The sequence below is a fragment of the Cyclopterus lumpus genome, chromosome 25, assembly GCF_009769545.1.
Source record: "Cyclopterus lumpus isolate fCycLum1 chromosome 25, fCycLum1.pri, whole genome shotgun sequence".
In the NCBI taxonomy this organism is placed as follows: domain Eukaryota; kingdom Metazoa; phylum Chordata; class Actinopteri; order Perciformes; family Cyclopteridae; genus Cyclopterus; species Cyclopterus lumpus.
The window spans coordinates 9,433,502-9,505,590 of NC_046990.1; the positions used below are offsets into that span (position 1 = coordinate 9,433,502).

The following is a 72,089-nucleotide window of genomic DNA, read 5'->3' on the forward strand; positions in this document are numbered from 1 at the left end:
TCCAGTCACTGAGTAGACAAAATGAATATGGACTCCCCTTTCTAATCGCTCACCTTAAGACCCGTAGTGACCGAGCTTTTGAGGCAGTATAGCACCAAAGTTGTGGAATGCTCTGCCTGCACCCCGACGGTTTGCCCAGTCTGTGACGTCGTTTAAAAATCAGCTAAAGACATATCTGTTTACAATGGCGTATGGGTAAATGCTCGCTCTATGGCCTGCTTTTAATCAGTTTTTATTGTGTATTTTAATGTGCCTGTTTTGTGGGGAAAAACATCTCGTAATGTATTGGCCCCTTGTATGGTCATATTGTGTTACTGTTGTTTTTCTACTCCTGTCAAGCACTTTGTGACTTTATAAATACATTTGACTTACTTCTTTACTATCCAACTCCTGGTAAGACAGGAAACAAGCTGACAGACACTTTGGTTCAAACGTACAGGGACCCTTTCTTAAAAAGCATGTTGATCCCTGTGAGTCCATGAGCTTCATCCCCCGTAAGGAAGTCCGCCGTCACTCCTTCTGCGGACACAAAAAGACTTTCTTTCTTTCTTTCATCACTGTGACTGGGATAAGACTGTAGATGATGTCATGCAGTCGCATTGGAGTCAACAATGCACTGGGGCCAATATGGATTAAAAGACTCAATTCTGTGGCTCGACATAGTACGTCACCCCTTGTGCGCTGCTCATTTCTTGCAGTGTAATTGAAGCGGCCACAGATGATGTCATCTAAACACAAGACTTCCATTCAGAAGTTGTCTTGTCGCTGCCGTACGCGACCGGGTGGACCGGCCCCGTCACCATAACTCTAATAAATGGACTGGATACTTGGCCTTTTGCTGAGGAAATTGGCAGGTGTTTGATATTCACTGAAGGCTAACACCACCCCGCCCCGTTCCCTGTCTCTCAGACCCCCCCAAAAAGCTGTGTCTGAGTCTAAATTATAGACTACGAGACTTGGATCCCGTTAGGGATGAGTCATCTTGGAGAGACAGTGACGGAGGTCACTACCTCTAACCCATCCGCTCATGAGATTGATGACCTATCAGTCTGTTTATTGACACAAACAAAACCACTCATGTTTACTTATGCCAGGGCTCCCTCTCTCTCACTCTCACTGTCTCTTATAACCTGTGTGATGTCTCTCGCTCTGTCACTTTGTCCCCCTCTCTCTCTCTCTCTCTCTCTCTCTGTTGTGGTGGCCAAGGTTAGAGAGGCGCAATGAAAGTCGGAAAAGAGAGAGAGAAAGAGAGAGGGGAGGGGGGTCTAAACAAATCCCTGTTCTGCCAGGACGTCCTCCTGCCAAGGTTTGTCTCGGGCTGGGAGGGATGGAGTGAGGCGACGGGCAGGGTGATGTGAAGGTGGGGGGTGGGGGTGGGTGGGGGAGGATGGGGAATGACGTGATCCCCTTCAACCCGGCCAATAAAACAGAGTGGCCGGTGAGATCCGGATCCGTACGTGCTGTCAAATTCAATAAGGTAGTGCTTTAATGTTTTCTTTTAATCAACCAAATTGCATTACACACTGACTCCTCCGCGAGGCTCCACGGAGAAAACGGAGATGGGGGGGGACAGACGAGTTGGTGCTGAAGGTGTGTGTGGGGGGGGGGGGGGGCATTCCCAATACCGAGAGGGATTTTTTTGGAGACAATTATGTTGCATGTATGTGGCAGGATTTCTACTGTACTCTAAATCGCTCCTCCTCTGGTTTCCCCTTGAATGAGAGGAAGTACGAGTTGAGGGTCAGGCTGGGGACACACAAGGTGTACAGACGGACTACGTCATGCTGGTAATGAATGCCAGCTCAACTTTTAGAGCATCGGCCCCACATTAACAGGCAGAGCACTCTCCCCCCGCTGGACGGTGGTGTCTCTTATTGTGAGCAATGCCCTCGCCAGTGCCTTCCCCCAGCAACTTCCTCCTCATCATTTTCTCTTCCTCACCCTCACGACTTCGTCCCCCCCCCCCCCCCCCCCCCCCCCCTTCGCCACACACACACACACACACACACCACCACCCAATATGACTCACCCTTTTAGTGAAGGTACATCAGGAATGCTCTTCTAAACACTTCATCAAAACCTCTTTTTCCGTCGAGGAGGGGGGGAGCGTCTATCTGCCGTAGTAATCACCAGCTGCCCCCGGTCCACTAGAGTTACTGGGGTTTTAATTCTGATTGGGGTTTTACCGTTGGATGTTTCGTCCCACCTTGCATCAGGCAGAGCTGTTGTGGCCCGAGGGATTACAGCCCGCTGTCGGCCGCTCATCCGCGGACCGATGAAACTTCACAGGGAGCAGTAATCCACCGAAGAAGGGTGGCTTTGCTGCTCAGCTGCCTCAGCCACAACTTTTAAGCCAGCTGACATTCAACATAATGATCAGTCAGACGCGCCGAGAGTGTACACAGGGGAAAGGTTTCCCGGACACAATTAGACTACAGTGGGCTAAAAATGAATCACCACACACAATAGCATTGTGTAGTCCGTCTATCAATCTAATGGTAAGCTGTGAGTGGAGTGACTGGAAGAAAAGCCTCAGTCTCTGCTGTGATATTACGGCGGTTTATCCACAAAGCCTGGAAAGATGACCACAGTTACAATCTGATGCACAGTGTATAGTCTGCAGTTTGGTGTTTTTCGCAATTCACCCTGGTACGAGTCACTTACGGTAGGTACGCTATTAGGGGTGACCCACGTTTTTTTCCAATGTTCAAACAACACAGTCATTGCAACTTCAGAGGGACAATTAGAAATGTAATGTCATGTTCAGCTTGTGTCTAAACTAAAATACAAATGTCGGTATCTTTGCCCAATATGCCCCAAACACTTCTAGTAAAATACTGGTGAATGAACCGCTTGCCTGCAGGTTATTCATTGGCCAGGAGGCCTGCTTTAGTGTTAGGGTGGCCAATGGGTGGGTCATGATGAGGCATAATTCCTGGCCAATGAGCAAGCAGGAATGAGAGTAATTTGATGAGGTAACAATATTTAATATTTAGTGTTCATGTCATACGGAAGGGATTTTAAAAATTTGGAAATTGTCCGTGATTAGTCTCAAGTTGGGTGCATGCACTATGGTTCATAGTTCAGTTTTTAATCCTGAAGTGCACGAGTTCACGTCCATTTCTTTAGATGCTTAATTATTTAGTCTCAAAGTTTTTATAGATAAATGGATAGATGGATAGAAAGATACTTTATTCACCCCCAGTACAGACATAATACATTTGGTCAAATGTATGTCTGTACATGCACAGTGAGTAAAATAGAAACATATATGAATTTAATAACAACAATATATTCAATCTATAATAAGCTCTAACAGTCATTAACCTAGAAGCTACGACCTTCACCATGACTACATGCCATCACTGCAGCGCTGCTTTTCAGGATTCAACCAGACACTGAAAACAGCAGAAGAATGCAAACTGAAACAACAACAACAACAACAACATTCTGCATGACTCATGTTGAACTCGCCCCTAGGTCCCCGATGGGTGGATGACTTCAGCTGCAAAGTGACTTTGACTCAGTGAATCAGGAATCAGGTAACGGGATCAGGCTTCATTAGGTGACTTTAGCCGAGCTGGCAGACGGCCAGGTGAGCTGGACGCACAATTGACATTGATTTTTCAATAAGGGGGCCTGAAGCTGTCAGCCAACCAGGCTATGGTGATATCTTCTCTCGCGGGGATGGCCTCCTCCCGATGATGGCCTGACTGGCTCCGACCACAGGCCACCACACCGGCATCTATCTTCAGCTCCACACAGCACCTTGTCCGGCCCCCTGGTCCCGCCCCAGACCCCCGCACTGCTATTAAATAGGTATTATCCTGAAGTGCTGCTTAAGATATAAAAACAACATGGGCATGTCGACATGGGGCTGGCTGGTATGTTGATAAAAATGTTGTTTTCCTTGAAGTGCGTTTGTGTTTCGGTATTTATACATGGATGTTCAGTTATCTTATATTTTTATTGTTTACAAATTGGTTCCAGGTCTCAGTGGGGTGAATAAGGTTACCATCATGTTTTCCTGTCAATGTCATCCTTATTTATCTTGTCTGGTTCTCTGTTGGCTTTCTTTGACCCAGGCCTTCAGGGGCCCCAAGACCCGTAATGGTTTCCATCCATCAGGCCTCCCTCTCGCCTGCCTCAGCAATCAGTGCCTCTAAGACTACGGCCATCACAGCTTGCCCTCATCCTGAACCCCACAGCCAGCAGGGCATTATGCAGTAAAGGAGGAGGCTCAACCCACTGCATGACTCTTCTAAATTCAAATGTTAGATGTTAAGATGGCCTTGATGCGAGGAGGACAGCAGGAATGAAAGGGAGAGAAAATTAAATTAGAAGTCCCAGTGCGCAATAAAGATAGAGAGAGGGAACTCATTGTGAAATGGTCCATAACTCTTGTGTTGGTGAATTGCCCTAAAAGTTAGAGATTATACACAACGACATGAGATGGTGGCTTTATCCAGGCGGGCCTGAGTCATCCAAACAAAAGGCTTCTCTTTGTGCAAAGTGTAACTCCACGGGACAAAAACAGGATTGGTCAGACTGACGACTGGTAGGAGTCTGACGCTGGTGACTGTGGCTCAGTGGTGAGCAGGGTCGTCCTTCAATCAGAGGATTGGGGGGTTCGATCCCCGGCTCCGCTATGCGTCCTTGGGCAAGACACTTAACCCCAAATTGCTCTCGTAGCTGTGCCTACGGTGTGTGAATGTTAGTTACTGCTGATGTGCAGGTGGAACCTTAGCTCCTCCCATCGGCGTGTGAATGATGATAAGTAGTGTCAAAGTGCTTTGAGTGGTTGGAAGACTTAAAAAGCGCTATACAAGCACAGGTCCAAGTACAGGTAGATCCTTAGATTCACCCTGCTGTCGTGTTGTTGAGCATCAGATCCAATCAACTAATCACTTCAGATGCATGAATCTAAAATAAGTAATCATTTCATTTCCTTCAAAAGCCGTTGGTTTGAATGAATGACTCAATCTCAAGTAACAAGATTGTCTCTGCTAAACGCATTATAATATTCGGCCAACAAAAAGGGGCTTATTGGGTTTGTTTTGCCCGCAAAAGAATGAGTTCTAATTAAATGTCCAGGTGTTTACACACTGAAATGTTAAACCAGAAGATTATAAATCTTTCCCTCTGACAAGCACGTCCAGGTGAGCAGCACTTCATTGCGGAAATCCCTGTATCAACAAACGCCTGCTAATAAAACCTCCAGATTTAATTGGATATCGGGGGTATTAAAAAAAAAAAATCACCTGCACGCTTTTGGAACTATGTAACCGTCACGCATGAATCAAGCCACAGTTTAGCGCTTAAACTGGCCAGATTGAAATTCTTCTTTGAGCTTTATTGGAATTTGATTTGCCAAGATAAAGTTAAAGCCATTAATCTTGTTCTCCCCACGCGTCCCTTCTAATAGACTCACTTACACAGGCATACATGTCTCTTTGCTCCCAGTGAATGAGTGAGTGGGTATTTGAGGACAGAATATCACCATTCAAATATTTGCTGTCAAAAAAAAAAATCAAACATTGAATGAAACTGCCGCAGACGTTTGAAATGCAGACAAAAACCGCACAGCGGTAATCACTTTCACAGTTCTCAGCCCAAAGCAACGGGGCTGACGCAGCTTTCTGCACGTTTTCCACCAAAATGACTGACCTTATGGCTACTGTATGAATACTTTATCCAGGATCAGTGGCTGGAGAAGAATTAATAATAAAAAGATAACTCATAACTCCTTAATAATCTACATCTAGACCTTCGTCAAGTGACTTTATATCCATCAAAAGAAAAGAAAAAAAAGAGAGAAATATCACTTTTATTTATCCCCGTGGGGAAATTCTTCTCTGCATTTGACCCATCCTTAGTTATTAAGGAGCAGTGGGCTGCAGGGGAAAATACTTTGGAGTGTTGTGAGCAGACTTTGGCGTTTGACTCTGCTCAGCCATCTCTCCAAAATTGCTTCTCATCGCATCTTGTACATGTAGACCCCTTTAACATCTGTCAACGTCTATTACCCATGGCTTTCCCCTGCATCTACATTAGTGCCACCACCACCGTGGCTGCGACAAACATACGCACCCCCTCCCCTACCCAGTTTCCCCAGTGTCTGCCACACAAGTCACATGTAAAAGTGCATCAAATTGGAGTCTGCCAGATCGCTCTGCCACTTTTCGCCTCGCCTCCGTCTTATTACATGCACATTTCTCATACTTGTGTTCCGAAACGGTCTACATTTTTTTGCAGCAATTAAAGCATTTCTCTCATTCCCTCTTCCTTTCTTCTCCGTCCTTTTGGCAAGAGGCACGGCCATGTTGGTCAGGTCGTCTCAGTGTTCGTGGGCCAAAGCTGACACAACCAATTGGAGGAGGCGACCGTGATCTGACAAATAAAAGGAACCCGGGGATTACAGCGAGGAGGACGTCTGGGCTTCGAGGAGCAGTGAGAATCACACAGGGCGTGCCATTGTTTCTCAACCACCGATCGTTTTTTTGGCAGCTGTCGGGTCTTTTCTTTTCCGAAAACCAAAGAACCGTCCTGCTCTGGCAAAAAAAAAACTCAAAAAAAAGAGACAGAGAGGTTGCAGTGAAAAATAAGAAGCATTCTTGAGGGCTGTTGGTGTGTTGCATTGAACTGGAATATAAACCCTCTCTTCTAGAGCGAAAGGGTGACGGTGAGGGGAGAAGAGGAGAGCTCTGACGTGTGCTGGGGATGCTCTCTGTGAAAATGATGAGTCACTCACACTCACCTGCACATGTACTTGATGTATAACACATATGAATATGATAGGTTGGTTGCAGCCTCATTTACAACACTGGGATCGCCGTGTCCGATTGTAGTCCAGTGTAGCCGATTGTAGTCCGGTGCAGGCCGTGTTTCCATTGGCCCTCGTATTAAATTAAAATGCCCACACAGAATTCTGAAAAACAAACAAATGAGAGCACATTTTCCACTGCCACCTTTGTTTCTTAGCGTCTGTGTTGTGCTAAAGTGGTTGGTGGAATTCTGCTACTTTATTTCACCTACATGTTTGTTGCTTCATCACCTCACCTCCCAGTAATCAGCCAGTAGCTCCTTTCAGACATGCATGATCATCTGTTGCTAAAAACGATGAAATCACTTCAAATGAATAGCTTGTAATTTTGGGAAATACGCTTATTTGCATTCTTGCCTTAAGTAAGATGAGAAGATATATATCACTCTTGTGTCTTATGTACGTTTGGAGCAGTTAGCAGCAAAGGGTTATGTGTCGGATTATTTCTTGGTTGGGCGCAGAGACTCGCTGGATTCTTTAATGGTTAGAGAAGAATGTTGCTATTCTGGACCAAGAAATAGCCCACACAGGGCAAGTATCCATATTCCCAGGGTCCTATGTTCCCCAGGGTCCTATATTCCAAAGGTCTTATGTTCCTAGGGTCCTATATTATCAGGGTCCTATGTTCCCCAGGGTCCTATATTCCAAAGGTCTTATGTTCCTAGGGTCCTATATTATCAGGGTCCTATGTTCCCCAGGGTCTCCTATATTCCAAAGGTCTTATGTTCCTAGGGTCCTATATTAATCAGGGTCCTATGTTCCCCAGGGTGCTATATTCCAAAGGTATTCTGTTCCTAGGGTCCTATATTATCAGGGTCCTATGTTCCCCAGGGTCCTATATTCCAAAGGTCTTATGTTCCTAGGGTCCTATATTATCAGGGTCCTATGTTCCCCAGGGTCCTATATTCCAAAGGTCTTATGTTCCTAGGGTCCTATATTATCAGGGTCCTATGTTCCCCAGGGTGCTATATTCCAAAGGTATTCTGTTCCTAGGGTCCTATATTATCAGGGTCCTATGTTCCCCAAGGGTCCTATGTTCCCTATGTCTTATTTTTCCTGGGGTCCTATAATACCAGGGTAATATGTTTCCTACGGTAATATTCTGTTTTCTGATTTTGAAGGTCTCCAAAAAACATCTGTGGGGTTTTGGTTCAAATCTCACCCGGCAAATAATATTTGTATGGATAGTTCTGTGGATAAAACTTGACTCAAACTCTTGTTTTGGGTTGGGTTTCGATCCACAAAACTACCCAGAATGTTGTATTGCCACATGCCATATTAAAAAACCAATGTTCTCTGTAGGTCAGATTGCAACCTATTATTTAAGTGTCTAGAAAAGCACTATATAAATTAGAAGTATTATTATTATTTATTGTTGATCTGAGGATTTGGTTTGATGAGATTTTCAACAGCAAAGGAAATGTGTCCTTTGGGCCAAAACAAGTCAGTGTAGATTTTTTGTAAATTATGTGCAAACGCGAAAGATGCATGCCCCTCTTATGAGGGTTAAGTAAACTTTCCAAAAGGTTTTATACAGTATCGAGATGGGGAAAACAGAACCCTGAGATCACAGGATCTTTCCACAGGAACAGCCCTCTGAGGCAAATTTGTGATTTTGGGCTATACAAAATAAACTGAATTGAACATCGTGACCCTCGTAAAACCACTAAATATTATTTACACACTTCTGTTGTTGTATGGATTCAGTTAACAAGATGCAAGTTTGTATTAAAGCTGCCTTTTAGTGAATTGTGTCACCTGAAAGAGCCATGCTAGCCGTTTACTCTGTTTTCAGTCTTTGTGCTAAGCTAAGCTAACCGACTGCTGGCGGTTCAAGGAGGCAAATAATTGCATTCCCCAAAAACTATTTTGTTAAATCACAAAACACCAAATAAAACAACTGCATGTAGCTCTTTCTGTGAATGCCCTGTCATGTCTGAATAAATACAATTCTTTATTCTCTGATAATCCCACGAAAGTACATACATGCATCACCTCCTGTGCAGCAGAGAATCTGAATACAGTTAAGAAAACCTGTTTAAAGCAAAGGGTTAGCCATTATATGTGCCCTCTCCGCTGATTGAGGTAAAAGATGGAACATGGATGGGAGGGACTGTTCTACCTTTCTGCAGTGAAATGGTGTAAAAGAGAAACAACAAACTTTATCATTTAAACTGAGGGACAGGACAGAGGGAGACAGAAGGTATAGAATGATGGAGACAGCCAATGTTGGACGTCTTTTAATATCATTAACTGCATGTCCATTTTCATTTCATCGCTGGCTGGGACAGCACAATGTGTGTGTGTGTGTAAGAGAAGGAGGTTGAGCGAGGAGACAGAGGGCATACACACATTTATCTGACCGAGCTGGCCAACTTCAGCTCCGTCTACACAAGCGCATGCTTTGGATAGGATCTGCTCATTATGCATTACTTTCACGAACAACGCATTAATCCAAATATCATTAACAAACCGACCACAAATCCTGTCTTATTTAAACAGCCAAATATAAAATATCCCGGGAATCAAGGCTTTGCGACGAGGTCCAGATCGGAAAGTTCTAAATATTCCCACCTCCGGTTCAGGTCAATAAAGTTAATCATGAAAAGCTATATAGTTTAGGGCTTTCAGTGTTTGGTTTCCATTTCCATTTCTCGTGGGAAACGTTGCGTTCAAAAAATGAAACGCATGCTGCTTTTGCTTGATCGTCAAATATAAATTGTCTAAATGATGTTGTTGAATGAGGCTTTTAAAAGACCTTTAGAGGATTGTTAGCTCTGAAAGGGGTATAAGGTGGCAGTGCGGGTCCTGAGAGGGATCTGTGTCCATCTAAGCCGAGAGTGAGAGCGTATTGTTTTTAATTGGGGAGCGATGAAATTGAATGCGTTTCTATGCGTTGCTCTGTTTAAGCAGCATATGCTGCTGTAACAGAGCACTCATCAACTCCACGCCGCAAAACCAATATGAAAAACATCTGGTTCAACATCTCCCACTTCCCATAGCAATGGGCTTGAGTGGATTGTGGCACTGTGAGCTTGATGGTGTTCCTATGTATTCAACTTCAGTGGCTGCGTTTCGTGCCATTGCCTCTGAGGCAGAATTAGGACTGTGGAGGTCTGCTATTGTTCTGTTGAGACTGTGAAAAGAGTCAGAAATGTGATTATTCCCATTATACTCTCCATCTACAGTGTTGTGGTGCTTTGTCAAATGAGGGAAATCAGGACCGCGCAATGCATAAGCAAGCATTAATTAGGCTGCGTTAAGAGAAAATGTGTCAAATTATTCTCGAGCTTTTCATTGGATGGAATGGATGAAAACTGCTGTCCGGGAACTGGGGGGTTAGTTTCCTGTCGTATTTAAAACAAAAGCTTTTTCCATTCCGTCTGAACCTTGCGATTGGTGAGTTTTAATGCCACTCCTGAATGTAACCTCATATAGTTGTATTTGCGAAGACCCCTGCTAAATTATCTTGATCCTGAGTGCAGGACACACTGATTATTCCCAGTGGCTTGTAATGCTGTGTCCACAGCGACAAGTCATTTTCAATGGAAGCCGTCGAAATGAAGCTTTAAACTGACAACAATAACAGCGTGTCTCAAATAAAAGGTTCCCTTAAGGTAAATAAAGTCTCTGCCCATTGTTTGACTGCGTTGCTTACAATGAATGCATGGTTAGCGAGTGCAAATTTTAAAGGAAAACGATTGCAGTAGCGTCAACAACTTGACATTTCCTTCAGGAGGACTCGTGCATCGGAAATGCTAAACGGGTTTTAGAGGCAATCGGACTGCTCTCAGCTTTCTGAAGTGACTATAATTGACTGAAGATGGACCCCGGGGTGTGCTCTGTGGTTTTCGTGGGAGATACTACGGTAAAGAGGCACACTCACTTCAGACGTGATGTCCCTCGCCCTCCTTAACCCGGTAAGTGTTAAGAAGCTGTAAGACGAGACGTGAATGCCCAAAGCTGTCCGATCACATCTGTAACAAACTTATGGAAAAGTGCCTCCTCCATTACTGCCTGTGCTTTAGAGGAAGTTTCCTCATAGCTCACCTTTAGTGCCTTGCTTACACTTTATTCTCCTCATAAACAATTCCTAAAGGTGGTAGGACAAGAGCCTTGAAGAACGCTCACACAATGGTAGCAATGCAGTCAGACATGTATTATTCCCAAGTAACCTGTTATTAAAGTCATTTATAATTTTCACGTCATCCTCACATGGTTTATGTCACAGAGAAAACACAATGAATTCTTTTCCGAATGTCATTTCTGTATAAATTACATACAAATCAAACTGTCAGGCTGCAAGAGAAAACTCGGTGGATGAAATGGAGGGTAACACAAGTTTGGCCTCGGGGTATTGTTACACATTCTCGCGGTTATGCGGCACTATCTTTGATATGTTCACATGCTTTTCCTGGATTCTGTGGCCAGGCCTGGACAGGAGGAGTCACCGGGAAACCCAAATATTATTTCACAGAAATCCAATGGGTGGGTACAAGTATGACAGCAAATAAGCGGGCCCCTTGTCCTCGCTGTGCGCCACCCACAGAGCGACGCCCACTAGTGTTGTAAAAATCCTACCCTCTGTTTGGATGACCTCACAGCTTGGACCTCTGCTCAGTCAGGGTCTCTAACCAGAGTCAATAAGCCACCCTATAACTCGCTAACACCCTTTTCATGTGTCTTGAGAATACGAACACCACAGAGTTACAGCTATTCGGACTAGGGTGCCGAGCGTCCGTTCAACACTGCACTAGGTGTGTCCAGATTAGCGTGGGTTTGCGGCCTGGCGCCTCCATTGTTCCTCGTTGTTATTTCAGAACCTAAAATTTAAAAAAAAAAAGGGAGAAGAAGGAAAAAAAACATGCCGGATGGTTTTCACTGGCCGAGCCATCAGCGAGGGTCGCGTGAGCTCTGGTGAAGAGGTCTTTCTTGCAGTCATGTGGCCCCAGACTTCTGGGAGTTTTACACAGGCTGCACGAAGGTAGCCGCACCGCTTTGTGCTGCGTCACAGCCCTTTGCCAGGCGTAATTACAATGTCAGTCTGTTTGAAAACCAGTCTTACCGGGAATGTGCGGGGCCCCATTACTGTATCAAGAACATGCGCTAGGGGCCGCGGGGCCATAAAACACTCATCTGTGACCAGCAGTAAAAGAAGCAGCAGAGCAAAAAAAAAAATAAAAAATGGCACTCTGACAACAAGCATTTAGTGCAATAATAATCACACACCCTTTTTGCTTTTATAGCATGTAAGCTGGAGGAGAGAACACATGGAAATGTACTTGTGACAGTGTGTGTGACCATGGCAGCACAGTTTCCAAGGACTGAACTCACTTATGCAGTGCCAAATGTGTCCGAAGTCGGGAACATGGATGGTAAGAGGTTATACTCTTACGATGCTCCTATTTTGTGATTCTGCTTACTTTTGTTTGAATGAAATTAAACTTATTTCAAATGCCCAATGACGGAAGCAAGTAGTGGATCCATGGTCTCTGACAGCATTCTGGCTGTTGAGCCGTTTATAGTCACATATGGACACCTGTGTGATACATTTTGTAGCTTTCCAATGACACCAAGATCACTTCTGACCAGACACCGTGCCACTTCATCATAATTTGTCACCATGCTCCCTGTTTAATAACGGACATTATTAATAGAAATAGCCCATGGGTACAATGACACAGCTTAAATGTTCTTTTCATCTTCACGAATTTCTGAAAAAAAAAGCCATAAAAAGACGTGTGTGCAGTAAGTGGACGCTTTACAATTTGCCATCAGCAGCAACTGGGGTTCTCAAGAACACTCTGACAGAGAAGCCGGGGGTCGAACCGCCAACCTGAGATGCGACATCTCAACGCTTCACTTCGCTCGGCTTCTGCTGATCGGCTCGTAGCTCCGTCACTACGAGCTAAACACTCAACAAAGTCACGACTGTTTGCTGCACAGCAGAAAGTCTCCACACCTTCCGTCGCAAACTAAAAACACATCTTATTTCGACTGTACCTTGAATAGGGAAGGTAGCGCCGTGGTAGCACTTTAGCAGCACTTAAATGTCTCTTACTGATAGCACTTTGTAGTTTAACGTTATTGAAGAAATTGTACTTTCTCGATTCTTGTTGTCCTGACTTTGTACTCACGGTTGAATGCACTACTGTAAGTTGCTTTGGATAAAAGCGTCAGCTAAATGACATGTAATGTAATTACAGGACGACCCGTCGTCATCTTGTCCAGTTGCTCGACAAAGATAGAACCAAGACTGAACTCTGGTTGAAGAACAGAACAACCAGAAACTGAGAGGCAAACCCATGCAGTGAGCAGTTTTGTCATGGTGTGTAACAAGAGAAGTTGATTTGGGTAACTAACAGAACTTCACGTTGCACTAAACTGCGTCGAAAAGGGTTTATTTATCCTGAATGGCGGTCTGAAAAGAAACTAAAGAAGCAGCCTGGTCTTGAATACAGATGCTTGGGTAGCATCTTCAGAGTGATGCACAAGTCTGTATGAGAGGCAAACCCAACCCATAGATTACGTTACAAGCACACTTTGATGATGTTTTTTTCTTAGTTAAAGTAACTACTCGTTGTTACTGCCCTGATTCACTGCAGCGCCCCTTTCACCAGTCTGATGGTAAAGAACAGAAACCAACCTTCACTTTGTTCACCCGATAGTCGCTAGCTTTTCGTTTGGTGCTGAGCGGGTAGCATCCGTGGGTTTATCAGAGCTTTTTATTCACAAAGCAGCGTGATGAGTCTGAAACCAAAACATTCAAGTCGTGGGCTGTAAAACAAAAAACAATAAAGTAAAAAGACACCACAAAAGGCTGAGGAGAACAGCAGAGTGGTAATTATTTGCGGGTTTGTCAATACGAATTGGATTTCACATTATACATAGTCATTTGAGTCATTGTTAATATGACAATATTGATTATAGCAGCTTTAAAAAAAAAGAAGTCTGAATTCTATCAGCCTTAGGCAAATAAAATCATATTACGAATGATTTGGTAGAGGTTAAGCAGCTAAATAAAATCAGTTGGGGTTGTAATGTTAAATAATAAATAATAAAAAACAGTCCATTACAATTACTGAAGAGGGTAGAAGCTCTCTTATTATGAGTTGAGAATTGAACCTGGGTCACTGCAGTTAAAGGCAAAAAGTACATAGCCCTCCACCACACCAACCACAACGGCATTACTTTCCACTGTGCTATTTCCATGTCAAACCACTGCCTGTTTCTAGTCTGTCTCCTTCATGTAATCCTTTTGCGGTGGGAAAATGTATTTCTCACTTGTGTAGTTTAAGATGTTGTGCTTTTTCCGCCAGATTTTAGGAACACAGCCACACTGTGTGCAGTGCTGTCGTAGGATTTATCGCTCATTGGGAAATGATAACAGTGCGTATGCTATTGATGGAAAAAAAAAAAATAGACTGGGATTTTCCCCCAAGATAAAAAATAAGTAAAAGCTGAATTTGCGATGTTGTCCGCTCAGTTAGGTAGAACAAAACCGTTCTTGTCAATCATCTGAAGAGGAGGAATATCGTCAAATATGACCTCATGGAAGTGCATCTAAAATAATAATTGATTTGAAAGGAGACAGTGATAGTTTGTCTCCATTTAATATAATTTGTAATCATAAGGAAGGCCCAGAACTGTGCAAAGATAGGAACAATTCTGTATGGTTTCAAAGCAAAGTGCATGATAATAATGGGCAAAGATAATATCAATAACTATGAACACAGGACATCAAATTCAATATATAATTTATATTGTACGATCTGATAGAGAATTCCATTTAGCATTAAATACGGATGGACAATGTAGAAGTTATTATTGAAATATGATATTCTGAGAAATGTATGGACTTCATCTTCTGGTCAATGTTAAAAATCATAAAGCTCAGGCAGGTTGGCCAAGATTGCCCCATCGATATCCATATTCACTTCAGTCAAGGGTAAACATTCCTTTAATGCAGCGTGTCGATCAGAGATTTTATCTTAACACTCACCACACACATCTTAACTCACACCACATGGAATGCTCAAACCGCGTCTGACCTTGTGAGATCCTTGGTTCACACGAAAACATCCCCAGAAACGTTGAGGTTTGATGCTGCGATCAAGGCAAAGGTCCAAGGACCTGAACCAATAAAAGATGGAAGCCATCCAAGATTTCTGGACTATTGTAGAATAAGCGGTGCTTGTCTCAGTTTCCACCCTCCACCCAAGCAAAGGTTTGGGCAGGAGGCCTGTCTTCAGGGTCTTGACTGGGTGCCATTGAGCAGGCCCGCAGCAGAAAAAACAGGTCAATAGTGACGGTTAATGCCTCGATTGGATGGTTTTGTGGTCCGACCATTTGGAAGACTGAACTAAATAACATTTCACTGGGGTTCATAAACCTCTCGTGGATGTTAAAAGGGCTCCTCTATAAATCCTCAAGTGTTGAGGGCAAGACGTAAAAGTCGAAGCTTACAGGAATGACAAAATGTATAGAACATCAGAGTTTTGAGGGAGTCTCCATCCGGCACTTGCCAGGTAATTAAACTATAGTACTTCTGGTGTTATGCAGGCAATATAAAAAGACAGTAAAAATGTACGAGTGGTAAATTATAATCACTTAGAGAGGATACAGCGTGCAACAGTGTAGGGTGGATATGACCAGGATTATTTCCCCATCAATGAAACTTTACACAAATCATAGCTTGGAATTCCCCTCAACCTATTCAGTTGTAAGGTGATCTCAGTTATTTCCTTATTTATAATTGCTTGAATTGAATAGTGCTGCAATAAACAATTATTTCCCCTGTCGATTCATTTCAGCTCTTAAAATCGATATTGAAATTTAAAAGGTGCAAAGATTCACACACGTTAGTGTACAGAATGTTCTGCTTTATTTACTCTCTTGTATCTTTGAATCAAATAACATATCTCTACGTTCTTCATGTATCCTGATACAAGACACATTACTCAAACATTCTCCAATATTATGTAATGCAATTATACTCTGATAGTAAAATGTCAACTTAAATACGTGTGTAATATCACAGCAGTGATGGTGTTTTATATTTAATTCTGCAAATAGCTAACTGGTTTATATGTAACCAAAATCACCATGACATTTATCATGAATTTGTAATAAATCACCAGCATGGCTTAACCAATTTCTGTCATGAATTTATGTTGTACTGATAACTCTCAATTCGCTTTAATACTTGAAACTTCACAGAATTTTTTTTTAAAAAGGTATCATAGCTAAAAGTCAAATCCTAAATTCTAAAACCGCAAAAGCAGCCTACAATATAAAAGAATACCGGGGACATCGTGCTAACACTGGCTAGTATTGTAAGCTAAAACGAGTAGCTAATTATTACAAATCACAACTCTGACCTGCTTTCTCAAATAGTTGCTACTATATTCATTTTCAGATTGTGGTTTATTGCTCTAATAAAGTTAATGTTTGTTAAGAACTCAGTAGGGCCTTATTAATCCTTTGCATTTGCTTCTACTTTTATTTATTATTTGGTTGGAAATGTGACTTCCAAAGAGCAGATACTAGTCTTTTTATTCTCTGTATTTGTTCAGCACCTCCTACATCGTGTTCCAGCCAGAGGATGTGAATTATTGGTCCCAGACTGGTGATCACTTGTGTTCCGATTGTCCTAAACCCGACACTTTAGCACTTCCTGTTCCCCCATCTCAAAGTCAATGGCTTTTTCGAATGGCTTTTTGGGCGAGATGCCTGAAATAAGGTCTGTGGTTACCACAAGCTGAAGAGATATTAATGTTTTGTTCTACAATACAGACTATGTCAATAGCTTTTAAAGTGTCTTAAAAAAGGTCGGCTTCCTTCGCGGTGGTGAAATGAAGTCCTGCGACCGTGGTGTAGTTTGTTAATTGCCTAACGTCAGCTTTTTCTGCTTTTTTTAATTTACAAAAAAAGTGGTGTTCGTTTGTTTAAGATTATCCTGCTGAGGCAAAACGCGTAAACATCATAAAAATGTGTTTACCACCGAGCTTATTATCATGCTATAATCCCAATAAAAAGTAGAATAAAGTGAAGGCCCCTGGTGGCTGGCTGCAGTACAGGTCATTGACCACACCCCTCCATATTAGCTGATGGGATCTGGGCCCAAAAAAATAAATAAAATTATTTTTTTCATTGTAGGCAGTTCTTTTCACACCGAAGTACGTTCAAGTGTCGGTTTGGCTTTAATTCATTATATATACACATCGCACCCCCTTAATAATTGACAGATGCGATTCTCTTTCGTCATCAAGCTGTGGCTGTGCTCGGCTTGCGATTGGTAAGGGATCTAAATATGGGCGGGACTTGATACCGCCCAATCACTACTGCGGCAGGCTCTGGTTTCAAATGATGTCAAAAGCTCAAGATGGCAGCTCCCTTATACAACACAACCTATGGTCAAATCACATAACTTGATAAGTGTGCGTGATGCGTTTGCTATGCTTTTTCAAATGTACCGAGTTTATTACCTTGGTGCTGCGGTCATAGGCATCTGCAACAGCAGGGGACAAGAAGGCTTGCATAGGGAAAAGCAAATACGTAACTTATACGGATGCCAGTAGGAAAATGAAGATTTCATTGATGTTATTGAAGGATGACTCATCCAGCAGGGAAGCAGCAGAGCAAAACATATCTGTGTATTACATCCAGTAAGGTGGTGCATCATCTGATTTGATGTGATTTGAACAAGTGCCTCCCCTTGAGAAGACACACATTATACTAATGTCTTGTATACTAACAATGAACTAATGGTAGTTTGAAGTTGATCCAAAGCCAGCTCAAAGTGGATGTTCTGAGGTCAGGTTGAAAATAAAGTATACCCAAAAAGGATGTTAACTTATGGTTATCATTATGTGTACAAAAGGTATTTGGCCTCATATGCAAGTACACAGAATAACAAAAAACACCTCCTCAGGGTTTTTAAAGTCCACGGTTGCATCTGTATGAAATCACTTCCATCTCTGCGAGCACATATGTGCCAGCTCAAACCTAGTTATTTCCTAAATTCTATCCTGGTCAGCTCGCTCTTTCTTGCCCCAAAGCCATTTATCCGTCTCATGTTGTGAGGGAGATGAATCTTCCTTTTTAAAGTAGCAGATAACACCTGCTGCTGCTTTAGGTGAAAGTAACTCAAGTTAACACGCACATGTGGAATTTCGCCCGATGGATGGAAAGGTGATCCTCCGAGAAGAGTGGCTAACTCAGAACGGAAGCCCTGCTGTGACCAATATATAACCCGGCATGAGTCATCCTAGCCAAGACCCCACAGATACGATGACCCTCTGCATCGCGCTGTGGCTGCATCAGTTGGGCCCCCTGAAAGACACGGTTTGCATCTTTGCGCTCTGATCTTCTTCAGATGTTGCTCTTCTCCCTCAGAGACAGCCAGAGGAACGAGCGAGGGTGGAGAAAAAGGAAAGGTGGAACAGAAACCAGGACAATCAGTCATCTCCCGAAGGCCCAGGGTGTTACATTTTATATACTGCTTCCTGAACCAACTCCACATGATTCGATTTGTCCAGGAAAGGCATACACTTCATCGCTGCCCTTATTCACTCAGCGACTTTAATTCTTTTATAGGGCGTGTGTGTCCGTGAAAGGTTGGACATTCGTCATGGACAATGAACAATCAGGAAGACTGACGCACTTATGATCGATCAGGGTTTGATACATGGCACCATCTCGCTGCTCCAAATATTGCTGTTTGCCCGCACCAGAAATGATTCAGAACCACATTGAGTTCTTTCCCCCGTGGCTGAAGTGACCCACAGGGGTGATGAGAATAGTCCTGGCTAACACTTACCCTCAAAGAAAAGCCCTAGCAGGTGCCAGAAGCTCCCCAAACAGAGAGCACGTGAAGCTGTTGCCCTTTAGGTTTGTGGGATTTCATTAGAGTGGAGCAAACCGCAAGTAAAAATCCCTCCTGGACGCAAAAACATTTGGTACGTTAGAAGCGATAACTTCTGGGCCTTCTCCGAAAGAAGTACAGACTCCACTGCTCATACATAGGTGTGACGAGTTGCAGACACGAGGTAAGATTCCAAAACGATGAGGTCGATACTGAAAAAGCAAGGGGTCCGAACACAGGACCTCCACTGATGGCAAAAATCAGGGGGCAGGTGAGTACGCTAATTGGGGGCAGGTGTGGATCATCAAGGAGGCAGGAAACACACAAAGGCAGGGAGTAAAAGTGTGGACCTACTAAATCAAACTCTGCTACATAAAGTTATTGTCACTTTTAGTCTCGTAATGCCAAGCCTTTGGCTGTTTTCTTCCGTATGTTTACTTGTTCACCTTATTAATTCATTCAAGATCAGAAAAAAAACAAAATCCACTGGCATTTACAAATGGAAATAGCTTGGAGTCCACGTTTGAACTATTTTTTCCCCCCAATGTTCAGCCAATGTCAATGGCATAAGTTCTCAAAATTCAAGACTGCAAACAATGATGAGACACATTTTCTCCTGATATTGAATAGCAGCCAAGCCAATTTTCAGTATTGGTTACAGTGGGATCTGACATTCAAAAACAGGAAATTAAAAGGTGCATTCATCTGCCCTGTGCCATATGTGAATAAAACTGTTTAAGTCTGTTCAATGAATGAGACACCAGTACCCGCATATCCTGCTGGATGATATACAATACATACAGCGTCGTCGGTGTAAATCCTCAATTACCATTTCTCTCCTCCATGCAAAACAGTCGAGAGAGGGGATGAAATAACATTTGCATACTATACAAAAGCGAATTCCTGGTTGTGCCGGGTCAGAAGACTGTTGGAGGAAGTGTCTTTTGTGAACAAAAAGTCTTCACTATAAGAGGTTCGGTACACAGGTAGTAGTCCAAAAAACAGGCAAAGGAATCCAAAAATGCAAAGACAGGAAGTGAAACCGAGCAGGACGCACAAGGAGATGTAGCTTACGAAATAAAATGGGCAACAAGCTACAAACAAATCCTAGGATAAAGACAGACTTGTCCAAAATGTTGTACAAACATTCATGGTTCCAAGACGATGACTTTGGTGTTGCCCTGACAGTTTCTCTAGCACCATGTTAGCATTGAGCTCAAAGTCTCACAGAGACTTATCGGCTCAATCCCAATGTCCCCCCCCCCCCCCTAAGCCCTCAAGCCCTCAAGCCCTGAACCCTCAGGGACTTACTGACTTCACCTGAGAGGCTGTAAGGGGCTTGAAATTGTGTCAATATGAATGGGACGGCACTTTGTTGCAACATATCACGTGACCATGACGACGTAAAAAAATATTTTGAGCTTCAAATAACACAACGAAATGTTTGATGAATAAATGTGTAAAAAAAAATATATTATTTAGATAAATACATATTTTCTGCTTGCATTCATGTGCTTTTATGTTCCATCTTCAATGCTTGTTGTGTAAATGTAATTTATCGGACAGAACACCCACGTGCCGTCCTCCTTGTTTATATTTTACGTCTCCATTCTTTCATTGGCATGTTTAACGTCACATTGCACACGAATTGTGGGTAAATTCCCTTCGACAAAGTCGCCATCTAATGCCGACATAAGTTTGGATCTTTTATACTCCATATTTCATTGTCAAGGCTGCTCAAAACATATCCTTATTCTCCGCACATCGGCGTAGTTTAAAAAAGGTTGGATTTTCTTTTGGTCTCCATCTGCCTGTTAAATAGCAAAGTCTAGTCTGATTGACTGAACTGTCCGTCTGCTATTGGCTGGTGTTTAATGTCAACGGACATCAGCCTGTCAGGTTTTGGTTATTTCTTACACAACGGACCTCCACTCACACCACTGTGTCTATGCTTATCCAGCTTGTATGTTTTTACAGTTATTAGTGAGAGGACAGTCTGTCTCTAGGACCACCGTGAACACACTGTGTTCTGTGCATGAGAGACACGCCTGCCAAGCCTTTGTGAAAAAGAAAAAGAAGAAACAGAACACTGAAAGAAAATATCTGTATCCAAGGGGTGTGTATGAGGTTAATGGAGCTGGATCATGAAAAACAATATATATAAAAAGAACACCGAGCTCATATGGTCAAAAATCATGACTGTGTGTGTTGAGTCTCAGAAATATCAAATGTTTTTTTCTGAGAACCTATGAATACAATATCCTCCGGGTTGGTTGCTGACTCAACGTGTCAGTGGAGAGCATGTCAACAGAGCAGCAGTAAAATCACGTCGGACCCTCAGACGGCACTTCCACACTTCCTGTATTGAGCCATGAGATTTATGGAAGCCGTTGAATTGATTCCCCCGTGTGGTCAGGAAGTGAATCTCAAACCTTCTCATGCACACCGAACATGCCTATACTGGCGCATTTATAGTTTCAAACATACGCACGGTTCCAGAAAGCATGAATCCCCAATAGCGTATCATCTTTTCCAACAGTAAATACATCTTTTGTTTATTCCCACCATTGTTGAGTGTGCTGTCGAATAAAATACCCCCACATTTGGATGCACTAAAGCAGAGATCAAAGGATGGGGTCTGAGCTTCTTTCAGCACATTGTCTGTTTGAGTTTACATACATTCATATTCAAAGCCCCGGAAAAAGTGGCTTGGCATTCACCAATGTAGCGTTGAGAGGGGTCGATTGCGTCACAAAAGCAACATTATCGTGTGCCGTTAAAAGCTAAATAAAGACTTGATCTTTTCGTTCGTTTGGTATTTGCACATCCATCAACCCTCCACGGTCCATTGTTTACTATGCAAAAACATTCAAATTAAGTAGATAAGGTTCAAGAAGCATAATATGTCCCAATTGTATAACCTGAGCCGCGATCAACATGCTATACGTGCAGTGGGAAATAAATGAATGAAAATCTTCAAATCCATCCGTCGTCGTGTTATTTATTAAGCTAATACACACAGTTTACATTACACATTTCTGCATCATGTCAGTCAGAAATGGGCCAAGATTTTCCCAGAACGAAGGAGGGGAGCTTGTGAGGAAATGTGCTTTCTCTTTGAATCACCGACTGCAGAATTTGAAAAACACTGCTGGGCTTATGCTTGATTTCAATGTGTGATAATTCAAATATGGTGTGAAATGCGTCACTCCCAGCCTACTGGCTCCGTTTCAAACAGACTTTATTTGTGACGTTACCCAGAACATGAGCTTGTTCAGAACTGTATGGAGATGATTAAACATACTTTTACGTGTAATACTTCACCATCCAAAGGAATGCAGTACGGATTCATCTGAAGAACGTGTAGGGTTCAGCAAAGCGTTCCAATTTACAAGAAATGACGAGAAGAATGCAAATAACGATACGATAGTGACAAGGAGATCATTATTGTCAGTCGTGGTGCACCGTATATTACTCAACGCTGCAACTGCTACCACTACCCGGCACTTTTGGCTTGCACTAAAAATAACACTACCAGCAGCTTGGCCTGTTGTCATTCTCGCCCTCTCCACTTCGGCATCCATATAAAGCTCTGGCTTACCACTTGACTTGGCTGATGATGAGTGACAGCATCCCTGATTCCCAGAATCCAGAGACGGCCAGCGAGGAGACAGGAGGCTGGGCTGAGGTGCCAGCGAGCTGGATCAGGGCATGTGTTCTGGATGATTTGGTGCAGGCTGGCCTGGGCGGCCACGAACAAATCACTGCTTCTCTGCCTCTTGACGATGGACCATTTGCTTTCTTTATTTCCCCGTTAACAGACAAGAAACAGTCGATCCAACCCCAGAGGAAGACTTGCTCATATTTAACCCTGTATAGCTCTCAACTGGACTGCGGGGGAGGGGCAATGACATCAGCATGTAGCAGTGGGGATAAGTAATGAGATGCTCACCAAGGAGAGTTATTTATTCAGATGAAATGTATCTAAAGAGCCATTGATCTGTCAGTTTGAATAAGGATGCTGTGTGTGTCTATAGGACGTAGCCGGTCTCATTCATCTGCAGGGACTAGCCCTGAAGATTAAAAACCCCCTTTGAATATACAATTAAGAAAGCTTAAGTCAACCCTGCTCTCACTCTTTCCCCCTGCACCAATGAAGCTCAACCCTCTCTCACAAAAAGCTCTGGCAACATGTTAAACTCAGCTTTTCAAATGAACATAAACCACAAGCCAAGCCTACGCTACCATCTGTACTGATTATAATTCAGGAGGAGGAAAGAAAAAAAACAACATTTCTTTCTGGTTCAAACATGCCCACAAAGCATTCAGGTGGACTCGCAGACTTGATAACGCTCCAACAATGCATCAGAAGAAAATAAGAACCATAAGAGTGTTGACGCACGAGGGCAAAACAGAAATGCTCTCAGTCGAGGAACGTAATAGTTTTGGTTTTTTAATCCCCATCGCTGAGACCTCTAGGAGGAAAAACAGCCCAATGTGGGCTGCGAGGAAACCGGACCGGTCTCGATCTTGGACTGAATCATAGCCTCCACAACAAAACAAATTTGCATCAGTGATTATTTTTCCGAAGGGGTGGGGGGAGAAAAATCTTGCAGAAACTTTCCAGAGGTATAAACGGCGCAATTATTGACAAACAGTCACCGCGTATAGGTAACCTATACCCTTCTGACGAGTATGCTCCGTTCAGCACGCGATATACATTACTTACACAGATCTTTACAAGCGTTGCCTTGCTGTACGATACAGTGGCCTTAATGTGAGCAGGCAGTGGCAATTTAGATTATTGAGCTGGACGTAAGTGTCTCAGTCGCCAATGAGAAGGTAAACTTTATTGGAAATTTGATAGCTTGAAAGAGAACCTGATCTCCTCTTTCTGTTCGCCGTTGGTGCTCCTTTGTGCTGATACACTGCTACATTATCCAGACTGGTGTCATTAAGTAATTCTACCTAAAGCCTGCGTGATGATATTACTTGAAAAGTCTGCCTCGAATCGGTTTACTGCCGTTCAAGTAGTGGAAGAAGTACTCCGTTCCATTACTTCAATCGAAGTACCAATACAACCATGTGAAAAATATTCCATTACAAAGTCAAAGTCCTGCGTTCAAAATCAAATAGAAGCACAACATATTATTAGGAAAAATGTGTCAGAATTGAGGACCGGCGCCGGCAATTTACGAAACTTTCCGAAACAGATAATTCGATAACTGCACCTTCTTCAAGCAGCGGTCGATCGGGTGAGCTCAGGTAGTTTGAACTCCTCTTTCAACTTCTCTTTTTCTTCATTAACCGTATTTTTTTTCGGGGGGAAACGGCTGCACGGGGGTTATGTGACCGGTGACGGTGAGCCGTAACGGGAAGGTTCCAGGCTTGACCGCTAAACAATGAGCTGAAACTCACAACGTAGTCCTTTTTGGGTTTTTTAAAAGCAGAGAAACCTGTCCGAGGTGATAATTCTCCGCGGATTCATCATCATGAGTGTGGTCGCATTGTTAAGATATTGATTATAGTCTTTTAAATGGCCGTGTGACCCTGTGTCAGCATCCTCCACCGTGAGCCACCATGTAAAGTATGTTTGACGTCTGCCTCCATGACGCACATAATTATTCCCCCTCTGTGCTGCTTCTGATGAATAATTAAGAATGGACAGAGCGGATCATTGCCGCGTATCGATTGTAATGCTTTCTTTTTTTTTTTTTGCAAAAGCAATCTGCGATGTCGAATGTGTTTACGGATAGACCGACTGTGGGGATCCTCCATGCAACACCTCAACGTAATGTGTTTTTTCGTGTGAAAGATTCCCACTTTGACCCGAGAGGAGGATGTGGTGAAATTAGAGTCGATGGTTTGGCTCTCTGGGAGAACGAAGAAAAACCCGGAAACTTTAGCCAACACTAATAGCGGGGCGGGGGAGGTCACGGGGGCCAACTGCAATTTAAATGATCAACTGCGTCATTCAACGTAGGAAATGTACTCGTATTACGACTTATGTGAGAATTTACACTTACTCGTAGACTGAAAAAAAAACACGATGTTGGACCGACGCCTGCGACTTCAATGCAATCACTCAAAACCAAGTTTTACCAAGTATCATTAGTGGCCCCATGAATATCTGTACGTTTCAGTGTTCCCGAAACAGAGAAATGCATAAATCGAGAGCTTTTGCTGTCCGCAGTCCAGATGAACAGAATGTCCATTAAAATGATGCCACATAAGTCATGGATTTGTAGGCCTATGCTTTTTATACTCTGGCATTGACTCCCACAATTCATTTGGTTGAGGACCCAACTCATAAACTTATTTAATTTTTCTGTTTTTCTATTCGTCTTCTATGCTACACATCATCGTTTCAAGCTCTCTCTGCGTGTTTCTGTTCCTTACCACCGCCTCCAATTAGCATTTATTAATAAATCCCTACCTGGAAGTGGTGGCGGAAACTGGCTCCGAGATTTACATGGGTAGGAACTGTATGAATAAGAAATTCTGTTTGCTTTACACAAACCCAAGTAGATGTCTGAGAAATGTTACAGCGGCTGCCAGCGAACTGGAGAAGCACTTTGTCGCTGTGCCGCGGGCCCGTGCTGTACGAGGTCCAAACGCTGTGGAATGAGGAGTCTACGCTGTCTGGGAGATAGAGACCGAGTGGAACCCATCACTATTACCTTGGCTGTTTGTGGTCATCAGCCTGCCATATTCCTTAATCTGCTTCCCCACAAGCAGATGGTAGCATCGCTACCCTGCCAAGTTTGCACTGAGAGTGTGTGTGTGTGTGTGTGAGTAGAGTATCTAATGTGTGTATACGTGGCAATAACACGGTAGAGTTCATCGCAATCTATTTGCGAAAGGCTACATGAACCCCCCCCCCCACCCCCCCTCATCTTCAGCGCATACTGTACGTTTTTTGTGTCCATTAGGTGAGAGATCACGTCACAAGGGAAGGGAGTGATGAATTCTGACTGGATGTTTGTGAGAAAGGATGTAATACGGTAACCTCGCCACGCTGGGAAACGAGCCGGCAAGCGAACAGTGGGGAAACAAATACCGTCAAAGTGAGTCAGCACAGACCACATTGCAGTATGTCCTGCAGATGAAGGCTGTAAACCGCTCACTGATGCCATAATTGACACATATCAAACAATTTTCATTAGTTGTTTTTTTTAAACCCTTCTATGTTTGCTCGTTATCATAGTAATTAACATTGACCAAAACGGCTACCATGAGGATACAGGAACTGGCCAACATGGCCGCAGCTCTTATGAGCACATATGGACGTAATTAATAACAATATATTGCCAGAAATCACCAAAGAAAAGAAAGTAGTGTTTGGATACTTAAGTAAGAAGACTAACAACGAAAATAGGCTTAGGAAGGAATAGTTCAACATTTAGGGACATTCACTTTATTTGCTTTCTTGCTGGTAGTTAGCAGAGAAGATTGATACCCCTCTCAGGTACGCCAACTATGGAACGGCAGCTAGCAGCGGGTTACCCTCACCACAAAGACTGGAAGAGGGGAAACAGCTAGCCAACAGCTAGCCCGGTTCTGTCCAAAACTGACCAAGTTAAATCAATCAGCATTTCTAAATCCCGCTAATTAACAACATAAATATTGTGTGTTAAGTCTGCAGATAAAAACCGAAGTGTAGTGTTGCAGAGTTACTGGACAGAACCAGGCTAGCTGCTTGTCCTTATTCCCAGCCTTCACTCCATTAAGCTAACCAGTTGCTGTGCGTAGCTTTATACCGTCCAAAAAGTAACTAGCTAGGCTGCTACAGCCTAGCTAGTTACATATGCCAAGTGGGGGTAAAAAGTAAGCTTCAGAAATAGTGAAGCAGACATATGAATGCGCGTTCAATTAAAATTCGTAGCTACAGTAAAAGCCCATCAAAGCTGCAGGCCGCTCAGGACAGCGGCCTCCCTGAGCGAATGCACCCAGTCATATCCTCCCGCTAACGTGCGTGTCGTTTAAAATCGAGAGGAGGAAGTGTTCAAACGGCATCAAAGCTACAACGTTGGTGGGGGGGGGGAATATGTGTCCCATTGTTCCCCCGCTGGAATGAGGTCTGGCACCGTGCCTTGGAACTCCTTTTGACTCCAGCGCGGATGCAAAAATAGTGTTTGCCATTCCTGGATGGTATCATGTCAGTGTACACAGATGAGATGTCTCACAACTCGCATATGGAATAAGAAAAGAACACGTTACAGCTTGTATGCATTCATCAACCCATGCAAAGCTTTGTCTGTAACCCCCTCCACCTCGCCCCTCTTCACGTACTCCCAGGCTCCGTTGCATCCCTCACAGGGTATAAAATACCCCTCTGCGGTTGCCATTAACATTCACCCAGGAAGCTCAATCAGTAGCCAATTCTGGTTTTTCCTCCTTTTTTGTAATTAAGGCCCCAGTGGGGAAAGCCGGTGCATTCTGGCTGAGAAGACGGCCCCGAGAGGGAGGGGGGGGGGGGGTTGCGGTTTTTGGGAAGCCTGGGCTGGAAAGAACAACCGTCCATTGGAGCCAGCGACTTGCCCTCTCTCTGATTTGACACATGCCCTTACGCTGTGACAGAGTCTGCAGACAGGATGCAGCCTCGACGTGCACGGCCGAGGCCGCTGCCAGCGCCCCCGGAGCGGAGAAGCCAGCGCAACAACCAGAACGGCCTGCGGAGGCCACAGAATATCCTCTGGAAGAAGATCGCAGCCGTCTGGAGCCTCCCGGTCAAAAGGTTTTGGGAGTACAAGCATCGCCGGCAGCCAATAGTTTTAATTCCACGGGCAAAAGCTCTTCATACTGTTGAAATTACCACACAGTCTCACCCACATGCACGCACAAACTCGAGCTGACACAGAGACATGCCTGCACATTGTCTGCACATTCATAATCACACTTTCGTAACCACACTCTCCCTCAAAACACACACACACACACACACATACACTCCCTCAAAACACACACACACTCTCTCCCTCAAACACACACACCTCAGGGATGGTCTCTTGCCTTGAGAGGAAATCATTTTCCCAGCGTCAATGCCCTTGGAGAAAAGAAAGAATTAAGTTTGCATTGCTGGTGCGATTGTGTTGGGGGGGGGGGGGGGGGGGGGGGTAATACAGAATCAACAAGGAGATATTGTGCAATGACCACACAAAAAACAAACTGCTTGATATGCAATGATTGCATTAGGAAATGTCTACACACACACACACACACACACACACACACACACTCATCAATATGTAGTGAAGCGGTTGAAATGCGCCCTCTTCATGGATGAATGAGATGTGGTCAACTCTCAGCACTTTGTCCAAGAACCCCAAAAAATCATTTGCATGATGAAATACATTGTGGAAAAATTATTTGGACAAGTACGCATTCATCAAACGGAGTTAATTTGACTTGATAAGTCGGACCAAATCTACGCAAATACACCAGGATGACTAAATGTGCATTCATTATGATGTACGCGTGTTAATATTCAAAGCTAATAGGAACAGATCAAACGCTGGGAAGCAAAGTTTATCTCCTCCAATGTCAGGTGTCATTTGACTGATCCGTCCTCGCTGGGCCAAGCCCTGCATCTCCATTCCCAGAAGGGGAAAAAGGGAGGGCGGGTCGGTCCGCCCCTGCTCGTAGCCAAAACACTATTTCATCACCAGGCCCACGGACGGGGCAGGATTTAGCGCCGCAAGCCTCATCTATCTCGAGCGCGCCCGGGCCGCTCTGCCTAAAACAGACAGAGATGGATGAGCTCGAGCCCTGTTCTCCCTTTCCACTCACTCCCTCACCTTGGAAAACTTTCCCTTTTGCTCCGGTCCTGCGCGTCATGGAGCAGATCTGCCGCCCCCCTCCCCCCTCCTCCACTTTCTTGTTCCTTCGCAGTCTACCCGTTCCCACCCTCTCCTCTTCCACCTCCACTTTGATCTTCCAAAGACTCTCCTCTGCTTCAATTAACACCGCGGCCATGCCAGTGCCACTGGACTAGCATTTGACACTTGTTATTTGCCCACCCCCACGCATGCTTTTGATGAACAGGCCGATCAGGTTCTGCCCCATCCCCGGTGTAAACTCATCATCCCAGAGCTCATCCTGCTCAGCTAACCTGGCCGCAGAGAACAAGCAAACCCTTCTCCGGGGGCTAATCTCCGAGGGAATCTGGGATTACGGGCGGCACTAACAGCGAATCCCCTACACACACTAAACTGAGCCCGGCAGCTTAGCGGGGGTTAGAGGGTTCTCTGGCTCGGCTGTCCAGGTATGGGCCCCGCCAAGATGTCCGTAAGATCTGAGCTACTGGGAAGAAGGCCGGAAAGGCAGGAGTGAAGAGCCCACGTGGCTCGCGGAGGGGGGGAGGGGGACCAACCCGCCGTTCTCCTAGACTCTACAAGGGTATGTTTTGAAGTCATGACTGATAAATGATGCATTAACACTTTTTTTTCTTTTTTTCCTCGCTTAGTAAAATCAAGAGTTGCAGAGAGGCACGAAATAACAGAACCGCCTGATGTTTAATGCATGACGGCGGTCGTCGACATCCAGGTGCGCACCGTCACTCACTGCAGTCAAAAGGGTTCAGAGTTCTGCATCCAGACTACAGATGGCACTATTGCCTCAGTATGGCACTGCACACAAACGTCTTACGACACCTGGTCAAACTGATTGACAACCTTTTATCCCCCCCCCCCCCCCCCCCCACACACACACACACACACACACACACTTCTACAAGTTCATAAATGACCTATACGGTGTTCTTTGCACACACACAAAAACATTGCTTCAAATCAAAACAGCGTTCAGCCTGTAACTCTTCAAACGGAGCTCCATCGCCTCAGCCCCCTTTTTCCCTGTAAAAATAACTCAAATCAGTTTATGCTCAAGCGTCCCGCGGCCTTCATTGGTTCCGCCAGATTGGTGAGGCAAATCAAACGCAGACGTCCACTGACCAAGAGGGAGAGAGAATTAAAAACTGGAGCTCTCCGCACTTGTGACTACCGTCCCAAAAAAATTAAATAAATAAGAGCATAAATTCAACATTTTGAGTTTTCCACCGTGCCCCCGCCGCCCCTGCACGGGTGAGCGGCAACTTTTAGACGATCGCTCGGATCGATTCAGACTCGATTCTCAGCGCCGAGCCAATTTTGGAGGAAAGCGGCGCTGCTGTCTCACAGCACTAAAAAAAAAAGAAAAAAAAATGTCTTTCCTCGCCGCCTGTCACGACAGTTCAGATTCACGAATGCAATGTTTTCTTGCCTTTCCAACTCGTGGCGCGCAAATTACTGGCAGAGTTTACGGAGGCTCCCTAAACTGAAATGACAGAGGTGTTTCTTCAGCGCACCGAAGTCGCCTCAGCTGCTGTCCGGGGTAATTGAAAGGCAGGATTTTGCAGCTGGAATCACTGGGAGAGAGAGAGATGCCCCTGTTGTTACCACATCTGCCTTCACGACGACAAATGTCTCTCATCCTTCTCCAGGATAATTATAGCGGCTTCAGATGGGACGATATGTGTCACCGCTGCAACGTGACCAAAACAAAGAGAAAGAAAACTCTGCTGCTACAAACACCCATTAGGAAAATGTTATTAGGTAATCAGTTCTACTTTTATTAAGACATTTTGATAGATTAAACTAAACAAAAATACTAGATCAAGATGTTTCATTTACAGATAGCACAGAAACAGTAAAAGGACCTCAGTGCAGACAGGTGGGGCCTCCACATTGTCGTTATAAATAGCTCTTACTGTACAGCTTATCTTTCCTGATCACACGATGTGGATGAGCCAATTAGTGACATGGGTTAGAGATGGCTCTAAAAAGACAGCATGGGATGGCGATGGACAACATAAACCAGTTCCATGGGAAAAATCACAACTGGGTTAATGCTAAGAATAACTCAAATACATTGGGAGTACTTGGAATTTGCTGTTGTGGGTTCCAGATGGGTGGGGAAAGCTTTGCACTCGAGTAAAACAAATGTCTTCCATTGTCCGTGTTCAATCAATTACAAACTTCAAAAGGAAAAACAAGGGGGAAGAACATTTATTTAAAAAAAAGAGATCCGGTTCCGGTCACATTGCAAGGCTATTTGAGCTGCCGTGTCTCTCCGAGTGGCTGTGTGTGAACAGGAGGGCGGGGGCGGAGCTAGACGAGGACATCTAGGACATGGTGATCTGCATGGACTCCAGCATCTCCTCTACCGCCTTCATGGAGCATTTGCTCTCCTTGGTGCCGCGACCGGCCAGCTGCACGTCAGAGAAGGAAGGTGAAAGGCAAGAGGGACGGACACACACACACACACACACGCACACACACACAGAGAGAGAGAGAGAAGAGGGGCGAGAAGAGAACATCCGCTCATTAGGTCTCACTGCCAAATGCACTTAACACAGCATCAGAGAGGCCGTGATAATCTCATCCACCTTACACCGCACATCAAGGAGTTCTCAAAGCCAGAAAAAAAAAAAAAAGCTCATACAGAGGAGACCAAGGTCTTTAGATGGCGTTGGTAAACAGGCTCTGCAAAGTCATGCAATGCCACTAATCGTCTGGTTTTCTTCCTCAACTGTTGCATAAGTGCCTTTTTAGATGTGTGTGTGTGTGTGTGTGTGTGTGTGTGTGTGTGTGTGTGTGCCCCGAAACAGGATGCCCACATGATTAGTCCACTTCCATGGCCTCTAGTACGGGAGTACGTAGCAATCTAATTTCGGAACTGTGTCTGCGGGGTTTTCGCAGGAAGTGCCGCCATTGATAATCCACAAGCACGTACAGGACTACTCATGCGCGCACGTACAGGCACACACACACTTTTTCATCCCAATTAAACTTTGCAACGGGCGAGGCGTCCCCTCAAAAAAAAAAAAAAATTCCAAAGAGGGACAATTTCCGTAACCGTGGGCAGGCGACCAGGGTCATAATAATGGGTCGGTCCAATTGCCCTCACTTCACCCACATTTATAGATTTGACATAAATCTGTACGAGATCTTTCTAAAAATAAAACGGTGGTACGCATTTGAGTCAGATGCAGGTTTCCAGTTTTGCTTTCCCCTCACCTTCCATCATAGTTACCATAATGTTCAAACAGCATTATTTACCGTGAAAGTGAGGCACTAGAAGTCTACAGACAGTCCTTAGAGCTAAACGCTAACATGCTCATGTTCAGCAAGTGCACAGTCGTGGCTGAGGGGGATAACATTAGTGATGCAGGTATTTGGGTAGAAACCAAAAGAAAAAGGTTATCCTGAATCAGGGGATCGTCAAAGTCATCCTGAGAGGGACATGAACGTCCTTATCAAATGTGAAAGGTGTCCTTTCAATTAAATCATTATGAAAAAACGCCATTACCCGGAGTCAAAGGCAGGCAGGGGATACGGTTTCAGTGCCACTGGGCAAAGAGAGCGCATCCCTGCACGTCCTCCACGGTGAGAGATGAGCTCCTTACGTTCAACGTAAAGCATTTATTAATTCAACCTTCGACCGTGCTCGGGCCTCTGCACAAAGAACAGGAACCAACTGCAGCCGAAACCTACGCCGGTATTTCCACGGCTAACGGTTGTTGTTTTGTTTTTTTCCCCCTCTTCCTCCTTTGCCAAACTCCATCTCAGTCAGACAGAGCAGTTGGCGAAGGTGTGCAATTGGCTGCGCAATTTCCAAGTGTGACTCATTCTTCTCGATTTAGGGTGTGTGTGCGGTGGGGTAGCTATAATGATCAGTGCATTTCATTGCCTTGCTGCCTAATGCGCCATTACCCCGGGCCCGGTAGTCAATTATCTCTCCAGCCTGAGGTGAGACCACCACATTAACTCCTGCCCTGCTCTCCAGCAGTAGGAGCAGACCAGACCAGCCCCACGTCTATTTAGAGCATCCCATAATAGAGTCATGACGCAGTGGGAGCCTGTGGTCCGTGACAGAAGAGCTAATCAGAGAATCAGTGAGGAGATTCTGGACAGGAGGGCCGGCCGTGTAGTGCTGCTTTGAAGACCCCCCCTTTTACATTTTGACCGAGCCCACTGAGGTCATTACATTTCATTTTAAATGGCGCCCGCAGTCAGTCGTGACCTCTCGCTGACGTCTGCTCCCACTTGCACTACTCACCTGCCCACCTTTTTCTCACGCTGGAGGTATGACAATCACCAGGTACCGGGGCCTAATAAAAGTGGACGACTGACACGAGCAACGCTTAAAAAAAAAAAAAAGGAGGGGGGCTCATCAATCAGCTAAGCACGAGCCCACAGCAAGCCTGCAGCTGTCCCACACACCGCCGCTCCCTTTTAAAAAGATCTCAGAAGTCATTGAACTGGAGGTGGGGAGGCAACCTCACACCTTGCAGAGGGGCGGGATGAAGCTCCCATGTTGGGGGAGGGGGGGGGGGGTCAAACACCACACAGTCAAACCTTTTTACCACGTTGTCCACCGGCCTCTTAAGCGTAGCTGAAGGGTTTCAGGGTTTCACTGAAACATCAGCTTCCTGATTTTAAAAAAAAGGTGCAAGATCCAAGATAGGGAGCAACTTCGGTCTAGTTAATTTACTTATAAGGGAAGAAGGATAAATATGTTTCAAAGTGTTAATTAAAAAAAATATATATATATATATATATATATTGTAAATAGCTTGGATCTTGTACCTTTGTAAATAAATACATTTATATATATATATATATATGAAGTCCCACAGTTATGTTATAATATGCCCTTTTCCAAACCGATTTGATGTGCTTGTATACAGAAACTGCCGGATTCAAAACACAGTTTGAATGATAAATATAGAACGCTGTGCAATTGGTGTCATATGTGGAGAGAAAAGGTTGATTTACAGACTGTTTCTGGCTGTCCTGTCAAAGCCCGATGCCTTCAACCCTTCTTATGTTACACTGGATGCTGCCGACCTCTCTCCAAATATGATTTACCTTTTTCACTCTCTGGTGTATGATTATTTTTTAAGATAGCAGTTTGAGGTGTTCATGTCCCCTGCTGTGATCAAAGACTTCCTAAGACAGCGAGGTGAGGTCAGCGGGCACAATGATCAAAGCAGATGGAGCAGTGTGGACCGGACATCAATCGGGGGTCAGTTGACTTCACCAAACCCACCTCTACATTTGGGAGATCATCAAGGAGATCTGTATCTGCAAACATATGAAGTGTGAACCCAAACAAAACGAGCTGCACCTCCTCCGCCATGACATTCCACTTCAAGGTCAAACCTGAAGGAACAAGTCGGCGCTTCTTCCATGACACCTCTGCAAGAGCTCAGCCATGTTACTCACATGCACACCTTTTTTCTTTCTTCCCGACACCAATATGTGGGCACACATGTACACACATAAAGTTCCTTAGTAATAGCGTAGTAATACGTCAAGGGTCCTACATTGTTGGCTGGAGACCTCCGAGATTCAGGTCGAAGGCACTTCAGGGTCATTGAACCAGTGATCTAGACGGCTCTCTGGGCGCTCATCTGCGATGAGGCCGGGGTGCGGAATAAAGTCTTTGCAGACGTTGTGGCCTTAAATCAACACATTAACAGCAAATGTACCCAGACACTGGTAAACGTGTCTGGGTACACCCTTCGGGATCACTCCGCATTCTGGGGTCCTTTGGTGGTTGCGAATTCTTTTCACATACTATGCAAATGTAGGGGAATTTCTGGATGTCTAGATGTTGTGTCCAAATAAGACCAGAAAAAAGAAAAAGAAAAAGCACAACAGAAGAGAAATATGATAAGTGGTTGTGTCTGGCGTAATGAAGGGGGGATGTGGGTACAACGTACAGAGAGACGAGAGTAATGAGGATAAGAACGACATACACAGAGGAGACAGTCATGACAGTTGTTACGCGACTCACCTTATAGGCTCTATTTATTTGCGTGGCAGCCCAGGAAGCGTACTTCATATTGTCCTTCTTCACCTTGGCACTAACTTTTGGACTGGCAGCGATGTGACTTGCAGACTAGAAGGAACGGAAAAAAAAAGGGGAAGAAGTAAAAAAAAAAAAGAAGGAGAGAACACGGGAAGGAGTGTTCTTCTATCAAAACTTGTTGAAATGGCAATAAAAATAAAAAAAAGCGTAATTGAGATGAATGTGCGACCGCTCTTACCATCTACCACTCATTGTGGCAGAATGGAGAGAAAAAACAGACCTTGGCCTGATGACACGGGAGAAATCATTCACGGGGAGGAAAAAGTGAGTGTTTTAATGCTTCGTGCGTAAATTGTCACTTAACGGGGCCTAATTTCCTCCAACACCATCGATTCACTGCGAGGAAAAGACCTTGTATGTCTTCATATATTCTTTATTATTTTAAACGGCGCACAGTGAGAGGAGCGCTGTGTGAATCACGGTCTCTGCCTTCCCCGACAGCTCCCCTCCGAACCGCAAATCCCATGTCTTTCCCATGTTCCTGCCATCATCTCCACGCAGCAAACCCCAGAGGGCTTAAGCCTGCATGCACTTCAAAGCCCTCCCTACCAGCATGCTGAAACTTTAACTACACACCAATCAACCTTTTTTTCTATCAAATGGTTTCTGGTTGTTTTTTTGTTTTTTTTAAGTAAGCATTTTCTTTTTTTCTTGACCCAAGAGCAACCTTAATTTAGATTTTGTCAACCCAGGCAGGCTATCCCCGAATAGGGGGGGGGGGGGGGGGGAATCCCCATGCAAGAGTAACTAACCCACAACCGGACTGTGGTTAGTGCTACCGGGTCTTCTGTCCAACTGACTTAGATGGTGCGAGGTGGTGGTGAACGTTTCCTGTCCTTTCACTGAACTTCTTGCACCTGTCAAGACCTGGACCACCGAGACTTGCTGACTATCTGCAAAACACACCCTCAAGACAGACCTGCGACCGATAAAGAGTAAACCCCCGCCTGAAATACCCCCGGGTGTTGGCGGATGACTTGTCAGGAACCCGTGCAGGGCCTGCTCAGTCTCAACGCGGACGTGAGCGTTAACAGAAGCGATGGTCTTGGTTTTGGGACCCTCGCCCTGCGCCTCCTGTACTCCGCCTACACCTCCCGAGTGCTTTCAGGGGCAAAGAGCTGCGGTGAGGTGTTTGGACTACCTGAAGAAACCCAGCGCCGCTCAGAGGGAAAACACTGGGCCCCTCTGTGTTGGACCTGCTTCCCTTTTATTCCCCCCCGCCCCCCTCGGTTTGTGTTTTTATGTCGAGTCTCACTTAAATATGATGCATTGGCACGAGCAGACAACATCCTGTTTAAACAAATATGTAGATTAAAAAAGGGCCGTTGGGCCAAGACTACAATCAAACTGGCACCTGGTTGGTGACAAAAATGCTTGCAGCAGTCGTACTGCTCTCGCTCCCTCTCTCCTGCGCTTTTCTCCTTTTTTACTCCGCGGCTACTTTATATATTTAAGTCATAAACATAAAAAAAACTGGCTAAGTCCAACCAAAGGGGTGTTATTACTAAAATAAAGAGCTCCAGAGGGGCCGACTTTTCCGACGCTGGAGTTCACCGTCTGAGTCAGCAGTGCGATGACCTGTCTGAGAGCCCCTTCTTCGCTCCCCAACACACACTTTTTGTGTTTTCTTTCTCTTCATGCAAAGCAGTACTCACCATGTACAGCCCAAACAATGCCCTCATGTTTCGGTTGTTCAGCCTCAGCGCCTGCGCAAAATACTTCCTGGACAGCTCCAGATTTTCCAGCCCCCCCTGAGTGTACTTCACCTGTGCGGAGGAGGCATTAAACACGGCCAATAAGCTGTGCTCAAATGGAAAGCGCAAGCAATGAGGGCACGACATCTGAATAAGCAACACATGACAACCCAGTGTAAACACGTAACACATATTTCATGGGCCTGTATTCCCAGCGACGGTAAGTGCGTGCCGGTGTCTCTCCGTTTTACAGAGGCGCCATTAACCTGGAGGGCGAACATTTATTCCACAGTTTGCCCTCATGCTCGATGACGGACATCCAGGACGGGCGCCTACCTCGGCGTACTGCTCACAGTACAAGTGATTGTGAGGGTTGGTCATCATCAGCTCCTCCAGACAAAACGCTGCTTTTCCGTAGCTGCGGAAATGAAAAAGGAAAACAGGGAGCGCGTGTCATCCTTTTGCATCCACGGCCAATAAACCTGCAGGTATAAATCTGGATTGGGGTGCGGGTCGGTTGACATGCGATGGACTTGACATTCTAGTTATTTACAAGCTTAAAGTAAAGGTTACCGAGTCCAAATAAAGCTCAACGCCTATCCAGTGTGGTGATGATCTGCACTCCTTTGGGGGAAACTGAGGATCAATCCTGTCCGCCCGTGTGTGTGTGTGTTTTTATTTTTATTTTTTCAGCCTTTAATGTGTAGTTAACTACCTTCCTGAGGTCAGCGCTACAGTAAGAGCTGGCACACAGCGCCTATACTCAGATGAGATCACTTCTCAGCAGCAGACTGCTGAGCTGTTGACCTCACACTAATCTGGCTACTCCTCCACTTCTCATGCACAGTTTCCCCTTCTCCGGGCCCAGGCGAGCCGAGATACAGAATATCGTTGAACACAAAGCCGGAAAACTTCTGCACGCCGAACTAAACAGAAGCCGAGGCAGAAATACCAACAGACAAATCGGGCTAGCCCATCAGCACATCCCACAACAATCTTAAACGATGCCTTTTTTTGTATTTATTTTGCTTTTTTGCATTTTTGAAGGGCGTTTATCGGTTGAAAGATACACGACTTATCGAGGAGGGAAATGCTGAGAGTTTAAGTCAGCCACGGTAACTAGCTGAAAGATTAACAGCGTAGAAGGGAGAGGAAGGTGGGGACAGAGAAAGAAAGAAATAAACAGGGGGGAAGGGGTTTAGTGGATGGGGGTAGATCAGAGGGCTTGGAAGGTTGAGGGCTGCTTACAATTACCACTTCCTCTCCATAAAGACTTTCAGATGTTCATGCAGTGGCCGTGGCCTGCAACAGAGCGCGCTCCGTCAGCCCTCGACCAGAGTCTTGTGCCAGAGCCAGACCCTCACCTCTTCCCCAAAAGCCATCTAACCCCGCCGTCACCGCGCCGCTCTCTACGGCAGCTGTACCGCGGTGCTCGAGTAAGGTCGGAGCCTCCGTCAAGAGTCTGTAAGAATCCCATTTGTTTTTATTTGGAGGTTAGTAAAAAAAAAAAAAACATCAGCATTGGCTCCCCCTCATTTCAATACCACATTCTGACTGTTTATAGAGACAAAAATGGACTCCGACTGCGAAAAAAAAGATATTATTTATCCTGTAATTCTGGATGACCAGTCCAATTCTGTCAGTCTCATATGCAGGGTCAGAATGAGAGCCAGCAGTCGCTCCGTGCAAAACAGACAAAAATAATCCTTTGTCTAAACACCGCTGGCATGAGGGATTGTTTTAACAGTGTCAACTAGGGGGCTATTAATTACATTTTTAATGCGTTAACACCGATGCCTGCTGCAACCCCCAACAATGGCAGTGTAGAGACACGCTGCGTTGTATATTTTTAGCTCCCAGGGTGTTGCGCAGTGAGGGGAAGAGAGTTTATTTCTCTTCCCGCTTCTCTCGTCACCCTTCGTTTTCTCTGGCTGGGAAGTCGGGGGGGGGGGGGGGGGGGGGGGAGTGCCACCACCTTCTCCTGGGAATCTCACAGCAAGTGCTCCATCCCTCTGGAAAAGAGCGACGATAATGCCTGGCTATCCGGAAGGAGGAGGAGGAGGAGGAGGAGGAGGGGAAACAGGGAGTTTGTAACCCAAAATAAAGAAAACAAAGAAAAGAAATTGACACGCCTGTAGATAAGGGGCTGTGGGAGTGAATGGTGTGATATTAGAAGTGTTGGGATAAGCTGGGAGATAATCCGCTCACCCCTGGATTTCCTCTGGCTACTACAGCAATAAAGCCTCCGGGACAAAAGCACGAAATATCCAATAAGTAGCCTTCTCACCACGCTACACATTCCTGCTGCCACTGCCCTCGTACCGGAGCAACCAAGCAGTCAGCGTGCCCGCACACACACACACACACACACACACACACGTATATAACCATAGTTCAACCATAGACACTGCTTCACTTACGTCTGAGCCCCAGACAATTAAGGGGGGGATAAAAGGTGACACAAACAATTTTTTTTTTCCCTTTCTCTTGTCTGTCTGGCTATTCTCCTTGGCAACTGAGATATCAGCGGGAGGCCAGGGAGGCTTTTCTGCTCTCATATGTAGGAGAGGGGGGCTTAAGACCGAAATCCTATTAAACTACTCTTATGTGACAAACATGGACAGGGCTCCATTCAGACCCCTGGCTGAGTTAGGCATCTCACCGCCTCCCATTGTGGCCATGCAACGGCCCTCTGGAGATCAAGCCATCAGTCTGATGTGAAGCCCTGTTAAACTGACAGATACACCTTCAACATATGGCTGCTTTACTGGAAACAGATTACTGGTTTCCAAAGCACTTTTTAAAAACACAACATCTGTCATTTAAGGAGCTCTCTCTCACACACTCACACACACGCACACACACACACACAAGAAACAAACAACTGCACATGCAGCATACAACTCAAATCCCAATCTCTCTTGGGAACGTTTTGGTGAATTTGAGCATGGTGCCAACCTATTTTATCTGATATGAGGGAAAGCACTGACATTTCTTTGTTGGTTTAACCATTTCTTAGGTCAAGTGAGTGTGTTTAAACAGACAGTGGGCACACAACTGGTTGAACACAGCGCTCATTTCCTGTCTTGGTTGTTTCTTAAATTTGCTGTTGAGAAATCAATACTCCAGAATACTTATTGGCTAACCCTTGTAATAACAGAAGGCGTGTAAATCCAAAAGGTCATATTGAAATCGTCTTTCGGTTCAAATTGGTTATAAATAGCGAAGCTCGGTAACAGCATAACCACAAAGAATGTGGACTTCTGTTTCAAAGCTGGATATTGAATGGGCAGGCCGGAAAGTAGCCCTCCTGTCACAACCTTTAATGGTCTACTCCTGAATGGATGCACGTTTTAAAATCTTGATAAAACATTTGAATGCAAATGTTGAAAACCACACTTGTCAACCAATGTTCTAAGTGCTAAAGAACCTTTTTTTATTTAAAAAATAAAAAAAGGCAAAGAAATGTCACAATTATGTTCTATGCCATGAGGAAGTGCAAAGTAAATCACCCTTAAGCTAACGGATGCTAAGGTGCATTAAAAAAAAAAAAAAAAAAAATATTTACTCGTGTTCGTTGATGTAGAGCTCCGACAACTCATGCCACGCTTCTTGATCCCCAACAAACCTGTTAACAAAAGAAAAAAGACAATAACTCCTCCTCCTCCTCCTCCTCTTCCTCTTCCTCTTCTTCCTCCTCCTCCTCCTCCTCCTCCTCCTCCTCCTCAAACACAGTACCGTATATGAATTTGAAAAACAGGGAGTGCAGTTGTGACATAGTGATAGCTAAGATGCAAGTACAATATTACCATTCACTATAATGACAGTCATCCAACCGCCAAGGTAGGAGGAACAGTCTGCTGGCATTTCATGCACAAGTCGTGCCAGCTCAATTGAAAGCAAACTTGGTTTTTTAATTAAAAATAAAAGCCAGGGGAGGAGGGGGGTGCCTGACCCGCTCCCCCTCTCGTACAAATACTCACTGCTCCAGATACTCATTGAGCTCCCGGATGGCTTCGGCGTTCTTCCCCTGGGCCTTCAGTATGGAGATCTTGCGCTTCCTCGCTGCCTGTGGAGCAGAGAGTAAACAGGATTAGGAGCTCAGCTCTTGAGTGTTTGTCTGAAAGAGGGGGAGTGAGTGTAAGAGTTGGGAGTTTAAGTGTGTACATTAGCTTCTTTTTGGGGACACCACAATCCTGTTCCAAAGCTTCGCTGTGAGACTGAATCATTTCTGTGAGATGAATCAGCATGAAAATCTTTTCATGACACATTTGACGCCGAACGCCAAGTTCATTCGTTTTTGTTGTTGGTTTTTTTTGCTGGGAAACTTAAACTGAACATAAGCCTACCGAGACATGATTGGAAATAGTTAGTAGCGACGTCCAACGGGAGATGGACACACACACACACACAAGCCCGTGTTTGGGAGTTGGAATGAGCTCAGTGGCTGAGATAAAAGTGGTGAGTCATAACCTAACCAAGTGGGGAAAATGGCACACTCCCTCAAACCCCAACACCCTTCTTCCTGCCCGGCACGGCACGCATCTAGCGCTCCACCAGCCCGACTGACATCAGCTGAAAATTGCTTTCCGCTTCGTTTTGATGTTGGAATGACCTTAAAGGTGGATTAGATTCTCATCAATCTGTATTAGAAAGTATTACTCCTGCTGCTGCGACTTTTCCAAATGTTTTACCCCCCCCCCCCCTCTCCTCCTCCTCCTTTTGGTAGTAAGTGAAAACCTTAACAGGAGGCTGCCGCTCCATTAGAAGCGCACTGCCCTGCCACAGCTCATTTTATTTATGGACTGGCACTTGATTGAGTAGGGCTTCCTTTCCTGCACTGCTAACCAAAGCCATTGAAAGCTGTGTGTGAGTCATGTCTAGGGAGCTGTAAATTTGGGCCTCGTCTGACACTGCCATCACAAGAAATCCACTTATCCATCAAGCTGGGAAGGCGACCTGCAGAGACACTGCAGCCTCAAGCAATATGTGGGCTTCTCAAGGAGGGTAAAAAACACACAGACACACAAAAGGCAACAGATCAACATCTTGACAAAAACCAAGCATTCACACAGTATTAAAAGAAATGACGTCTGCACACCCCAACAGGTATTATACTTGTATCTTAATTTTTTTTAAAACACTGTTCACATCTGTAGCAGTGTGTTTAGCATCAGTGTGGTCCAAAGGCAAATTGGGAGCAAATGATTCAAATATGTTATGAAGTTATCGCGCAACACTGACACAGTGAACGGTCGACCCCCATCCTTTCTTCTTTTATGTCCACTGACGATAAAACAAAGATCACACCATTGCACATGCAGTGCGTTTCACCAGACCTTTGATGCTCTGCAAGATTCAGGAATGTATACTCACTTCAGACTAAATTACAAGCATGTGGGATATTTCCTCTTAGAATACCAAAAAAGGGAAGCCGATTCATTTTTTTTTTAAAACACTACATTGAGGTTTGAATGGGGATTTTTTTGCACTTGTGCGCTCCGGCCATCACCACACCCACTTCTCTCCCAGTATTTTGTTTTTTTCCCTTCTTTCTCAGATAAAGAACCACTTGGGGCTCAAAGGAACATATGGAAGTTGGTAGTCCAGAGAGTCACACAGCACTTTATTAAATGAGAGCAATTCCAAACCACTCCTCTCTCTCTCTCTCTCTCTCTCTCCTCCTTTCTCTAACTAATGATCCAGAAAAACCTGGCAGTGGGTCTGATCCCCCTGTTATCGTGATTCTTTTTTAATTAGCCTGAGGAGGCCTTAGGAGTGAGGACTGGATTATTTACATCACCCCTGGCTCTTTGCTACGACCTACCGCAATCTCCCCTTATAATAAAAAAACATCACGGCAAGGGTGGTGCATCTAGCACTGTACTTGGAACTGGATGGTAGAAAAAGGGGGAAGTGAGAGAGCAAAGACGGGCACGTACAAGTATTAATGCCTCATGGGGCCGTGAAAGGTTGGTTTGCATCTTTACAGAGCAGTAATGACGCAAACGTCACTGTAACAAAATAAAAAATATTTTATTTCGTACATCAAACTCAATCATTTCTGCGAATTTACTTCACATTCATGCGGTCAACCATTTCTGAATCGGGGCTTTGAATTTCCGATGACAATATCAACTTGTCCAACAATGAATCTGTAATTGCTTATGATGTAAGTCAACCTCAGAGGCTTATTTAAGAAATACTAGCTTTAGCTTTATATATATATATATATATATATATATATATATATATATATATTGAATAATTAGGGTGAAATGAGACCTTTGGCATTCAGTATTGATGCATTGGCACATGATTAAAAATATATATAAATTAGTGCATCCTTGTATGTACATGTTGCGGGTAATGCATAATTTTAAATGCTCACACAAAAGAAAAAGTGGAATAAATGCATTTACGCACGCAGACAATAATTTTGCCAGATCATTGCTGTAGGTATTGGAACATAGCAAGAAATGGAAGTGCTAAGAGTTTGAAACATTTTTTGGACGCCGCCATGGCAAAAAAAAAAAAAACCTTGAGCAATTTTTGTTGATTCAACAATTTTGGTTAATGGGTACCACATCTATTCCACAGCCTGTAATTACAACAGCTCAGTTTCCAATCTCTGCTTCGCATGCTGGGATGCGTCGCAAGTCTTCCTTGCGGATGCCAATTTTCCGCCATTTCTCAGGCCCCGATCCCTTGGAGCATGTTGGAGAACATGTAGGGGAGGAGGTGGCCAACGCTCACAAGACAGGTGACCCTAAACGACGCCATCATACCAGCGCTACCGTTAACAGTGCAGGGACAGAAGACCTATTCGTCTGTTTTGTTCCATTCAAGCCCCGGGTTTGACTGACAGCCTCCGCTCGCTAGGGTGGCAGAATCCAGCATGCAGAGAGCAGGAAAGCGACCAGTCCCTTTCCGAGGATGTCACTGGAAGACCTGTGCCATGTCGGGGAGGTGCCCTGGGATTCACTGAAATTACAACTCCCATTGTCTAAAAAGGAGGTTCAATGCTTTTCAAGAACAAAACGTAGATATGTGGGCTTTTCTTCAATCCTGTGTTGGCCAGCATGACTGGGATAAAATACTTTATAAGTATTCACTGCAAACATAAAACGGTAGTATTTTCTTCTCACGCATGGCCTGGATCAAGACTTGAGCATAAATTAGGGAAGCAGACTACCGTACCAATGTTTTTGCTTGGTTTTTTTTATTTTTTATGCCGACAACCAAGAGTGAGACATTAGAATTGAGTCAGTTGGCAATCTTTCAGTTGCTGATTCTGAGGCATTAAAGTTCGGCAGCGTCGCCATTTTCTTTTTGACAGAATTGATACTTATTGGATGCTTTTAAACCGTATGAAAACAACTTGTAATTGTACTTCCCAGACTGTATTTTGAGCACAAGTCTTGCCTTAAAAAGAAGAATATCCCGTGACCCGACCACTCCCGAATATTTAGTGGAACTGATAAAGTGAGGGTGGGAGTGTGACATGGTGGGAGGCAGCAGCTGTGGCTTGATAAAGATGAGGCTATTACTTTTTCGCATGGCATCCAAAAGCACAAACGCCTATGCTGTGTCTGTAGCACTCACTGCCAGTTGAGAGAAAATGTTTAAAACATCTAAAGTGATCCACATGTCGGCATGGCACGGGAAACTTGTCGAACATCTTTGGGGCGAGAGGTATAGCCAAAATAAACAAAGTCATGGTTGCTTTTGAAAACCCCTTTAAAAGATTTATTTTCTCGCATGGCCACATGTCCTTATGGAAACAATTAACAGCAGGTACATGCTGTTTTGGGTCGGCGGTTTGGGATTGGCAGAACACTGGCTAGACATGCTTCTGAAAGTCGTTTCACAGAGGTGAATGGTAAGTTGAGAAGATAGCGAGCAGAGGGCTTCAGAGAAGTTGAATAAAGTTATTTAGGGCATGTCTGATTTCACAGCACAGAACACAGCAGACTTTGCACCTGAAGCTGGTCGATGGCAATGGAGAAGGTGGGACCGGAGCTCGGCCACGTTCACCAAGGGCGGGGGTCTGAAAGGTCCAGTAAATCACCATCTTCAAAAGGCCAGACCTTTATTTACGGTTCACTCCCACCAAACATGTCTGCCACTGACTAAGAGCATGAATCACCCCCTACCCACCGAGCCCCTTCCCTTAAACGCTTTTCAGTTGTGTGGGTGAAAGGCTGTGGAGCACTGTGGTTGAGGTCAGAGAGGCCAAGGGGAGTTTAACTCGGCAAACTCACACTGCTAACACCAAAGTGCCTCGGCAGATTTAAAACCCTAAAAAAAGTTTTAAAAAGCGGAGACCATAAAGAAGAACGCTAAGCTGAGGGATTTCTCCTTTTCTTGCCCTTCTTCTAAATCTTTTACCGTATTGGTGGGGTCGTCTTGGAGGATGGCTTCATAGTGCTTGTTGGCTTCATCGTACCTTCATCGAGAGAGAGAGAGAAAATAAAACAAAATTACTTCTTTTTTTCTTTTTTTAACCAATCCCAGTCGGGAAAAATGTGGCAGTGGGAAAATCAAACACAGTTCAAGGTAATCAAGTTTCTGTATACAGCATGGCAGGTTCCTATGATTACAGTGAGGCTGTGCAGAAATCAGCGGTGATCTACAGGGACGAAATAAACACCCATTTAAGTTTAGGTTAAATGCTGCGAGGGGCTTATATCGCTTCACAATGAGTCATGAAATCAATACAAACAAAGCTCTGTTTTGAAGATTGCATTTTGATTTGATTGTATCCAGTTTGATTCACCTTTAAACAAAATATAATTGCCGCTTTTACATCCGTCCAGATACGCAGCTACGCTGTTGGTTCAGTTATCCGTCTCTTGGCCCATGCAAGATACCACAACACACACACACATATATATGAACCGGATAAGCAACAATATCCAACACAGAGCGCCTCAAACTGTTGGACTTAGCCCACATGATTCTGTTTAAAAAGAAAATTTATGAGCTGTAAATATCAAATCATACGGTAAAGAAATCTGGGAATAGGAGGTATGTGCACTTCACTTGTCATGTCAAATCAGGTGCTGAAGGATGATTTTGGAACTTTCTTTACCCCTATTAGGAGCAATCTGCAACGCTGACGTTTTAGCAGCCAAACGCAGGGTTCAGTGATGAGAAACTTTCTGCAACAGACAGAAGCAACTCTGGTTCCCATTAGCACTGAGAAGCACCACTTCCAGCGCTGCCGCTTCCCTCACATTCACTTTATTACTCAGCCACACTTTGGGAGATTTCAGATGGCACCGGGCTCACTCATGAGCCACTTTGATTTGCTTTATTTATTTAGGAACCGTGCGTGCGGAGGGGAAGGGCCTTGCCCTTTGAAGCTGTGTCATTCAAGTGTAGCTCTGTCTGCTGCCAATTAGATCCCAGTGTGCCGTTTATTTAATCCGACAGCGCTGAAGCAATCACTCTCAATTATCACAAACTCTGACATAACCGATAAACCAGCAATGGTGATCCGGGTGGGGAATGTGAGCGAGGTAGTAAACAGATTGGAGTAGCCTTTCTTGGGATCAGAACAGGACTAAAATGGGGGGGGGGGGGGGGGGCAAACCGGATCTTGTGGCAACATACTTGTGGGGCCGAGATCAAAACAAAACAGGAAAACAGAGCATGAAAAGAAGGAGGGCAACGAGAGGAATGAGGGGTAACAAAGTAAGGAAACAACGGAGGAACAGAAACCAAAGAAGATTAAGGGACCCCTTAAATAACAGTGGGATCCGACCACTTCCTTCCCGGGAATCCCCAACTCAGGCTTAAAAAGGACACAGGACTACCCAGTGCTGAACCTTTCCTCTCTCCGTTCCCCTCTTACCAAAGGAATGCAGGGCGGGCGGGCAGACACACACACACACACACACACACACACACACAGGGACACACACCTGATGCTTACCTTTCCAACGCTTCCAGCCTCATGCCTGATAATCGCTTCACTCTGTGGCTATCTGGAAACTGCTTCCTCAGTTCCTGTAGACAGGTCTGCAAGGATGAGAGAGAGAGAGACCAATTATAGTTGGCTGCAACTAACGTTTGTTCCACTCTTGCTCTCGCACACACATACACACCTCTACAGATAGAATCCACCTGTCTTGAATATGTCCGATGTTGCCAGTGATTCAGCTAAAACAAACTCAATGCACAGACTTGGAAACACTCAAAAGGCCAATTTCAGTCTTTGATGTGAGAATCTGCCGTTCCTACCGTGTGCGTTAAGTAAAGGTGGGGGGTGGGGGGTGTGGGGGGTGTGGGGGGTGAAAGAATGTCTGCAGTGTGACCTGAAATGTTGCCGCCATCAATCAGATGAAGGCTGGTCCGAATGCTTTTACTCTGGGGGCTGAACAGATTCCAATGACCTGTCTGTTCTATACTCACGGAGTCATTCTTTCTGCCTGAGGGAGTCGTCATACCCATACTGATCGGAGATTAACCATTTAAATAGCCATGATCTGTTGTCTTTTCTTTTTTTTAACCGAATGCAGATTTTAACATTCTTTTCAGAGCGGCGAATACTTCAAACGTGAAGAAAGAACCATCACGTTGAGCTTCTGGATGGCAAGTAAATCCTGAGGGTAAATGAGTTGAACTCCATAAAAAGATGGCCAAGTTCGGCGAACACTTGAAGCACGCATTCTCCACTCATTTGCTACACCCTCTAATTCCAACTCAGAAAATTGTTTTTTTCCCCCAATGTACAGACAGAGTAATACCATTTGGCCAAATAAAAAAATCAGATTTTCACATTTGGCAGAGGGGGGTTTTGCTGCAAAGTAGGAATGGCTGCGAGGGAGTGAACAGTGGCTTTTGAAGCTCTAGAGCGTGAGGAAGAGCGGTAAAGGGAAAAAAAAGAAAAACTTACCAGAGCCAAGTCATCTCGACTGCAGTCCAGCGCTGCAATCATCACCTGCTCATAAATAATCCATACTGGGCAGAAGAGACAGACAAAGAGGACTGTGTGAACGCCCTTTTCCATTCCACTGTCTGCTGTAACACGGCAAATTACATATTGAACCGTACACTTGACGTTGCAACTTAACAGACCGTCCCGCAACAGCTGCACGTCGTGTTTTCTACTCGCACAAACAAGCTTCTATGCTGCGACTCAGCTTGAGAGTCCATTGAAAATAACTTTACCCACTTCATATGTAATGCTCCATTTACCATGTTCTGTGTATGAAACGCATCACAAAATAAACATACAAAAATGTCAAACTTGGACAGAACTATATTAATAATTATAATAAATGCAGGACCATTTCAAGTGGAAGGCTTTACAGTCTTGTTATTCATTTCCCCACACCGTTAGTAGTAAATGATTGAGTCAATTTCTGTAAAATATTTTACATTTGAGAGAATAAAGTGTAACATTATCAAGCAAAATAAGTTGTTAGGTTTGTTATGATCCCCTATCACTTTCAGACTAAAGTTGAACGATCTGAACTACTATTAGTATGATAATCATGATAAAGGTGATAGAGAGTCACAAGTTGGGCAGATGAATCAGATCAAAGCTACCGTTTAGTTACAAAAACAATGTTTGATGACCGAACCAGTCTGTAAATGACATGCTGTTTCTCATCCCTCTCTCTGGATAGTGTGACTGTGGTAAGTTACTGTGGTCCATATAACATCACATTGACATAACATTGTGACACTGATTTGAACATTATGCTGTCGAGTGGTTCATATGAATTGTTCCAATTAGAGATGTCTGCTTTGACTATTTTCTGCTCCGTGATGCTTATTAAGATTTTGTTTTTGTGTGGAGACTTCAATATTGTCAAATACATGTTTCTCTAGTCATATAAAACCAATCTCAAGCAAGGTTGACATGTCAGCAGTTATATTTATTGTACTTGTCGAACATGGCAAGTGGAGCACCATCATTAACAGGCACAACCATTCATTAAACATGTTTCACTTGGTGGTTAGCTATAAAACATATATTGAAATGTTTATTCATTCAGTCAACTGTAACATTATAAACATACTGACTTATAGCCTGACTGCAGAAGCCAATTAATGGAATTAATACAACATGTTAGACGGACAGCTCTGATGAGCAAACTGGACGTGCTTAGCCTGTTAATCGAAAAGAATAATAAAATCCAACTCCGCCCAAAGTCTGGCAGGTTATGCCAAAACAAACAAATGCCTCAAGTTTTTCTTGACTTTAATGATTCAAACTGTTGTTTTGATAATTGCCATCCCATTTCACAGCCAATTTAAGAGCTGATTTCAATAAATACATGCATGTTTATCCACCTCTTTTGAGGACTGTATGAATCATAATGAATAGGGGGGGGGGGAGTAGGAAGGACAGTACAGTAAGGGAGACCATGACCTTTAATATGTTTATGGTAAGTAAAACTCACACCTGCTTAGAAATAAAATCTCAAGAAACTCGCATTACTAGGCAACAGACTATGCGTACTATTGTACCTTTCACACCATTACGATTACAGTCGTGTAATCCCAGTTTACAGTTATTACAGTTTATTAAATGTTATGTTCTGCTTTGACTGATAATGTACTTTGTGAAGTTGCCTACTCATCATCTAAGACACCAAAGCAAGTTAAAGAAAACTGTCATGCTTTTCCAAGTATCTTCCTTTCCCCCCCTAAAAATCTCCTAAATATCTGTTTAAAGGAAGTAGATATTGTATTTCTGTACTTGGCTGGATTGTGTTTTCTTCATCACAGGAAAACCTAAGATCCCGTTTAAAAATCACCCAAAAGAAAACTGCATACCACATAAATAAAAAAGAGGAGAGAACCAAATCTAGGGAGCAGAATATTTCAGGTCCGCACAAAAATGTGTATAAACGGCAGACTGTACTCATCGCTTATTTCTATTATATACCGTGAGCACTGCCACAAGGAAATTATGACAAGCTGTCAGTTGTGTTATTACCGAAACAGTAGGGTGTCACTCGCCTCCCCTGGAGTGAGTTTTTCATAAAGGCTATTTCTATACTTCAGTTTGTTAACTGAAGTATAGAATGTTACAAATGTTACAAAACAAAAAATGTTACAATGTTACAAAACAACTGAAGTGGTGCAACTTGTCGCCTAATCTAATTTCTAAATGTTCTATCTCAAAAAAATCAGTCAGTGTGTATGCTTGCTGAAGAATTCATTGGAATTATGTTAAAATTGTGTACCGATTTATGTAGTCTGGACACACTTACCGTCATCTCCCAGTTTAGATGCATGTTCACTGATCAGCTCTTCGCCAACGTCCACAATTTGCTCACTGTTCCTGCAGTTGTCTTCTCTCCATTTACGCAGCTTGTCTCTCATCTCTGTGGACACAAAACAAAAACAAAACATGCATCCTTAAACTTTGTGATTATTTCCGGTTATTACATGTGCAATACACACTTTGGGATGAGAGTTGGCATAGCAACACATATCTGAAGCTTACTGTCACGCGCACTATAGCTTCTCCATCATCTGAGCCGACGGCGGTGACGTTAATGGGGCTCATCAGACAACCACACGTTAGTGCACATTATATAATTATCAGAGAAGCAAGTGCAACTTTTACTCCAGTGTGGTCGCAACACGTACGGGATGCCACTGACATGTATTGCGACGCAGCTTCCAGCTACGCCGTTAGCTGACGTTAGCCGATGCCGTGACTGTGGCTAGCACGCTACAGGCGTTAGGTTTTTATCTGAAAACAGACCCGAATACCCCGACACAGCTTAACGTTAAATGCGCCTTTAACGCCGCCGACAGCTAAACCTGGCGAGGACGTGCTGTACGGGTCTCCTGTGTGGATGAACACGGTACATTAGCTAACCATGCTAACTAGCGATAGCTTACTCTTTCACACTTCCGACTTGTTAGAAGTCTCCCTCGTGCTCTTGCACAGTAAACACACTTATTGAATAAAACCCAGAACACGCGTAACACCTTTAAAAACATAAAAACAAGTCTCAATGTCACTTGGGGAGAATCTATATTATCTTTTGTCTTACCTTCCCAACCCACATCGTACATTTCTGATATAGTCGCCATTTTTTTTTTTTGACAGCAAACGCCGCCGTGCCTACGTCATGGGCTCGCCAGCTGTGGGCGTGCCTGACGTTGAACATATTTTATTTAACAATATTATTAATAATAATAATAATAATACCGTAGTAACTATTCTAATCTTCAAATGATGTAATAACACTTATAATAATTAATAATACCGATTGATGGACAAAGTGTTCTTGTTTTAAAATGTAATGAGATACGATTTGATTAATTTAAAAAGCGTACATGTTGACAACAGAACATTGAGGTAAAATAAAGTGCACATGCTCTGGCTTATAGGCACAGGTCAAATGTGATTCCAGTATACCGTAAACCTATACGCTTGCATATCCACTGCACTCTTCAGCAGTCAGCAACATGCAGCATGATGGTTAGCAAGCGAGAGAAAGACCTTCAAAATCCGGACGATGCCGTTCTCATGCTCCGTTTCCATTTTTATAATAATTATCCCCACAAAGTATTGGATAGGCCAGTCGGCTGAGTCTAGAATCCATCAGTTTCCTCCGAAAATGTGACATCTATCATTTCCTCCTGATTTCCCTCAGGAGCCTCTGTGGATCTCATCCCCTCCGTTGCGTTCGCTTGCTTACACACTTCTCTCTTTCCACATTACACACTTGTTGATGTGAACTTGCTTACAGGGACATTACAGACATCTGATGTCATATCCAGTGCTGCTCGCTGCACACATAGCCTACTGTGTATGCATACTTTGTCGATGTTCCGTTGTGAAAGGTGTCATCATCTCTGTCAGGGATGCAAATACTAACGCTGTGTACAGTTTAGGTTACGCTCAGCTTTGGCGATCTGTGTACTTGTAATTTCCAAGTCTGCACATGGCAGTCAGTTGATATGTGGTTAGGTTTTTGCTGGAACACAAAACTACCAAGGAAACCACATTAAAACAAGCATGCACTGTCCTTCGGAGTAGAGGGCGTTCCCCTGTCTGCCAAGGTGCCATTGAAGGGCAGGGCCCTAACAGTGACCTGCAATAAACACCATGCAGCGAGCGGGTGTGACTCTCAGGATTTCAGGACACTCTGTGAACAAGCTGTCCATAACTTTGAGATGCAGCTGAACGTGGTGGTGGTGGTGATGGTGAAAATCCTCTTGACATAAGGCGCCTGTTTAACTTGGAGCAGTCCCTCTTGTGCAGAGATGTCACAATACAGGATATTAATTCCAGCCATCTGAAAACCCCAATTGTGCTACTTGACTGGCGCTTACGTAGGTTTCCATGCTCTCGAAGCCCCCACATATGGCACGCGGGACAAGCATATATATATATTTTCCTTCTCAGTCTCCATGTATGAAAAAAAAAAGAGAGAAATATTCCAGAAGAAACACTTCACAGGCATTATATTCTGATTTCTGACAGAAGCAATCAGAGTTGGCAATCTCTAAAAATGTACAGCTATGGACAAGAAATTGAGGTAAGTTTGAGGTGCTCTCTGTGGTTTTGAAATAGTTCTTGTTCCATCTAGAATAATTTTTCGTTGGTGTTGTACAGTGAGTTGCGGAAAATGAAGACAGATGCAATTAGCAACAACGTTTGGACCGTGTTTACTTTGAAATCTGATTAGGTCCCCTGTCTCACCAAGTTGCTTTCACATCACCGCGAATAACTCTGTACAGATGACTTCAGCACGCTTTGCCTCTGATGGACTCCCTCTATTGCACCTTTTGACCTCACCCATATCCTGAGTGAGAGGCCCCGTAGCAGGAAATTATGGCACATCACAATTAGGCTTCCTCACTCTCCTGCTCTTCTCTCTCGCAACTTCAGTGCCAAGAACAATATTCAGCCCCATGTCAGAGCACCGCCACACTGGTAATTGGTGGTACTCACACAGTACGAGGCTTCGGATGTATTGCTCCCCTGACAGCCCCCGCGTAGTAGCACGATTGCTTGTTGTGGATCGGAGTATTACCAGATGTAGTATATTATGTGTTGCTCGATTGGTTTTAATAGCCAATCGTCCTTTCTCATTAAATTCGAACTGGGTTTTAACATCCCCGTGCGTGAGATTAGCTCCAAAAGACCTCCGCACACGCTGCAGGTGATGGCGACATTCATCAGAAGCGAGGGGTAATTTAGAAAAACTCATCCATACAAGCTGCGGGGACCATTTCTCCGTAGACACATTCCTACTCACCCCCTCCTGGAATTTAGTACAGTGCAAAATAAAATCATATTGGAGGACTCCACATTTGAGCCTCATCTTACATAACCATCATGCAGGCTTATTAAAGACAACGTTTGATCTCTAAGAGAGTATTTGGCAGCGACGTGACAATTGTGACACCTCCGAGCCAAGTATTGGATTCTTCCCCCCGCCCCCTCTTTAGTATTCAAGAGTCACATCATGTCCATCCTAAATTGAGGCGGATGGTGAAGTTCATCAATTCCAGTCGTGGTTTTTTTCTACGGTTCCAACCTCGATAACCTCTCAGAGGGTCTGAGTTGAGGTTTGACATTCACAGCCATTCGAGTCATGATTATTGTTCATTGATCTTACTTTCTTTCCCTTATTTCAACAGCGGTTTTCATTCAGAGGCCTCCACTTAGCTACATAAATACACACAATAGCAGTTATTGCAGACATTTGCATTGGAAGCCTGTAACTAAACAGCCTAATCTGGAGTTATCATATTTCACTTCTTTTTTTTCTCTCCTAAGAATGTCCATGGCCCGCAAATTTGGAGATAGCGGCGTGTTCTCCGTGATGTCATGCGTTCAAAGCAAATTGCAGAGGAAAAGTGAAGTGATGCATAACGAGAGGAGCCGGGCCTGGGAGCGGAGCTTGGTGAGGAAGGATTAGAGGGGTCAAATATTGATCGATTGATGTCGCTGACGTGTGGGAGCGCAAGTCGCTCCTCGTCTGTGCAGCGGACATGTGTAGCGCAGATGTTTTCGGTGCCATCGGTTGCTCGCTGGATGTTTGCGTTGTTTTCCGGACCCACGTCACCCCGGTCGATATACCCTTCGTTCCGCCGCAGCCGAATGTGACAGTTCTGAAGTCAGCACTGCTTCTCCGACTGTGGGCCGCTGATTTATAGCCTGACACGCCTCCGGAGTGAGGTGATGCATAGCGAAAAAAGTTTACAAAAGAATCATTGAAATTCATATGAGATGCTGGAATTCGGTTGGCCGTGCAACATCCAGCGGCGAGTCATTTGTCTTCAGGAGTCATTGATTTGCATTTTGACAGATATATTAGAGGCCAGCGGCGGGTGTCTTTGGCAGTGTCATCTCCGCTCCCTCTCTTGGATCCATTTGTTTACCAAGAAAGCTTTCAGGGAACTGAAGAGTTGAGGGTTTTTGTTTTTTTCATGGAATGTTTGGCCCATCACTCCACCCTTTAAATGTATCACATCTCTGCAAGACGAACACTTGGAATGATGAATAACTGCTTTGCATGTTGAAACGTGTCAGCGCTCCTTGATAGCATCCCGGGTATCATGCGTGGTCAAAGGCATCACTCACCTGCATCATCACCTGGATGACTGTTCGTATTTACTCCACTTTTAGGGGCTTTTGTGTTTCAAGTTTTAGTTCAAGTTTTAGCCCAAAGCTTTTCATTCAATAGCCTGGCTGAGTGCTGTGGGAGTTGCTCGGAACTAATCATTAGTTAGACTCACGTCACTCACCCTTTTGGTTGGGTTTATTGAGAAGTGCCTTGGCAGGAGGAGATTACCAAGTTGCTAAAAACATTTCCAAGTCATTGTTATGTTAAGAGAGCAGACCACCATGAACCGTATCCACACAGAGGTTGGATCTGACAAACAACAATCAAACAACAATCAGTTTGCAGTCACTGTGCATAATTGCATACTGGCCATAATGGCAAGATTTTGGGAAGAACGCATATTTGCTTTCTTGCTCAGAGCTTGATGAAAAGATCGATACCACTCTCCTATCTGTGCGCTAACAACAGCGAGCAGCAGCAGCAGTTTAGCTTAGCACGAAGACTGTAGACAAGGGGAGACCCACGAGCCGGGCTCTGTCCGAAGGTAACAGAATTCACCTCTCAGCACTTTGAAACATTTGACAAACATGTTATACTGTATCTTGTTGGAAGTGGTTACACTGGGATGTGTTTGGTTGGTTGGGAGTTGGGTATGAAAACCGTCGACACAAATTCCAGAGTAAGAATGGCTCTTTTTTTAAATGGCGTACCACAAGTTATATTCTATTTACCTCCATTGTATTGGGTCGGATTACAGAGAGACATATATTGCACATCGTCAACTTCATTTGCTGGGACCAGTCGGTCCACAAAAATGTCCCCATCCACAATCCTCGCTCTAAGAGGCTGAATTTGGCATGGAGGTCAAGTGTGTGGGTGCGAAGCACAGGCCCAATCCCAAACTCCACCCTTAAGGACTCACAGATTTTGAGGCGTGCTCCCGCTAACTCCGTGAGGGCTTAGTTCTGTCCCACTGTCAAATCGTTGAGTGTTTGAGGGCTCTCTGGCAGGCATTATGAACCCTTTCCGTAAGTCAGCATTAGATGCAGACTTTGTCCAAGGGAATTACCCACAATTCATAGCAATGTTATGTTAAACACCCAGTTACCAGTGAAAGTATGGAGAAGGGGAGGAAAAAAAAGTCAACAAAGAGGACGGCAACAGGGTAATCAGCCGGCCAAATTACATTTACACAACAACATTAAGATTGAAGAGAAAGTCTTCTTCACGTGACAGACCCGGATGTTGTTTTTTCACGGCTTTGGCCACTAATTAAAATTTGCTTTAAAGTCCTGCGCTTTACCTGCTCATTTGTGCTTGTTTATTGATAATCTGACTGAAACCACCCTTCTGTAAGATAGATAATATAGATAAAACAGGGAAATAAGTTGATAGGTCTAAAGTGAAATACTCCCTGTTGCAGACTAGTTATTACTATTTTTTTGCATTTAATTTATGGTTCACAAAACACTGAAATCCCTGTCCCAGCTTAAAAAGTGGCATATTTGCACTGTGACAACGGCAGTATAATTTATAGGCTGAGTGCAATGACTTTAGTTTTCATTATTAGGCCTACAAACGTGCTTTATTTTTTATTTTCTTAAGTGGTTAGATGAGGTCTAAGAAAACAATGGCTGAGAATACAAATTTACCGACTGCTTTGATGATGCTGGACTCCTGTACCCAGTGATGTCACGGCATAAACTTGGCATTTAGGTAACGATGCCGCATTAAAAGAATGAGAAGTTGCCACTGGGTGCCACGTGAGTCAGGCATGCATGCGCACATTGATCCAGCTGCTCTGTGATGGCCACAGCTATTTAATGAAGTTGAGCAAAAGGAGCTTATATTTTGTTTGGCCAGCATGTCTGACAATGTCTGAAATTATCATATGATTAATGTCGCAGGATACCCAAGATGTTACTGAGTGTCCAGCAGGAAATTGCCTCGATCCAACCCCCCCCCCCCCCCCACACACACCCACACACACACACACACACACACCCTGAACTGCTTTATTGTTTGTTTCAATCACCCCTTGCCCATTTTCCCAACTCTCTGCAATTCATTGGTTTTGCTTTGCTTTTCTCTCAGGAGATGGATGAGCAACTTGGCACTGGAGCGTTTAAAAAACACGGGTTGCGCATAGTTCAGGCCTTCATGGTGCTTAGTGGCTAGGATTGTTGGGATTTGCACATTTTAATATGCACTCCTCACACACTCCTGCAGATCTGAGACGTCTTTTAGGGGTCTACTTTGAACGGAAAGATGACTGCACATGATTTACCATGTTTTTACGTGTTCAGCGTGTTATCAGCAGAATTACATTAGTGGTGTGTCAGGAAAGAAACTGACTGTTTTTAATATAACGTTTGGCTGGTTGGCACGAGAGAAACCAAAGCAATTTGGCCTTCATATCAGTGTTTAAAACACAGGGATTGAGCTTGTGGGGTTTAACCTATTTGAGAATGTTTCCTGGCTTTGCTTGGACCTCTGAAGATTCCTCCCGCTGCTTCCTAATACCACATTGTGTAATAACACGTATTATTGCCTGCACATAAAATCCAACTCAAATTACTCTGAAAATTGACGATACAGTGCATGTGTTTATGTGACACGGAGGAGCAATTAGTGGGTTATGATCATTTTACACTAAAGTCAGGTTGGAAGGACAGATAGAGGATGTCCTGCTTGGTGATCGTGGACGTGATATTAGTGCATGATAGGGGATGTAAAAAACTACGGTCGTCCCCAAGACCATTAATGTTTTCTTTGAAACTCAGATTTGTGATAACATACCAGAATTATATTTTCTATATTTTCTGTATTTAACTAGTTGTGTAACTCTTAACTATGTTCCAAATGAATGCTGAAATACTATTTAGATTTATAGGACTAATAATAAAATAAACTACAGATAATCACCATAACACCACCAGCCGTGATGCCGAATCGGGCCAGCGGTGTAAAGTGCCAATAGCCCCTTCCCCACTTCCTACCCTCTTTCTTCTGGCGCCCCTTTTCGGACCACACCCATCTTCAAACTTCACTCTGATCTAAACTACACACTTATAAAGTTCCGCGAGTGCATCAAACACGGTTGTGATGCTTTCGCATTGACAACATCTGTGCACAGACAGAAATATTATCATCTGGCAAAGCACTCCGGGACCACATGTTGCCATGATGACACACACACACACACACACACACACAGACTCACAAGGCGGAAAGCAACAGCAGGCGCACGCTGGAGCTGGTAAGGACCCTCCCCTGGCCTCAGGCCTTCAGATGAACAATAAATAAATACAAAACCGCCCTATATTTTGTGACCCCTCTCCGACCCTAATCATTTCTTCTCACTCCCCAACCATGAAGTATTGTCAAGAAAAGTATATATGTACTGTAAGCGTAGTTCCTCAAGGTCAAAAGATCAAATATTCCGATTACATACAAAAGTGAAATTGAAACATGATTTTTAATACAATGAGTGTTCAAGTACAAACTGAGCCGTAATGCACAAGTTAAAAAATAATACAACACAAAGACTTTATCATGAAGTAATACATATATAGTATGTATATATCTAGTAAAACTGTAGTAAATATGCTTAACAGAGAAAGTATTACAAAGCCAACTTAACAGGAGCCAAACTGGCTGAGCTTTTAATTATGAGAATGGAATAAAGTGATACTTGGCCAACTGAGCAAATGATTGCATGGATGACTCTTTTTATGGACAAATCTTTCCTGAAATGAAGCAGACAACACAAAAGAGGCTTCAACAGAGTGAATGCTGGGGTTTGACCTTCTCAATTAAAGCGAGCTGCCACTGAACCAGAGCAGACTGTGTCAGAAGCACCCAGTAAAACAGCAACTGGCCATGCTGAGTGGTGTCTGTTTATGACTCATTTCTACCTGCCATCAGGCGGCAGTGGGAGAAGGGGGAGTGGAAGAGAGAGAGAGAGAGTCCAGTGGTAACAAGGGGAGAATTGTGTGAGGATATAAGACAGTGCCAGGTGGTTGTCAAGAAAACAAGGTCATGAAACTTATTAGAAATGGGCCATTTAGTAGCTAATATTGGAGCTTGTCAGCCGGGTATATATGGTCGACACATGGGCACCTTTATGAGGCAGCTGCTGAATAAAGGAGGAGAAAGGAGGATGGTTCAGATGCACAGTGAACCCATTATAACCCTGTGGAAAAGTCAATTGATTGGAAAGGATCTGGTTGTTTTCTTTCTGGCTCATGAGTGGGGTTCATCACAACTGTATTTGCCCTCAAATGGTTTTGGTCTAATGAAGAAGTCATTCACAGTCAAGCTTTTTAATATATATATATATATATATATATATATATATATATATATATATATATATATATATATATATATATATATATATATATATATATATATATATATATTGGTGGTGTCTGGAGGAAAAAAATATGTTTTCAAATTCGACATAGCATTCACTTCTATTCCTCTTTATAAATGAAAGGTTTCACTGTATCAATACCAGAAGGATATTATTGGAATTTTGACAGATTTACATAAGTCACAGTTGTGCATCATTCTGAAAAACCAATGAAGCCAAAGAAACAACAACAACAAAAATGTCCATTTCTATTCATGTGACTGGTCAGTGGCTCTGAAGCTCACCAGGGAACTGTACAACACTGACTCCCAGTACAACTCGGGGTCATGCCATCTGCAGAAGTTCTGAAAGTAACAGACTAATAATTTTAGAAACATAACAGCACCTGGATGGAACCGGTGGCTCTGTGAGAATCACTTTCTTTGACTTCTCCAGTGCATTCAACACCATCCAACCACTGCTGCTGAGTGAGAAGCTGCGGGTGGTGAAGGTCAACGCGTCCACCGTGTCCTGGATCACTGACTACCTCACAGGCAGACCACAGTATGTCCGACTGGGCCGTGTGCTGTCTGGGACGGTGGTCAGTGATGTTGGAGCCCCACGGGGAACTGTTCTGCCTCCCTTCCTGTTCACCCTGTACACCACTGACTTCCAGTACAACTCGGGGTCAGGCCATCTGCAGAAGTTCTCTGATGACTCTGCAGTGGTCGGGTGTATAATGGATGGGGGGGAGGGGAGTACAGGGCAGTAGTGGATGACTTTGTAGAGTGGGCTGGCAGAAATCACCTGCTTCTGAACGTGGCCAAGACCAGAGAGATGGAGGTGGACTTCAGAAGGAACTGGAAGACCTACATCAACGCTACGAGGAGGGGATGAGTCGACTCTTTTTCTTGAGGAAACTTCAAACCTTAGATGTGTGCAGCAAGATGTTGTAGATGCTCTAGAGTCTGTTGTGGCCAGTGCTCTGTTGTTCTACATATAGTCTGCTGGGGGAGCAGCATTGGAGCCGGAGACACCAACAGACTTAACAAACTGGTTAAGAAGATCCATCTTTGGCTGTAAACTGGACAGTCTGGAGAAGGTGGTGGAGATGAGGACACTGAAGAAATAATTATCTATATTGGATAACCCGGACCACCCTCTCCACCACTTACTGCAGGACAGATAGATCAATCCTGCCCACTGCAATAAGACTTTACAATAGATCACCTCTGGCCAAATCTATCACTCAACTATAACGCTGTTACAATGTTGTTTGTCAGGCTACATCTTTGCACTACTGTATATTTTGTGCATTTTTCTTATTATAATATAATATTTTTTTAGATATATTTTGTGCATTTTCCCCTTTTTATGTTTTATTGCTACCTGTATGTACAAATGATCCTTGCGGGATTAATAAACTATCTCTCTAACTGAGGATGTTGAGCATGTCAGTGATTGGTCAGTTCTTCTTTACACCGCTGCAACACACTTCCGGTTTCCTTTCCCCGGAGCAAAGATGGCGGAATACGACCTCACCACCAAAATTGCTCACTTTTTAGACCGTCATCTCGTTTTCCCGCTGTTGGAGTTCCTGTCTGTCAAAGAGGTATGCAATATATAAACATGTAAACATTTCGTTACATTTTTTCGTCGTTTCCAAAATCTCTAAACGGCTTTCTACCGGTTTTAAAAGCAGTGTGCGTTGATCACATTTTTCTCTAGCTGTGTAAAGCGCACGCGGTCAACCAAAGCACATCCGGCTATGTAGCTCCTTGCCTTCGAAATAAAAGCACGATGATACTTTTCACAAAATGAATGGGAAACTTGATGAGAGCAGGGCAACATAAATTGCATAGCAACGTGTCAGCGCTTAGATCAACGCATTCAGTGAAAACACAGTTTGATATTACGAAATAATCACAACGAGTTATATTGTATAATGATGTTATTACCACACTTGAGTTTTATATTGAAAATATACAATCGGAAGCCATGCTTTTAATTTGGACCAACTTTACTGTGGCCACGCGCTGTTTTAGACTCCGGTGATTGTTGTAGAGCGCCTCAGCTAAACTCGTAGCAGTAGCGAGGTTAAACACCGCCTATGGTTGCAATGGTACAACCAGAGTGCTCTCGGAGATGTTCGCACTCAGCCCAGTTGCCGCCCAGTAGCTTCTATACTAGGAAATGAAACCGTCTTACGTGGGCTATCACGGGCTATGCTAACCAATGGAAGCTGGGAAAAAAATGTCCTTTGCAATAATAAAATAACATTTAGTTTACTGTCGTGACGTGTTGCTTAACAGTTGGAAGATATGTAACGATGTGAACAACTATTTGGGCCAGCAGGCACCCGCCATGTTCACTTTAAAGTCACGTATAGCGTGCCGAGCTAACAGCTAGCTAACCTTTAACGTGTGTTTGAATTGCTAAGCTAATAACCACGCCAGCTAGCTACAGCTGCATCACTCGACTGTAACGATTGGGCCTTCAACGTTTGTTGATGTAGCATTGCCTGTCCACACTTTACTCAAGTAACGTTCAAGTAATAAAAACATTTCACATTAAATTATTCAAAGCACAAGTAACCTCATGGTTTTAATTTTTTTTTATGTGTACAGGACAACAATATTAATTGTCATTTCATGCAAGTCCCAGTCAAGTCCTTGGTTTGACTCAAGCTCTTTTTAGTATAAGTGTTGCTGTGCAACGTGGTTAGGCCAATGTACTTGAATTTGCATATTGATAATCTCTAATTAAGACATTTCTGTTTAATGCAATTATTTTACTTTTTTCTTTTTAATCTACATGAAGGTTTAAAGAAGATCTAGCCTAACTATTGTGGCCTGTATCTGAAACCCAATCCAGTAAACACCCTAGGGGATTTACTGCCCTAGGAATAGATGGAACATTTGGTGAATATAAAAATAAATACTATTGGAGAAAAAAACAGTTGCAGCTCCTTATAAAAAGGAGTCGCTACTGGGCGATATGGCCAACGACCTCTGTCTTGACTGTTTTCATATCTCTAATCATATATATCACAATATAGCATGTTTCTGGTCATTCAATAAAAAAATAGTTTACATGTATAACTATTTAGGTTATCTAAATTCTTGATGGATGAAAGTGACTTTTTCTCATTCAATTCATAACTTTGGTGTAAAATAATCTAATCTTCTGAGAAATTTGAGTTACTATGAGCATATTATCAATATAGATGTTGTGATTGTGTATTTCTTTTATATGACTTCATCAAATACATGTTTTAAATATATATATATATATATATATATATATATATATATATATATATATATATATATATATATATATATATATATATATATATATATATATATATATATATATATATATATATATATATATATATATATATATATGCTTTTGCCCAGACTTCGTCACTCTCCACCCCTGTTTTTCTGGGTGGTTCTTTGTAACTTCCTCACCTCCCAGTTAGATAACGATATTGTACGAAAACTCCACGCTCATCTCTTGTTTTCTGTCATTGTCCCTGTAACTTAGATCTACAATGAGCAGGAGCTGCTTCATGGAAAACTGGACCTCCTCAGTGACACAAACATGGTGGACTTTGCCATGGACGTGTACAGAAGCCTTTACTCTGAGAAGGATATTCCCATTAGTAAGTGCTGACGCCTGGTGGATACACACTCCCTCATACCCCTTTTTCTAGAAATAACCGACATATAAAACCAAGGAAGATCTTAATGTTGCTCGATGAAAATCGTAAAGAGGCTCTGTACTACGCCACTGACTCTATTCCGCATTTATTTAGCAGTAAACTTTCATAGTGTTTTCAGTGCTTGGAGTAGCAGTACACCAGTGTACATGTTGCTGTAGCTAATGTCTTTTTTTCCTCCCTGTGTCAGCTCTCAAGGAGAAGAGGACAGAGGTCGTGGCCCAGCTGAAGCAGCTGCAGTCCGAGACGGAGCCCATTGTGAAAATGTTTGAGGACCCAGAGACCACAAGGCAGATGCAGTCCACCAGGTAAAGCCTGTTTCCTGTGCTTAAATAGAAAGTAGTGTAATTTCTCTCAATTTAATCATTATCCTCAAATAAAGTTTTATTAGAGGCACGATTAGCCCCAGGTAGGTCGTGAAATGTATTTCTGGTCTGGGATTAATAAAAAACTGTTATTTTGAAACGGTAGACGGCACAGCAGCGTCAAAGGAGGATTCTGTGGAGTCCATGGAACTACGTTTTGAATAAAAAATGTATTACGCCGTCTTGGGGCTTTTGCGAGGGAAGTCAGCGAATGCGGGCGTAAAAAGTAACAGACGCAAGATGTTGTGGTTAACTTTTATTACGGCTGTTTTGTCGTCCGCGGTGATTCAAATAGTTTGGTCACATTCGGTCTTCATCCTCTCCTTTTTTTTGTTCCTTGGCGAGAGCGTGTACAGTTAATGAAAAGCATTTTCCATTTTCATCTCTTCAGTTTGTACTGTATTGTTTTAGTTGGTCTGCAGACATTTGTTTATTTAAGACACAGCTTTGTAGGATCCGTTCAGTGAGATTTAAAGCCTCATGATGGCATCGTTGACTTTAGCACATGTCTGTGCCATCGTTAGGTTGCTGTCAGACTGAAGTACAGAGGAGGGGGCTCATATGTCTCAGAGTTGTTTATCTTTTTTGTTCTTTTTTTCAAACCATTGAATTTATAAAACAATAGGAAACTCATCTGGGGTAAATGAAGAATTGTCTCAAGCCAACAGACATGCAAAAGTTTTATTCCATCAATATGACCTAAATTATGCTCGATTCAGTTGCTTGTTTTTCACATTATTTCTGCATTAGAGGATCATCCAGTGCTGGAAATGAGGAATTGGTTTAATTTTCAAGTCCCAATGCCTTGTCCGTTTGGGTTTATACGCGCAGATCCACAAAGCATTTTACTGGGTAATAGAACCTAATGGTCTAAGTACTTTTATTGAACAGTTAGCTAATAGGCTTGTACGCCTTACCAGGCTTTATTTGGACAACTGCTGAAGCCCGAAACCAAGCCCAGCTATTATAATAAATCATGTTAGTACCATGTCTATGAACAGTCTGTCTTTATAAGACACACTGTGGATTCTGATCACTATGGGGTGAGCTACGATGCGTGTTCTCATTTGTTTGGACTTGTTAAAGCAATGAAAAACACTTTTTGGGGTTTTCTGAGTTGACGTGCTGCCGACGGCTCCTTGACTTTTTTTCCGGTGCAGAAGGTGGCGGTAATGCTGTGCAGGCTTTTCCATGAACAGTTGCCACTTGTCGGACAGCTCAGCAGCTGACTTATCTAAATCTCATAACAAGTGCAAAGCAAAAATATAACATGTTTTCAACACGGCCTCTGCTGAAGACTTCCTCGGCCTCAATGAGATGTCAGACGTGGCAGTAAATGCACATTCCCACTATAGAAGTGAACGTACTCTAGGAACACACAACGGTTGGAGTCCATTGTTGTCTACATAAATGGCAATATTTTGGGTTACAGGTGATACTACAGTTTAGAAGAGCCAACGCATACCTTCATGTTGACAAAGCCATGGAGACTCAAAAGCTGAGTGCTGAGAAATGTGTCTTCACTTTCTTCTCCAGACATAATTTGTTTGACATGTCTTGGATAGATTAGTAGTAGTCAAACCAAACATAGTAAACAGCCAACAATACAGTTTAAAAAGTGGTCTTGATTCATGTACGGCTGTTGACTTCGAATAGAAGTGGAAAAATATACCTGAATTTGAACTCTGAACAGCAGGATGTCAGCCAAACGACGACTCAAGTTAAATGGCCTCTAACTACACTAACTGTCTTTTTCTTTTTTTCTTTCGCAGAGATGGACGAATGCTCTTTGACTACTTGGCGGAGAAGCACAACGTAAGTTGGCCTGATTTGCTGACATCTCACTTCTTCGCTGCATTTCCCATGGCTCTTGTGTGAACCCATGGTTGTTTTAGGGGCGACGTGGGAGGGGCCGGCCGAGCGGGGAAATGCAGAGTTACTTCCCAAAACCCTTAACTCATTTTGGGGGTTTGTATGGCTTGCACAAATTCCGCGGACATTTACATTCTGTGGTGGCTCGGTAAGAATAAACGCTCGGGACTCGTGGATGGAGCCGCAAGAATGCCGGAGGTTCTATATTTACCGTGATGTTTGGCTCCTCACCCTCCCCTCCGTCGGTCCCCTCCCACTCCGGTATCCCGCTGACCTGCCCTGCTGTCCTCAGTGCACCTCCACGCAGCCCAGGCGCAGGGCCAACCAGCGTGCTGTGGGAAAGGCTTGGGTTGGCCCAGAGCACCCACTCTGCCCGTCACGGTTCTACCGGATCTTAGTGAATGGCCTGACGTCAGTGCAGACTGCCGTGAGATGCTGAACAGCAGGAGGGCCGGTTAAATATAGGAAGACCAGCAGGCTTGAACGGATTGCAAGATGTATCGTTCTGATTTCGGCAGGTCGGGGGGGGGGGAATTATGTCACTGCTAAAAATAAATATGAAATGAAATAAAATAATAATAATTAGCTGTGCAACTGACGTTCAATATATCCGATGCAGCCCAGATGTTTAAGAAGTACCATTTAATGACTCACTCTGGCCCTGAAACACCAACATATATGACACAATACGGGGATTTCCTTAGGCGCCACAGCTGCATGAAATTACAGAGCAAGCACAATGTTTGATTCCAAAATATGTATTGTTTTGACTCGGCCTGACAGCGATTCACATTTTCTCTGTTTGTGATATTGATACTCTTATTCCTTTTTTTTTTTTGCAGTTCCGTCAGGAGTACTTGGACACGCTGTACAGATATGCCAAGTTCCAGTATGAGTGCGGAAACTACTCCGGAGCTGCAGAATACCTGTACTTCTTCCGCGTCTTGGTAAGTTAAAAAAAAAAATATATATATATAAATATATATATTTTTTTTTTTTTCCAGTGCCATCGTCGTCCAACACCAGTTAACCTTTAATGCTGATGTTTGCTGATAAATGCACGCCGTACCTCACTTAACAGGGTGTCTGTGCTGATGTATTGTCCCCATTTATATACTGGCGTAAGGCATCTCTCTGACATATTCAAACTGAACATCACATTATGTTTGCCAGAATGCTTTAATTCCTCATAAGGCCAATGCTTGCGTAGGAGAGGAAAAGAACACTTAGAAATAATTGAATATGAAAAGCTTACGTCAGTGCCTGTTCAATTCCCCGCACGTCTTTTGTATTAGGGGGAGAGGGCGGGGGGATGCTGCTCTAAGACTTGAGTAGGATCTTTTACTGGGCCAAGTGATCAGTGGTGGACCGGACTGCATAATCTGTCTGTAGTCTGCTCACGCAGCGGGCTTCAGTAGACAGCTTATTGATTTGAGTGCTGTGGCCAGAGAGTCCCTAGTCACGACTTCTGAGCTTATGGTGTGTTTAAGTTATGCAAGGCCTCTGTTTGTTAGCATCGAGAGGGTGCACGCATTTTGCAAGCTGTTTCAGGGAGGCGCCGCACAGCGCCATGTCTTTTTATTAGGCCTGAATTAAAAATGTTACCCAATCCAAAGGTAGATGGATGTTTTTAAAACACAAAAAAAATGCCAATGTATCTAATGCAAAAGAAGATAATTATAGTTCAGAGTATGACCAGTATTCTTGTCAGTGCACATGCACAGTCCCTACTTTCTCTATCAACAAAGACTTGTTGCCTGGGTTCTGGCCTTTTGAGGGAAAGATGAACTAGGCAGTGGACAGGCTTGAAGACTGAAAAACCTTACAGTGGCGTTGGTTTTAAAAGAGTTTTGCCACAGTCTCATTAAAATAATGTGGCGTTTTAATTGTTTGAAATTTGCAAACCTAATTTTTTCAGGTGTTTCTATTTGAAATCGTTAAATTTGAGTGAAGATTTAACTGTGAAGCTTTATCTTCTGTGCCATGCTTTTCTTTCATTACAAAAGAAGAGGTATAGTGGTAGCGGCATCCTTGCAGTAATCAGCATTCTCAGTGAAGTGGAAAGGAGTTGCGGACATGTCAAGAAAAAATATCTGGTTTTGGTTAGAAACGCTGAAATTGAACAGCAAGAGATTTGGTGGTTCGTGTTGCGCGACGGCGCCGTTTTTCCATCACAAACCTGATTCTCTGGACATTGTCCAGAGTTGGAGAACATTTTTTTTTTTGTCCTCGCCAATGGAACCTGGAATTGAGGGCGAGAAATCGAGCACCTGGACTTTTCACACATCAACTGTCTCAACCGAGTTCTGAACTGGTTACCTACCAAGGGCCGTGAACTATACAGCAGCTATGAGGTCTGTATCCAAGGTGGTTACATCATTAGCTATGCAAGCAGCAGCGCCTTGCTGGCTTCAGTTGTTGCCTACACTGAAGCTGCCTTCAAGGTCACACGTAGGACATCCAACCCCCCTCTGTTGAGTTAGATTATTGTTCCAGTTGTAATAACACCACATTTCCAGCAGAACTTCAGCTCTCTTTTGACTCTTTCGGCGTTTTCTTGCATCAAGTGTTAGGAAGTTAAACCCAAATGAACATCCCACAATGACTCGCGGAACCAGCCTGTGTAGTCGGTGGGTTTCCAAGTGTCACTCACTTGTTCTCCTGCTTTTTGTTTGTCTTTGGTTCGGCATTGAGCTTTGCGGTAAAGCAGGGACTCGTGCCAAAACCAGCCTGAAAGAATGGGCAAGAATAAGATCAACATTTTGTCTGTTCATTACAGTGAAAGACATTAAGACCGTCTGTTTGTTCCCGTTCTAATTGGCATTTGATACTGCACTGCGTCGCCTCCTGTCTTTCGGATGTCAGTCGCTCTGGCCAGTCGTGCAGGTTCACTGTGCTGGGAAGACTTGGCAGTGGCCTCTGAGTGATGATGAACCCGCTTTTTGCTACAAACAACCCTCTTAACCCAAAGCAGTTGGGCACTTCATTTGATGGGTTCTTTCACTGATCTGCTCAAATCCGCAGAAGGAAGAGTAACATCGGAGACAAGATGACGGGTAATTCACCCGAGCTTTCCACTTCCACTCCCTAACGAAAAGAAAGCATTAAGAGAAGTCTTCAAAAGCTTGGAACGGATATGTCCCACTGTTCCAACAACAGTTGTTTATGGCTTTGCAACTCAGTCTAAATAAACCAAAATTGCTCTAATTGAGGTATGTTGTTCCACTGATTTTTCTTTTTTTCTCTTATTTTTACCCCTAAAATTGTTACACTCCTCATTTTGAGTTCCAAGCAGATCAAGCTCTGTAACTGGATATCTGTAGCTTACTCTTGACAATGCAAGAGCCTTTTTAGACGCGGAAAAGGTAGAAATGGATTCCATTAGTGAGAGTCTGTGTGCCGCTCTCCCCCCTCCCCAGCCTTTCTGTGTTTTGTGGACCTCCCATCCTCACAGGCCCCTTGTCTTTCTCTCCCTCCCCCGTAAGGGAGAGGTGAAGCTCCATAAAGTCGGTTAACGTGGGAAACCCAGTCAATTAAACGAAGGAAGCCAGCCTTGCAAAATCCATGCCTCAGGTCTAGTTACAGTGTGGCCTAGCTCGAAAAGAGCAACTTATTCATATCATCACTTAATGCAGGGATTGGATGTTAAGAATAAAGATTAAGTATCCCGACGGATCCCCAGCACAGTCAATTTATTGTTGCTGGTCAGTCAGCGAAAATGTGCCCATTTCCCAAACCCGTGGAAACTTAAGGTAACTGCTGGAAAAACGCGTGTGTGTGTGTGTGTGTGGGGGGAATGTTGCCATTATGACCTGAAGGTCAGCCAAACGTAGCAGACAGGGACTTCCAAGAGACGGGGGAAAAAACAAACAACACTTTCAACAGATGAAACTCTGACCTTTTTCATACTGGCAGTGGAGCGATTTTCTTTCCTCTCGCTGCTACAATGCTGATCTTTCTTGGGACTTCAACGCTTAAAAACAAATTCATAATGGACTCTAATTGTGGGTTTGTGCTCAGTCACTCTGCTGCTGTACTGGAGATGGACACAGCACCTTCACTGTGTTCTCCTTTCGGGGGAAATACTGCAGGACGCTTTTCCAGCCTTGCCGCCGTCTCATTATAGCAGCTCGTTGACATGTTATCAGAGATTAACTGATATTTGTCAAGTAATATCCGAATAATCTTCACCAATTTGTGGGGTTCCTGCGGAAACCTGCTCCTTTTTTTTTCTTTTTTCTTCTCTTCAGTGTTTCCTCTACTTGCGTACGTCTGCCGTGTCTCACAGTCCACTTCAGCGGCTGTCCGGCGACGGGCGGGGGTGTGTGGTTAGGATCTCGGTTTCTCTGGCCGCTCGGCAGACACCCACCCTGACTTCCTGCTTGACTCATGTCACTGCGTCTGGTGTTTGGTGTTATCGTGAACTACTGTGGCGCAGAGTTTCCCACGAGCCCCGGGGTGTAGTCCAGTGTCCTTACAGAGTGATTGCCTCGCTGAGCTTCAGAGGCATTCTCAACCTGTGCTTCATTACCCGGTTCTTTTTTCTTTTTCTTTTTTGTTTTGTTTTGTTTGTTTTTTGTCTGTTCTGGAAATCAGAAACGGTAGCCTGCGACATTTTTGCGAGTGATTATCCTCACAAAGATGTGTCTTGTTAGCGTCGGTTCATATTTCAGCCTAATTTACCTTGTGATAATGACAAGAGTTGTCCAGAGTTACTGAGGGAGATGGATGGGGAAGACTGACGTGGATTAAAAATAATTACCAAAGCAAATGTCACGTTTTTAATGTATAGTCCTGTTTAAGTGCCTGACAACCACCCTGGTTGCTTTTCGTTCTTGGGTTTTCAGTCTCGCCACTAAAGCTGCAGTTGGTTATATTAATCGTGCATGGATTAATTGAATATTGTTTTCTTTCATGAGATAAACAAAATATAACTTGACCAAAGCCCATCACAAGAAGCTTGACATGAACTTAAGGTTCTTCAGTCTCCTGCTCCAGCGTGATCATTGAGTCTGCCCTCTCTCCATGTGTCCTCGTCGAGCAGGCCGATGGTGTGGTGTCGACCTTTGCCCTTTGGCGTGGATGATGTAGTTTTATTTGAATCCTTGTACAGCCTGTATAATTGTCTCGCGAGCCAGCAACGTGCAGTAACCAAAACCATATCACGAGGAATGTGTTCTGGGTCTCGTGGGGAGTTTCCTGCCACCCCTGTGTGTGTTGCTAGGTGTGTCTGCCCCACCCATCAAATTGGTTGTTATTCTTTCAGGTTGGCGGTCGCTCATTTTTCATTTAATTGATGTTGGATTGTTTAGGTGTGGAACGTAGATGGATCGATATATTAGTTTTATGATTTTAGTTGTGATATAAACCCTTTTCTTTGTACTACACTGCTATTTCATGGTATAGTGACTACAGGCCGGGGTATCTAGCCCTCTGCTGGGTCAATTTCTTTGAATCTCTTGTGTGTGTCCCAACTTTATGGATCCGTAATGCTTGCTGTAAAAAGGCCATCTAATAACCTCAAGTAAACTTCACTTGTTTGAGCAAGCTAGTCAGACATAAATAAAGACGCACATGCTCCAAATATGCCTTTTGCTTAACTGTACGGTCAACTGCAATGCAGTGGTTTTACTATCTAAAAGTGCACCAAATTTGGTTTTATTCAAAGCTAAACGGTCCTTCATGAGCCCTGTCTCTTTCTGTCGAGTCCATTCCCCGAGGAGGACATCATTTAATCCATTCAACCAGTACAAGTAAGACAAGAGGCCACTAAAGCCGAGCAAGTAATGGCCCCGTCTCACTGTGTATGTCTGCCAAGCCGTGTAAGGAAGAAACTGTTGTTTTGCATGTTATAGTGTTGTGTGCGTCAGGCTTTAACGGTTCACCGTGTCTGTTCCCAAGGTCCCGTCTACAGACAGGAATGCCCTGAACTCTCTTTGGGGCAAACTGGCCTCTGAGATCCTGATGCAGAACTGGGAGGCTGCCATGGAGGACCTCACCCGCCTGAGAGAGACTATCGATAACAACGTAAATGCCCCACTTCTCTGAATTTGATACCACATTTAGATTCCCTTACACGGACTCTCATATTGACATTTCTCTTTCAGTAGTGCTCTGCCGTGGCATCTTAGTCCTCACACACACACACACACACACACTCTCGTCTGACTACTTAAGAACTTGGATTTCGAGTATAAAGTGGTTGAATGTTTGATGATTATTGTCCATTTAGGCCGCAGCACTTGAATCTTACCCGATCTCTCTTTCCACCTTCCTCCCTTTCGTCTCTCCTGCCCGTGTTTCTTTCTTTGTCCAGTCTGTCACCTCCCCTCTCCAGGCTCTGCAGCAGAGAACATGGCTCATTCACTGGTCCCTCTTTGTCTTCTTCAACCACCCCAAGGGCAGAGACAATATCATTGAGCTCTTTCTGTACCAGCCTCAGTAAGTAACTTTTATAGAATTATTTAGTTTCTTGCTTTTACGTCCAGGAAGTTGCGAAACATTGACAAGAATACCAGGAAGAAGTCGTAAAGATAAGATCGATTTCCACAAAACAAGGGCAACAGGAAGGCCAACGTTCTGTAGTTGGGTTGAACCTTGTGTCTGTTGACCCGTTAAGGTACAATAAAAGGCATAGCTGCAAACCAGTTTTAACTCAAACATACGCAGAAGAGTCACTGTGTGTGTGTGTGTGTGTGTGTGTGTGTGTGGAGGTGTGGAGGTGCAACCTGGGGCTACATCTAGCGAGTATTTTTTTTTTTAATTCTGTGAACGGCAACTGCTGCCACAGCTTTGAGCGTTGGGGACTGAGCGTCAGAGTACACAATAGACCTTGAGGTCTTCTTTTGTCAAGGTCAGGGAGGATCCAGAGAATCCGGCTGAACCAAACTTTCAAAGCTTATTTTGAACATAAAAATCACCTGTATTAACAAGCAAGAATCTGTGTGCTGGGAAGAATTAACCCCAAACATGCTCCTATAGCTGTGAATGTGTGTGAATTTTGATGGACAGGTGGCTCATTCATGGTGGCTCCTCCCATCAGGGTGTGAATGGGTGAATGATGTCATGTAGTGTTACAGCGCTTTGAGTGGTCGGTAGACTAGAAAAGCACTATACAAGTACAGGTCCATTACCATTACCAGATGTTTTAGATATTTCCAGGATGTCAGTGGTTTTGCTATTTAAAAGTTTTGTTTTGTTCCATGGGTCCATTTTTAAGTAGATTCTATTGAAAGTGCTATTGTAGCTTAAAGGTAATTCCGGAGCTTAAGAGGATTTGGAGAAAAGGTGATTGTGTAACATTAACTTGCTTTGGAGAAAACCATTTGCTTTAATAACCAATTTTTTGGGTGGTGGGCTTCTTCTTGAACCCTGCTGGTATTTTTAAAGTGGTTTCAGAAGTGTGTGTGTTTTCGTGTGGTCTGTTTACTCGAGTTGAAAACGAGGCCATGTGTATCGCAGATCGGAAACTTTATACGCTACGTTAAAATTTGCACACCGACTATTTTGATGTCGTTGCCCACCCCTCCCCCTCCCTCTGATTGCAGGCTTGTATAATTGTACAGATGATTGGCCTCCACAGACGGTATGACAGGCGACCACAACACAGCACACTCAAATGTCTAGTTTCCCCCGGACTTTACTTGGTTTTTAATTTTATTGTGAATGATTAAGGAGGCCTCCCCAATAATTACTCCTGAAAAGCTCACCCAGCCATCTGTGTGTACAAACTGAGGTAGTTTTGTGTGCTTTGCAGTTTCACAGTGGAGAAACCTCATGTTTTCCCCACTGAGGCTTGGCTCTTGTTTCCCATCCTTTGACGGTCAGTACTTCCTTTGGCGGAAGTCGGTGACCAGTGGCTGGCCTTCGGCTCCACATTTGACCTCCCTTACCCCTGCAGTCAGCAGAT

The 72,089-nt window shown here is 43.8% G+C and overlaps 2 protein-coding genes across 2 annotated transcripts in view; one reads left to right on the forward strand and one right to left on the reverse strand.

Moving 5' to 3' along the window:
- Positions 1–30,715: 30,715 nt before the first annotated feature.
- Positions 30,716–50,403, reverse strand: emc2 (ER membrane protein complex subunit 2). Its single transcript, XM_034529175.1, has 11 exons — positions 50,329–50,403; positions 49,534–49,647; positions 47,202–47,266; positions 46,239–46,324; positions 44,690–44,747; positions 40,282–40,367; positions 39,867–39,926; positions 36,635–36,716; positions 36,260–36,370; positions 34,530–34,634; positions 30,716–30,936 (listed from the first exon to the last, which is right to left on the reverse strand). Exons 1-11 carry the CDS (start codon positions 50,366–50,368, stop codon positions 30,850–30,852), a joined length of 894 nt encoding a protein of 297 aa, XP_034385066.1. The 5' UTR covers positions 50,369–50,403; the 3' UTR covers positions 30,716–30,849.
- A 9,305-nt stretch (positions 50,404–59,708) lies between these two features.
- Positions 59,709–72,089, forward strand: part of eif3ea (eukaryotic translation initiation factor 3, subunit E, a) — a 24,789-nt gene continuing 12,408 nt past the window's right edge. The window contains exons 1-7 of the mRNA XM_034529176.1: positions 59,709–59,828; positions 61,769–61,886; positions 62,134–62,251; positions 64,081–64,123; positions 65,023–65,127; positions 70,082–70,207; positions 70,497–70,621. Of these exons, the coding sequence (XP_034385067.1) occupies positions 59,739–59,828; positions 61,769–61,886; positions 62,134–62,251; positions 64,081–64,123; positions 65,023–65,127; positions 70,082–70,207; positions 70,497–70,621 (725 nt within the window). The 5' untranslated portion in view covers positions 59,709–59,738. The remainder of the gene's footprint in view (positions 59,829–61,768; positions 61,887–62,133; positions 62,252–64,080; positions 64,124–65,022; positions 65,128–70,081; positions 70,208–70,496; positions 70,622–72,089) is intronic.

What these genes read in the sequence shown, in the direction of transcription:
- emc2 (XM_034529175.1), bottom strand. Translation starts at nt 50,368, where the DNA reads ATGGCGACTATATCAGAAATGTACGATGTGGGTTGGGAAG. An exon ending in GTACGATGTGGGTTGGGAAG is followed by an intron (nt 49,648 to 50,328) that starts GTAAGACAAAAG and finishes TTGTGTCCACAG; the next exon opens with AGATGAGAGACAAGCTGCGT. An exon ending in CATTGTTTGGGCTGTACATG is followed by an intron (nt 34,635 to 36,259) that starts GTGAGTACTGCT and finishes CGTTCCTTCTAG; the next exon opens with TCTGCAAGTCACATCGCTGC.